At 47.2% G+C, this 68,856-nt stretch overlaps 4 protein-coding genes across 7 annotated transcripts; 3 read left to right on the forward strand and 1 right to left on the reverse strand.

The window, feature by feature from the left end:
* The first annotated feature begins 3,943 nt into the window (after nucleotides 1-3,943).
* AP1M2 (adaptor related protein complex 1 subunit mu 2) lies at nucleotides 3,944-12,703 on the forward strand. 2 transcript variants are annotated; one of them, XM_036740780.1, is made up of 12 exons: nucleotides 3,944-3,985; nucleotides 4,467-4,623; nucleotides 5,552-5,619; nucleotides 5,734-5,864; nucleotides 7,339-7,486; nucleotides 7,725-7,851; nucleotides 8,696-8,844; nucleotides 8,965-9,036; nucleotides 10,162-10,320; nucleotides 10,691-10,816; nucleotides 12,394-12,469; nucleotides 12,681-12,703. In XM_036740780.1, the coding sequence occupies exons 1-12, from the start codon at nucleotides 3,944-3,946 to the stop codon at nucleotides 12,701-12,703; spliced, it is 1,278 nt and encodes a 425-aa protein (XP_036596675.1). The 2 variants fall into 2 exon arrangements, with proteins under 2 accessions (XP_036596675.1, XP_036596674.1); XM_036740779.1 differs by having other exon boundaries at nucleotides 8,702-8,844.
* Nucleotides 12,704-14,251: 1,548 nt separating this feature from the next.
* CDKN2D (cyclin dependent kinase inhibitor 2D) lies at nucleotides 14,252-16,220 on the forward strand. The gene is made up of 2 exons (XM_036740793.1): nucleotides 14,252-14,795; nucleotides 15,016-16,220. Exons 1-2 carry the CDS (start codon nucleotides 14,655-14,657, stop codon nucleotides 15,376-15,378), a joined length of 504 nt encoding a protein of 167 aa, XP_036596688.1. The 5' UTR covers nucleotides 14,252-14,654; the 3' UTR covers nucleotides 15,379-16,220.
* Nucleotides 16,221-16,818: 598 nt separating this feature from the next.
* On the forward strand, nucleotides 16,819-28,514 carry KRI1 (KRI1 homolog). 2 transcript variants are annotated; one of them, XM_036734217.1, is made up of 19 exons: nucleotides 16,819-16,934; nucleotides 17,032-17,105; nucleotides 17,973-18,078; nucleotides 18,268-18,382; nucleotides 19,794-19,848; nucleotides 20,195-20,244; nucleotides 20,908-21,004; nucleotides 21,214-21,291; nucleotides 23,345-23,481; nucleotides 23,651-23,777; nucleotides 24,423-24,518; nucleotides 24,743-24,913; nucleotides 25,383-25,458; nucleotides 25,581-25,678; nucleotides 25,880-26,027; nucleotides 26,274-26,404; nucleotides 26,502-26,566; nucleotides 27,428-27,523; nucleotides 27,646-28,514. In XM_036734217.1, the coding sequence occupies exons 1-19, from the start codon at nucleotides 16,841-16,843 to the stop codon at nucleotides 28,046-28,048; spliced, it is 2,217 nt and encodes a 738-aa protein (XP_036590112.1). In that variant the 5' UTR covers nucleotides 16,819-16,840; the 3' UTR covers nucleotides 28,049-28,514. The 2 variants fall into 2 exon arrangements, with proteins under 2 accessions (XP_036590112.1, XP_036590121.1); XM_036734226.1 differs by having other exon boundaries at nucleotides 18,283-18,382.
* Nucleotides 28,504-34,003, reverse strand: ATG4D (autophagy related 4D cysteine peptidase). Of its 2 annotated transcripts, none has more exons than XM_036734245.1 (11): nucleotides 33,833-34,003; nucleotides 33,376-33,702; nucleotides 32,814-32,897; nucleotides 32,537-32,710; nucleotides 32,129-32,450; nucleotides 31,983-32,047; nucleotides 30,467-30,597; nucleotides 29,470-29,548; nucleotides 29,306-29,382; nucleotides 29,106-29,198; nucleotides 28,504-29,018 (listed from the first exon to the last, which is right to left on the reverse strand). In XM_036734245.1, the coding sequence occupies exons 2-11, from the start codon at nucleotides 33,653-33,655 to the stop codon at nucleotides 28,836-28,838; spliced, it is 1,488 nt and encodes a 495-aa protein (XP_036590140.1). In that variant the 5' UTR covers nucleotides 33,656-33,702; nucleotides 33,833-34,003; the 3' UTR covers nucleotides 28,504-28,835. The 2 variants fall into 2 exon arrangements, with proteins under 2 accessions (XP_036590140.1, XP_036590132.1); XM_036734237.1 differs by having other exon boundaries at nucleotides 29,106-29,225.
* Nucleotides 34,004-68,856: the final 34,853 nt, after the last annotated feature.

The raw sequence follows: 68,856 nt of genomic DNA on the forward strand, positions 1-68,856 counted from the left end.
TGAATAGAATCAGGAAAACATTTTATTCCATGACTATAATAATGGGAAGAGATTGGTCCTCTTTAGAAAAACAATACTCTGGGAAAGAATTCTGAAAGAACCCAGAACTGTGACTGAAGCAGTGACTTATGATAAAGCATATCCTTCACCTTTTTGCGGAGTGTTGATGGGAAAAGAACTGTGGTTTCCGTGTTGTAGCTCATAAGCCCCTTGAGGATTTGAAAGAATGGTCCAAGGGAAGCCAGCGGTTGAAATGGATAGAGCCCTGGGCCTGAAGACTTGAGTTCAAATTTGACCTCAGATACTCACTAGTTGTGTGACTCTGGGCAAGTCACTTAATTTCTGTCTGCTTCAATTTTCTCAACTGCAAAAGGGGGATTATAATAGCACCTTCCTTCTAGAGTTGTTATGAGGATCAAATGAAATATTTGTAAAAGCGCTTAACACAGTGCTTGACGCATAGTTGTTGTTCAGTAATTTTCAGTTGTGTCCACTCTTCATGACCCCATTTGGGGTTTTCTTGGCAAAGATACTGGAGTTGTTTGCCATTTCCTTTTCCAGCTCATTTTATTTTATTTATTTTTAATTAAGATTTTTTATTTTTAGTTTACAACACTCAGTTTCACATGATTTTGAGTTCCAGATTTTCTTCCCCACCCCCTCCCCAAGATGGCATGGAATCCAATATATCTTCTATATATAACTTTGCATTGAACTTATTTACACAATGTAAAGAAGAATTATGACCAATGGAATGAATCATGAGAAAGAAGAAACAAAACCAAAAAAAAAGAGAGAGAGAGAGAGAAAAAAAAGAAAAAAAGGAGAGCAAACAGTTTGCCTCAATCTGCATTCAGACCCCATAGTTCTTTTGCTGGATGTAGATAGCTCTCTCCCTCATGAGTTCTTTGGAATTGTCTCTGAACCTTGTATGGCTGAGAAGAGCCAAGTCTATCAAGGTTAGTCATCACAGAATCCACATATCTGTGGTTGTCTATAAAGTTCTCCTAGCTCTGCTCTGCTCACTCAGCATTATATTGTGCAGGTTTTTCCAGGTTATTATGTAGTCTGTATCTTCCCCATCTCTCATAGCACAATAGTATTCCATTACATTCATATACCACAACTTTTTCAGCCATTCCCCAGTTGATGAACATCCCCTTGATTTCCAATTCTTTGCTATTACAAAAAGAGCTGCTATAAATATTTTGGTACATATGGGTCCTTTTCCCTCTTGTGTGATCTCTTTGGGATACAACCCTAGAAGTGGTAACGCTAGGTCAAAGGGTGTGCACATTTTTAAAGGCCTTTGAGCATAGTTGCTCTCCAGAATGGCTGGATCAGTTCACAACTCCACCAGCAATGTAATAGTGTTCCAATTTTCCCACATCCTCTCCAGCATTTATCATTTTCCTGTTTTGTCCTTTTAGCCAATCTGACAGGAGAGATATGTTACCTAAGAGTTGTGTTGATTTGCATTTCTCTAATGAATAGTGATTTAGAGCATTTTTTCATATGCCTATAGATATCTTTAATTTCTTCCTCTGAAAACTGCCTGTTCATGTCCTTTGACCATTTCTTGATTGGGGAATGACTTGTATTCCTATATATTTGGTTCAGTTCCCTGTATATTTTAGAGATGAGGCCTTTATCAGAGACACTAGTTGTAAAGATTTTCTCCCAATTTTCTGCTTCCCTCCTAATCTTTGTTGTCCAGTTCATTTTACAGATGAAGAAACTGCGGCAAACAGGGTTAAGTGACTTGCAGAACGTCACACAGCTAATAAGTGTCTGAGGCTGGATTTGAACTCAAGTCTTCCTGATTCCAGGTCTGGTACTCTACTGTGCCACCTAGCTGCCCCAAGGGGCTATCTCAGCTAGCACATAGTAGGTTAAATGCTTGTTTCCTTTGGCTACTCCTCCAAGGGGGTTCACTCTAAAAATTCTTTATTGGTGCCTTAATCAGTAAATACTTGCAGAATATTATGAGTAGTATATTAAATTATCCTGGGGTTTCACATTTTATTGTTGTTGGAAGGGGTTCAAAGAACAAAAAATGTTGGGAACTACTGGACTAGAAATACAGAACCAAATGTGCATCATCAGGCATAGCCAGTAATACTTTTCTTTCTTTTTTCTTTTTGAGGGGAGAAGGCAGGGCAATTGAGGTTAAGTGACTTGCCCAAGGTCACACAGCTAGTAAAGAGTGTCAAGTGTCTGTGGTCAAATTTGAACTCAGGTCCTCCTGACTCCAGGACCAGTGCTCTACTCACTGCGCCACCTAGCTGCCCCCCCCAGTAACACATCTTGATGTGTTTTGCTTCACCTTCCACTGTATTATTTGTTCTAAGGGAAAGTTTCTACTTGGGGGAGGGGAGTTGGTAAGCACTGACAGATTTAGGAGGGGAAAAGCATCAGTAAAGGATTTTAAAAATTAAAAAAATTGTTGACCTAAAACTTGAAAAATATCTACTTTCCAGAAAGATTTTTCTACTGCTGTAGAGATCAGCAAACAGTAGGAATATAGAAATCTTTGCTTAATATGAATGTAGCAGATGTCCTTCCCCCCCTACAGAACAACTTTAACTCTGAATAATTACAAAGCACGTTTAGTTACATTGATGTGTAATGTTGTTTATAATAAATCATTTAAAATGTGAAAAAAGGGGAAAATGGAGGTGGTGGGAAAATTTTAAATAGCGGTAAAAATTCAAAATAAATACGCATACACAGACAAATGGGAGATTTGGGTGGATGACTAATCAAAGGTCCCAGGAGAGAACTAGCTGCTGAGGAGGGACAGAGGTTGTTGGACTGAAGTCTCTGACCCCTTCCTTTGTATGGGCTGTCCAATGGTAGCCAATGGAGGGCTACCATCTTAGTTTAGGTTGGACAACTTACTCCGTTATTCTGGACCCAGGATATAGGTCTCTTCAAAGAGCTCATTCTTTTGGGGGAAAGTGAAGGCAGGGCAATTAGGGTTAAGTGGCTTGCCCAAAGTCACACAGCTAGTAATTGTGTCAAGTGTCTGAGGGCAGATTTGAACTCAGATCCTCCTGACTCCAGGGCTGGTGCTCTACTCACTGCGCCACCTAGCTGACCTCAAAGAGCTCATTCTTTCCTTCCCTGAAGTGAGTTGGGCTGTGAAGTGGAAGACAGTAAAAGGGATGGAGGAGGGGGGAAGGGAGAGGGGGGAAGAGGAGAGAGATTTTTAGTTTTCCAGAAATGAAAACTGAGGCACAGGCTGGTGACATAATCTCAAACTCTAATGGATCCATGTGAACATTCCCTCCCATGATGCCATCATAGTCTATCCAGACCTGGCCATTCTGGGCAGTTCCCTAAGCTCACCCAAGGGGGTCCACCCAAGGTGGCTGCCTTCTCTTTTTCTCCTGACATCCTTAGGACACCAGGGCAGCAAACCAGCTGCCCAGAAGTTGACTCTGGCTCTAGCTCTCTGCCTACCCACCTTCTTTTCCAGAAGGACGTTTCTCTGACTCCTTCATACCTCTTTGTCTGCATAACTCCTTCTAGGGAATGTATTGCAGTGAAAGTACGCTGAATTTGTCAGAATCAGGGGAAACCAGACTTCCAAGACCAGCTCTGAAACTTTATGACTCTGGGAAGGTCACTTCCCATGGTCAGGGCTTCAGTTTCCCCATTTATAAAAGGAGGAAGTTGGACTAAAAAAAACTAAGTCTCTTTCCTCTCAAAATCCAATGACCGTAGGATCCCTCCCCAATCCCGCCCCAGGCAGGAAGAGAATTTCTGTCGGCAGAGGAAGTTGCTCACCTGGGTCACCTCCCCTTTAAGAGCTGCTCACCTGGACCTGGGCTCTACCTGGGTGAGGTGACGCTGCCTTTGCAGGAAGGAGGAAGCGTCGAAGATCTCCTCCCAGTTGCCCCTAGCAAGGCCTCTGCTCCGACTAGCCCCTGCTACCGCCATGTCTGCCTCTGCTGTTTTCATTCTGGACATGAAGGGGAAGGTGAGAAAGGGCTACTTTCCTAGGCGTTGGGGTGTGAGAGAGTCCTGAACAGGTAAAACCTGCTGGGGTAGGAGAGGTGCAGACAACCCCCAGACAGGTTCACTTCTGCTGGGTTAGGTCCAATCCTAGGTGCTGGGACGCCCTGCGGGGCCCAGAGACCCCCTCATCTGGCTGGAGGAGAGAATCTAGATGTCCTAGGTGACCAACCTCCTGGGCCCATCACCACCCCTGATGTCGATCAGTTGGACAAGCTCATCTGAGGGAAAGACAGAAGAAAGGAGAGTTCCCTGTGAAGACAGCCCCTCCTCACCCCAGCCCCTTTCCCTCGTGGGGGCCCTTCCGTCTTCCTCCTTCTATCCCAGGTTACCAGATAGTCAGGCTCTCACACGTTTGGGATGAACATACTGAGCCTGCAAAGGAAAAGGGGGGAGGCTAGCACTGGGGAAGAACCTCACCCCTTTCCTTCTCTCCCACTGACCAGCCCTTGATCTGTCGGAACTACAAGGGGGATGTGAACATGGCAGAGATTGACCACTTCATGCCCCTGCTGATGCAGAAGGAAGAAGAGGGAGCCCTGACTCCGCTGCTGACCCATGGCAGGGTGCACTTCCTGTGGATCAAACACAGCAACCTTTACTGCATCCTTTCCCCTGCCAGGACCTTGGGGAGAGGGAAATGGGAAGGGGGACATTGTGCTAGAGCTGCCTCTGGGTTCTAAAGCCTTGCCCACGGTCATGTCTGCCTGGTTCCTTGTTCCCTGACTTTGGAAATGTGGATTGTGTCCTTGCCTGCCCAACTTCCCTGACCTTCTAGCCCCGACCTAGAACCCCTGGTCTTCAGACCCCTTTTTATGGTTGCAAAGTATTTTCCACACATTTTCTCTTGGGATGCTTATAACAACAGCCCTGGGAAGAGGGCAGAGGAGGGAAGGTCACCCCCATTTTATAGATAAAGAAACTAAGGTTCCTAGAAACGAAATGATCTAGCCAGGGCCACACAAAAGTTTTAGCATCAGAAGTGGACAAGAACCAAGATGATGGACTCCAAATCCAGCACTGTTTTCACTGCACCAAATCTTTCCTCCCCATCTTTGAACAGGCCCTCAGTCTTTGCTTTTAGGATTTAGAGTAATTTGAGATCATCTAATCAAACCTCCTCAGTTTTACAGAGAAGGGTTAAAGGGTTACCCCAGTAGTCAGCTGCAGATCAGGTATTCATATCCAAGCCCTCTGATTGGTGCCAAAACCCAATGATCCTTCCACTAAACCATACTACCCAAAACATGAACCTGAACAGGCTCTTCTTCACCTGTTGCCAGTGGCCTGGAACCGTGAGGGCAACAAGGATCCAAAGAGGGTAGTGATCGATGTGCTCCATATCACAAGGCCGGTCAGAGCTAACATTGGCTGGGATGCATGGCGGGGACCCCAGAACTGGGGGATAGCTGGCTGTGTGCTGGGGTTGGGAGGGCTGCAGAGAATGGGGACAGGGGAAAGGTTGCTCTCCTGTTTCACTCTCCCACCCCACCATCTTGGTGCCTTTTCCTTGACCCCAGATTGGCGACAGTGGTGGCCACCACGCTGAAGAATGCCAATGCTTCCCTAGTGTATTCATTCCTCTACAAGGTTGTGGAGGTGAGAACCCTAGCCCCATTGTCTAGCCTCTGACCTCTTGATAGGCTCAGTCTGGAGGAAGGGTACTGATCGTCCCAGCCTCCTCCCACCCTCTCTGCTTCCCTTTCCTGACAGGTATTCTCTGAGTACTTCAAGGAGCTAGAGGAGGAGAGCATCCGGGACAATTTTGTCATTGTCTATGAGCTGTTGGATGAGCTCATGGATTTTGGCTTTCCCCAGACCACGGACAGCAAAATCCTCCAGGAGTAAGTGGAACTGGGATGGGGGCAGCCTCCCCAGGGCCCACCAGGTCCCAGGGAATCATAGACAATTGCTATTTCCCCAGGATTCTGGCAAAAGATCACAGAGCCACCTCCACTCCCTAGTTCCTAGCATGCTCCATTTCTCCCTTTGCTCTTTCTACCTGCACAAAGGAGGCTGATTCTAGGGGCAAGACACACCAGAACTGACAGGGCCCTTTGTTTTTGAGTCATTTCAGTCATGTCTGACTCTCTGTTACCTCATTTGGAGTTTTCTTGGCAGAAATACTGGAATGGTTTGCCATTTCCTTCTCCTGGTCATTTTTACAGACGAGGAAACTGAGGCAAACAGGGTTAAGTGACTTGCCCAGGGTCACATAGCTAGTAAGTATCTGAGGCTGGGATTTGAACTCTGGTTCTTCTGATTCCAGGGCTGGTGCTGTATCTACTGCACCACCTAGCTGCCCTGGAAGGGCCCTTAGATTTCATCTTTTCCAACCTCTTCATTTCTTGTTTTACAAGTAGGGAAACTGGGGCCCAGAGAGATGTTCCCAGCTTTGCCATCTATTATCTGGGTGAACTTGGGCAAGTGATTTGACCTCCCTGGGCCTTCAATTCCTCATCTGTAAAATGGGATGCTCTCTAAGATCCCTCCCAACTCTTCATCTATGACTCTGCCTTCTAGGGAATAGAAGAGAAGCTTCCCGACATGGTAGGACATCCTGAATCTAGAATTAGTGGGCCTGCATGGGAGCTTTCTCACTTCTGTCATTTGTCAGCTATTTGACCTGGAGTGAATCACTTCCTTTCTCTGAGATTATTGATTCATCTTTAAAATGGGATAATAATCATTTTGCTACCTACCTCCCAAAGGGTTAGTGTGGGCAAAAGCAGGGGCATGGTGTAGGAGGGAAACAAAAAACATGGGATTTGTAGTAAAAGGGCCTTGTTCAAATCCCAGATCTACTAGTCACTACCTCTGTGACTTTGGACAAGCAAGCAGTAAGGACATAATAAAAGGCAGCTACTATGTAAAGTAGTGGATAGAGTGCTGGTTCTAGAGTCAGGAAGATGAATTCAAATCTAGAGTCAATTAAGGTTCTAGAGTCAGGAAGGTGGGTTCATATCTAGAACAGATTTGCATTCTAGATTCAGGAGGGTGAGTTCAAGTCTAGAGTCAGGAAGATGAATTCAAATCTACAGTGAGTTCAGGTGCTAGAGTCAGGAAAGTGAGTTCAAGTCTAGAGTCAACTGAGGTTCTAGAGTCAGGAAGATGTGTTCAAATCTAGTCCCAGATCCTTTGCTGTGTGACCCTGGGTAAATCACCATCTAAAAAGTGGAGGTAGTAACAGCACCTACCTCCCAGGGCTGTTGTGAGGATGAAATGAGATAATGTCGGTAACGTGCTGGAGGCCTTTCCAGGTGGGAGGAAGAGAGAGGGGAGGCAAGAACAGGGATCCCTTCCCCTTTCTTCCTCCAGGTACATTACCCAGCAGGGCAACAAATTAGAGACAGGCAAATCCCGGGTGCCTCCAACAGTCACTAATGCTGTGTCTTGGCGCTCGGAGGGTCTCAAATATAAGAAGAACGAAGTTTTCATTGATGTGATTGAGTCTGTCAACCTACTGGTAAGCCCTTGGGAAGCTGAGGTTGGGGGTAGGTGCAATGGAGATCAGAATTATCACCAGTCACAGCCCAAAGGGACTGTCTGGGGGGTAAGGAATTATCAGTGGGTGGAATGGAGGGCAAGGTGGTGCTCACTGCCTGTGGCAACTGCTGTTAAGGAAAGGAGCTGGGAGAACTGGGATCTGCTCTCACTCACCCTGACCCTCCACCATGCCCTGCTGACACTTCTTACTGGTTCAGGTCAACGCCAATGGGAGTGTGCTGCTGAGTGAGATCGTGGGCACCATTAAGCTGAAGGTGTTCTTGTCTGGCATGCCGGAGCTGAGATTGGGCCTCAATGACAGGGTGCTTTTTGAACTCACTGGACGTAAGTTTCTGGGTTCTGGGGCCCTTCTTGACAATTAGCTCCTAGTCAGTTCTTGGGGGTGGGAGGGATAGAGGGAAGTATTACAGACATCCCTTCAGTAGCCCTTCATTAGCCAAAGATTTTCACTAGGCCCTGAGTTGGAGTTTCTCTGAGGATTTGGGTGGCAAGACCTTGGTGGGGTGACCCTATAGAATGCTGAGATGCTCTGGCAGGGAAGTCAGTCTTTGGGATGACTAGGGGATGTGAGAGTGATGGAAGGAGTGAAGAAATCAAGATGGTGTGGTAGAGACATCCTTGGATTTGAAGTCAAAAGGCCTGCTTGGGTTCAAGTCTTGGGTCTTCTGTTTACTAGCTGTGTGAACTTGGACAAATCATTTCTTTTCTGAGTCTCATTTGCTTTACCTATAAAATAAAGAATTTAGACTAGATGAACTTTCAACATGGAGCATTGTTAAAATTGACGCTGGAAAGAACCTTAGATCATCGAGTCCAGGGTTTACTAACTTGGGGTCTGTAAACTTGTATTTTTAAAAAATATATTCTGATTATTTATAATTAAAAATATTATTTCAATATAATTTGTTTCCTTTTAATCCTATGTGTTTTGTACATTTAAAGACATTATTTTGAGGAGTTCATATCCTTTCCCAGATTGCCAAAGGAAGCTGTGACACACAAAAAAGTTAAGAAACCCTGATCTGGTCCAACTTCCTCATTTTACAGATGGGGAACTGAGGCTCTGATCAGTAAAGTGATTTGTCCAAGGTCACTTGGATCAGACTGGAGGCTTGAATCTAGGTCCAGATGGTATGTTCCAACTAAAACAAGTTTCCTCTTCTCTGAGTTTCAGGCAACAAAAACAAGTCTGTCGAATTGGAAGATGTTAAGTTCCATCAGTGTGTACGGCTCTCGAGATTTGACAATGATCGAACCATCTCCTTCATCCCACCCGATGGTGACTTTGAGCTCATGTCTTATCGGCTCAACACCCAGGTGGGTCTCCCCACTTAAGTAGGCTCTGGCTCCAGCCCTCATTTTTTTAGGGGGGTGGGGTGGGTGGCTGCCTGATCACATGGTCTAAGGTTAAGCCTTTGGGACTCTTTCTATCTACAGGTAAAACCACTGATCTGGATTGAGTCTGTCATTGAGAAGTTCTCACACAGCCGAGTAGAAATTATGGTTAAGGTATGTAGGGCCTTGCACTTCCTCTGCCCAATCTTCTACCCCTGATCATTGTTTTCCTAACATGTTTGATGGAGTATAATCCAAAAAGATCTCTCCAGGCTAGAACAGGCTGTATCTCGTAAGATGAAATGTACCAGGGATTAACGTAAAATCCTGCAGTTGGGTCCAAAAAATCAACTGGTAGAGGGATGCTTTAGACAACAATTCTTGTGAAAAAGATAGACATGTTAGTGAGCCACAACCTTACTGAATTGACAGTGTGTCATGGAAGAAGAAGGAGAAGGAGAAGTAGGCTTCATTAAAAGAGGCTTATGGTTTGGAATGTGAGAGATGTTGCTCCCACTTTGCTCTGGTGAGGCCACATCTGAAGCTTGTGACATTCAGAAGTAAATGTGGTTTAGGAAATATGAAACTGGAACAAATCCAGAAGAGGATAACCTTGGTGGTGAGGGGACTGGAGATGATTTCATTACCAGAGTCCATCGAAGGAACCAGAGAATATTAACTTGGAAAAGAGAAGACATGGAGGAAAGGAGAGACTATCAAAACAGTTATCTTCAAGTATCTGACAAGCTGTTTGGGGGAAGAAGGACCGACTTGCTCTGCTCCACCTTTGAGGGCAGAATGAGAGCTGTCCAAAAGGAGTATGAAATTTTTTATGAGGCAAAAGGTTTTCCATTACTAGAAGTCTTCAAGTAGGGAGTTGGATGGCCACTTATTAAGGGAGTCAGAGGGAATTCATGCTTGGAGCACTCTCCCAATCCTGGGATTTTGTGAGAGAAGCTTACCTGGAGGGTGTTGGGCTTGAGCTGGGTCCTGAAGGACAGGGTGAGTTTGGCTTGGGAGAAAGGTAGGAGAGGTAGGGAGCAAAATTGCAAAGACAGGGGTGATCTAGTAAGATCATATATGTAAAGTGCTTTGCAGACCTTAAGGCATTTACAAATGCTGGGTATTCTCACCATTTCAATGAGGACATTTTCCTGTCTGGGTGGAAGAGGGGTGAGGGGGTGCCCTGGGGCAGGTACTAGGAAGATGGGACAGATGACCAGTATAGAAAAAGGATGTGGAAACCAAGGGGTGAACATCCAAGTCTGATGATTCTTGACTTCTCCCCCACTCTGCCAGGCTAAAGGCCAGTTTAAGAAGCAGTCAGTGGCCAATAGCGTGGAGATCGCGGTCCCAGTACCCAGTGATGCAGATTCCCCTCGATTCAAAACCAGCGTGGGCAGTGCCAAGTACCTGCCTGAGAAAAATGTGGTTATCTGGAACATCAAGTCCTTTCCTGTGAGAACTGTAGGAGCAGGTGGTGGATGGGGTTAGGGGGCAGTGGGGGGGGAATAGCAGGGGTCCAGGGAATGGCAGAAGGGGCCTGGTTGGTTAGGTTTGGTGTAATGGGAAAGGGCTGGACCCTGAGGAGGGGAGAGGTATGAACATGAAATGAACTTCCTGGGGCTCATTCAGCCAGCCGAGTGAAGTGACAGGGCTTGGTGTCAGGGGAGATGGGGGTAGAACTCTCTACTCTCTTGGTGTCTGGTCTGGTGCTAAAATCTATGTTCTGTCCAGTAGCCCAGGAGGGATCCCCTAGGGTACAATCCCACCCTTCCTTCTGTCTGTTTGCCTGTCTCCCTTCCTCACTATCCATCTGACCTTACAGGGAGGAAAGGAGTACCTAATGAGAGCACACTTTGGCCTACCCAGCGTGGAGAAAGAGGAGGTGGAGGGCCGACCTCCCATCTCTGTCAAATTTGAGATTCCTTACTTCACTGTCTCTGGGATTCAGGTAAAAGGGAGTGGGGTTTGGGAAGGGTTAAGAGGGAAAGATGAGCCCAGGGAAATTACTTTAGCAGGTTCCCTTCATTCATTCACTACACAAAAAAATACAGAGCACTGACTAGGTGCTGGGGTAGAGGTGAGGGGTTATGAAAAGCTCAATCCCTGCTCTCCCTGTGCTTACGTACGCGGTTAGATAAATAGGACGTTGGGTATTACTTGTTTTAAGGGCGCTGAAGAGGTGCAAACACAGTATTGTATAAGCACAGGATAGTGGGAAGAGCACCAAACCCCTGGTTTTAGTCTACATGTGACTTTGCTCACATCCCTTTAGTTCTGGGCCATGGTGACGTCACCTGTGAAATGAGGCTAGATGAGATTGGGGTTTTTTAACCCTTTCTGTGTCATGGACCTTCTAGGCTTACTGACCCCTTCTCATGATAATGTTTTAAAATTAATAAAATTAAATACATAGGATTACAAAGGAATAATAATAACTGCATTTTTAGAGCAATTGAATATTTGTAAAGCTCTTAACAAATGGCAGGCAGCTAGGTGGTGTAGTAGACATTGCACTGGGCTTGGAATCAGGAAGACTCATTCATCTTTCCGAGTTCAAATTTAGCCTCAGACACATTAGCTGTGCGACCCTGGGCAAGTCACTTAACCCTGTTTGCCTCGGTTCATCATGTATAAAATGAGCTGCAGAAGGAAATGGCAAATCCTTCCAGTATTGTTGCCAAGAAAACCCAAACGGGGTCACAAAGAACTGGACAAAACTGACAAATACTATCTCATTTCATTTTCACAACACTCTGGGAGATAGATGTTACTATTCTGAGGCTAAGGAAAGCCAATTGACTTGCCCAGGGTCATACAGCTAGTGTCTAAGACTAAACCTGACCTCAGCGATTCCAGGTCCAGTGCTCTGTGCACTATGGCGCCACCTAGCTGACAAAGAAAAACAATTATATTAAAATATTTGTCAAAATTGGTTTAAAAAAAAAAAAGAGCTCATGGACCCCAGGTTAAAAACAAACCTCTCTGGCTTTATCATTCTGTGATTTTGTGTGAGAGAGAAGATAGTTATTGATCAGAGAGATCAAGGAAAACTTCCTGGTGGAGATGGCCATTGAACCAGGAATGGGTAGAAATTTAGTAGGCACAGAGAATATTGTGAATAAAGAAAGAGAGGAGATGGGAAGGCAAGATTTGTCTTTACAAGGCACAGTATGGTCTAGTTTGCCTGGAGCACAGAGAAAGGATGTAAGATGAGAGACACCTGGACAAGAGGGAGGGTGGCACCAGATTGCTGAAGGTCTTTGCCTGTCAAGCAGAGAAGAGTTTGATCCATGGGGAATAGGGAAGTACATGACTGGACCTGTGTGAAAGATTATTCTGGCCATGATATAAAGAATGGCTTGGAGGGAGGGATGTGACTGGACTTATATGAAAGATTATTCTAGTCATGGTATAAAGAATAGTTTGGAGGGAGGGAATGGAGGCAGGAATACACATGCGATTGGATATACTGTGGCTAGATAAGTAATTATGCCTACTGAAACAATTTTTCCCGGCATCTTACAGGTCCGGTACATGAAGATCATTGAAAAGAGTGGGTACCAGGCCCTTCCCTGGGTTCGATACATCACCCAGAGTGGGGGTAAGAGGATACCTCAGACTAGGGGGTAGTAAGTGATCAGGAGTATGATAGATGGGGCTCCTGGCTAGGTCTGGGTATCTCTTCTACTTTCTCTGTCTTCATAGACTAAGGATATTGGGAGGTGGGGAGTGGGGAGAAGAGAGAGGAAAGGAGGTGTTCCCTCCCCTACTTTGAATCACCACTCTAAGGCAACTGTCCCCTCTCCTTATAGATTATCAGCTTCGGACCAGCTAGAAAAGAAACACCCCCTGGAGCATCAGAGGCTGACAGCTTACCCTGTGGACCCTCCTGCCCGAAGTTCTTTTTTAGAGAGTGTATTTGTTTGAGAGAGTGAATGGCTCTGTTCTTATATCTATTTGAGAGGCAGCCCATCTGTGACTGAATAGAAAGCAATCCTGTCTGTGTTTAGGGGGCAGCTTTGGCCCTCATCTGTTTGAGGGATGCCTGTGATCCCTGTTTGTGAAACCTACCTAGTCTGTATTTGGGAAGGTGGGCGTTCATGATCCTTGTTTGTGAATCTCAGCCCCTTCATTATCCCCATTTCTGATCTGGGGGCCCAAGCCTGGAGGCAACGTCAAGTAGCTGGAGCCTCTTCTCAGGTGGGATTTTCCCTTACTGGTCTCCTTTCTAAGGGGGGGGGGGCAGGGGTCTGCCTAGAGCTCTCTCCTTCCTATTTTTATATGAAGTAAAGGTGGGGGAACTGATTTGCCACTCACCACTCCCCCCACTGCCTCAATGCCTTGTCAGGAGAGCCTGCTGTGCCTTGGACCCTCTGAGTTTTCTACCCTCCTGCATTCTGAGAGTGGGTTCTCTGTTTCTCCTATCTAGTTTTAGGATTTAAGATTAAAGAAAGTTGAGACCTGATAGACCCACTGCAGTGAGTAATCTGATTTTGCTTCATCTTTGAGAGGCAAAGGAACAGGAGCAAAAAGGGTGGCAGGGTCCTGGGGCTGACCCGATAAGAGGAAGCAAGGATGCTCCTGTAATGGCATATAGAATATGTGTCTCTGGGGGTGGGACGGTCTGAAGTAAGGGACCTATAATGGGGTGGTTTAGGGTCTTCCATCTAAGTCTTAGGGGGTGAGGTTCTGAGTTCTGGTGTCATTGTATATGAGGGTGAATGGGTAAGTATTGTGCATATTGTTGGGGCAGGAGAAAGGGTCTTGGGTCGCAGTCTTTCTGCAGAAAGCAGAATTGGAAAAGGGTCTTGTATTAGAGCACAGTTGGAATGGGGGTGGGCTTCGGTCCTGGTTCCAGCTGTGTCAGAATGAAGGGTGACACTCGTCGTTGTCCGGGCCTCAGGGAGAGAAGAGGACTATCTCTGACCCTGACCCGGCTCCTGCTCGCTCAGTCAGTTACCTCGGGAGCCTCTTTCCCGCCTGCTACTGGCATTTGAAACTGAAAACCCCGCCATTACCGGTACCCTGCCGGTCGCCTCCAGCCGACCAATCAGGAGTGACGCTGTGGGCCTCTGCTTGCGAAGGCGCCCCGGAGACGCGTCGCCATTGGCCAGGATGGAGAACAAGGCGGGGTCTCGAAGGGTCGGGAGCCGGGCAAAGGGGACCGATACAAAGTGTCAATTCGTAAGAAAACAAATACTCCGCGTACTGAGCGGCCCACGTGGGGGCGGCGGCTCCACCCCCTCACGTCCTCACTCCTGCGGCCGCTGCTGCCAGAGCTCAGAGTGAACCCCGCCCGCTCAGAAGGAGGAGGGAGGGTGAGTTTGGGGGGGAGACCCCAGGGGAGCCCGGCCCCCAAGGGGCGGGGGCCGGGCTGGGCCGCGGAGGCGGGGGAGCCGTAGGAAAAGGAGTAGGATTGGGCCTCCAGTCTGCCCTCCCAGCCCCCTCTCTAGATCCCGGCTGACAGGTGGGAGGAGCCCGTTGGGGAGGGGTCCGGGTTTGGTTGCAGGCCGCCGGCTTTTGGAGAGACTGAGACGCCGGTGCCTGGGTCCGGCAGGCTCGAGGGGACGGCCGTCTGGCTCCCCCTGCGCTGCTTCCGAATCTCTCCAGGCGCCGGGGACCCACTGCTCGCCTCTTGAGCCTGGAAGGCTGGGCTGGGCTAGGCTAGGCTGAGCTGAGGGACCACACTGCTGCTGGGGAAGGCCGTGGCACCGTACCCCCCGGCCTAACCCCGCTCCGCGCTTTCTCTCCTGTCGGATCCAGGCTGCCAGGCCTGTAGGTCGGAGATGTTGCTAGAGGAGATAAGCGCCGGGGACCGGCTCAGTGGGGCTGCGGCCCGGGGAGATGTGAAGGAGGTGCGGCGCCTCCTTCACCAGGAATTCGTGCATCCCGACTCCCTGAACCGCTTCGGCAAGACCGCCCTGCAGGTGGGTCTCTGACGAGAGAGGACCAAGGGGGAGGATGGGGCGGCTGCTAGGGAAAACTGCCTGGTAGCCAGGTGTGGGGTGAGGGTGGGAAGAAAGGGGGGACTCACCTCACCATCCTGGTCTCTCCTCTGTTCCTCCCTTTCGGGCCTGGATGCGCAGAGCCTCTCTACTCTTTTGCTCGATTCCAAGACCTCTCCCTCCTCTTGTCTTGATTCCTTAGGTCATGATGTTCGGGAGCTCGCCCATCGCCCTAGAGCTGCTAAAGCAGGGAGCCAGCCCCAACGTTCAGGACGGATCGGGCACCTCCCCGGCCCACGACGCAGCGCGCACAGGGTTCCTGGACACTCTTCGGGTCCTGGTGGAACACGGCGCTGACGTGAACGTTCCCGACGGTTCCGGGGCGCTGCCTATCCACCTGGCTGTGAGGGAGGGTCACGCTGCCGTGGTCAGCTTCCTGGCCGGGGAATCCGACCTGCAGCACCGGGATGCCGGGGGCCTCACGCCCCTTGAGCTGGCTCGTCAGTGTGGAGCCGGGCAGTTGGGGCGGATCTTGGAGAGGCACCTCCCTACTCCATCGTTGTGAATGTGGGGACCCTTGAGCAGCCAGGACAGCTGGATGCCACTTGGCACTGGTGGGACCAGGCCCAGGAAGCCCCGAAACAGAGAATAGGGTTGGGTTGGGGGAGGGTCTGTGTCTCTGGGAGGATGAGAGTGGACGATTCTCTTCCTATTCCATGCCCACCGGAGTGCCGAAGGTCCATCTCCTCCCCGCCCCCACTTGTACCCCGAGTTATGGTTTGTTGGTGTTTATCTGTGTGGTTATTTTTCCTTTTCGGTGTGATGTGAAACTTGGGGGAGGGCAAGGGCTGCAGAGAGCCAACTGAGCAGGTAGAGACAGTCTAGGACCCTTGGCCCTAGCCAGTTCCTGGATGCAGCAGGGAAGGTGGCCAGATAAACGGTTCGGTCCTGCCCCTCTAGCCCCTACCCCTTCCCTTCAGGCTGGCACAGCTCAGTAGAGCTCTGGGCCTTTTGTGATGATCTAGGGCAATGGCCTGGCTCTCCCTATCCCCTCCCTGGTCCAGAGTAGCCGAAGGCTACTTTCCTCCCACACTCTTCTCCCCACCCCCACCCCAACACCTCAGGGGATTTCTAGGTTCCCAGAAGCAGCTATCTTTTGGCACAGTCACCTCAGGGGTGCTGTAGGGAAGAGAAGGGCACTACTTCCTTTTGGAAACCCAGGAACACAATTTAATTTTGGGGGATCAAAATGAGAGAATAGTGTATTAAATTTTCTTTCGTTGAAGGCCTCTTTCCAGCCTCTTGTACAGAGTTTTTAAAAGATTCTATTTATTATGCTTTCTAAAGAAATGTTGTGTGATAATTTAATGTTTTTAACCATTAAATTAATATTGAGCATTCCTTGATGGACTAGCTTCTGCCGCCTGTTTTTTTTTTGGGGGGGGGGAAGTATTGAGGGAAGGAGTATGGTGGGGGGGAGGGGCTTCGGTTTTTTTGGTTTTGTCTTAAGCGCAGTACTCAGAGAAAGGGTTCAATGAATATTTGTGCCCGGGAAGGGAGGTGGCTAGCCCTGGAGGGCGATGGGGGAGGGCGGGGTGATTCCCAGGGTCCAGCTGGGGTTGGGTGGGGCAGTGGTTTGGGCATCGGGAACGGAAGGGTGGCAGGAAACCGCGAATGGAGCAAGAGCCCCCAGCTGTGCCCTCCGAGTGGCGCTGGGGAGGGGCCAGGATGTCCCCCGCACCTAGGTCGCTGTATTCTGGACCTCTGGGCCAGCCAGCTCAAACAAGCATTTCATCTTTGAGCTGCTACTGGAGCAGGAGGAGGGAGTGGTTAGGGTCTTCCAGGCCCCCAGGGACCGGTAGGAGCAGGCGTGAGAGAAGCCGGGGGAGGGGAGGTGCGGCTGAGGGGAGGGGCGGGGCCCCCAGTGCGCTGCCCCTTTAAGACTTCCAGGCGGGGAGGAGTCCGCGCAGGCGCAGTGCAGAACGCTCACTTCCCACCCCAGGCCCGTCTTGTCTCCGTGAGCCGCCATGCCCGAACCGCGCGGACGGTGCGAGCTGCGGGTGAACGAGGCCTTTGCGGCGCGGTACGGACGCTACCGGCAGCGCGAGGAGCTGCAAAAGCGTGAGTGCGGTGCATGCGCGGGGGCAGGGGGCCGGGCGGATCGACGTTGGGGGAAGGGTCCGCCGGAGCCGCGTTGACTTTTTTCTCTGTTTCCCAGTAAAGGACCGATACGGGGACCGCGGGAGCGGCGCCGAGTCCAGCTCGGACTCCGACTCCAGTGACGAGCGTGTGGTGAGGGCCAGCCCGCGCGGGGACCGGCCCCTCTAGCCCCGCCCCCTCACACACGTGGGACCGTCTTCCCCCCCTTACCCCAGGTCCCCGTTTGGGGACATCTTCCCCCCAGTTATCCCCAGCTGGGCACCCCTAACCAGAAGAATCTTTTAGGCAACTCCCCCAGTTACCCTCACTTAGACATCCCCAAACAGGCATCTGCTCCCCCCTCCCACGCACACACTTAAATATTCCCAGCCTGGCATTCTTCTCACCTCCCCTTTTTCTCCATATCCCCACACAGGCATCTACCTCCATCTTCCCCCCAGTAAAGCATCCTACCACCCATATCTCCCCAGACATCCCCAGTCAGGCACCCCCCTTCCCATATCCTTGGACATCTCCAATCAGGCATCCCCCTTCCCATATCCTTGGACATCTCCAATCAGGCACCCCCCTTCCCATATCCCTGGACATCTCCAATCAGGCACCCTCCTTCCCATATCCCTGGACATCTCCAATCAGGCATCCCCCTTCCCGTATCCTTGGACATCTCCAATCAGGCACCCCCCTTCCCATATCCCTGGACATCTCCAATCAGGCATCCCCTCCCATGTCCCCAGATGTCTTCCCCCTAGACATCCGCAGCCAGGCATCTCTTTCCCAACCAACTCCCCCCCAAATATTCCTACTCAGACAACAAGTCCTCCTCTGTACTTACTACAGTTGAAGAAACTGTTAAATGGACGAGTTGGATCAGGAAGTCCCTGTAAAGTTCTCTGTCTAGCTCTGAAGCTATGATCTCCTTTATGTAGGGATTTCTCTTCATAAACTCTGTGGGAAAGGAGGTCTACCTAGGGACTGATCCTGTCTGGGTTCCCATTGTAGGAGTTTGACCCTGAACTTGACAAGGGCTTTTACCGAACCCTGTCCCTGTTGAAGAAGAAGGACCCCAGGATCTACCAGGAGGGTGCCACATTCTATAACGAGGCTGGTAGGATACTGTCTTCCCTTATGAATACACTGGGATGGAGGGGAGGGGGTGGCAGGGAGTCAGGCCCTGCTTGATGGGAATAGGCTTGGGTTAGGGGACCTTCCAGAGGCCTTCCCTGAACAGGGAAAAAAGATGTGGACTGGGGATGATTTTCATGATGCCTTATCTAGAGTCTTTCTGGGGTCATAGAATCCTCCTCTTCAGGGGAAGATGATAAACCCTCAGAGAAAGAGAAGAAAAAGAAGAAAGAAAGGCCCATGTACTTAAAGGACTATGAGAGAAGGGTCATTCTGGAAAAGGAAGGGTGAGTTCCTGATGTGGTGAAGGGGGTGGGATGGGGGGGGGGAGAGGTTCTTTGGGTCAGAGCCAAGGGCAGCTTGACAATCAGTCAGTCAATAAACACTTATTCAGCACATATGACTATGCTGGGCATGTGCTAAGCACTGGATATTCAAGAGGAGGCAAAAGACAGTTCTTGCTCTCAAGGAACTCACAGTCTAATGTCTTGTTGCTCTGAGAAGAGGAGACTCGGGATCGAGGGAGCTGACTTCAAGGATCTACAGGGAGGTCCTGTGGAAGAAGCACGACTAGAACCTTTCAAATGTGCATTCCTAAAACACTGATAGACCACGTCACCTTTCCTCCATCAGAAGTCTCAGAAATCTTCCATCCTCTTGCCTCTAGGATAAAATAGGCCCTTGCTTGGTATTTAAAAACCCTCCATACTCTGTCCCTCCTCTACCAGTCTTCCTTTTTTAGTCATCCTTTCACTATACTTTTCTTTGTCATAAAACTGACGTAGTAGCTGTTTTCTGTACATGACCTACTTCTACCATGTCCAAACCTTTGCATAAGTGGTTCTCCCCACCTCACCCATTCTCTCTTCACTTCTGCCTCATAAAATCTCCTAGTGGCCTTCAAAGTACAACCCAAGGGCCACCTCCTATTGGCCTGACCCTTTAGAGTTCGCTGCACGCCCATTGCCCACCCAGACCCACTTTTCCCTGTCCCCTTAATGCCTTCCTTCTGGTGATCATCTCCAGTTTATCCCATCTGTATCTTGTTTGTACAGAGCTGTTTGCATGTTGCCTCCCCCATTTCCACTAAGGACACTGAGGACAGGGACTGCCTTTTGCCTTTCTCTGTATCCTCAGTGCTTAGTATGGTGCCTGGCACATAGTGGTTGCTTCACAAATGCTTTTTAACTAACAAAGGCCTTTCCTGCACCTTCCCCCCCTCCCCCCATCTTTTGAAATCTCTATGTACATATACTAGATTGTCTCTCCGCCCAACCCCACAGAGCTGTCATATCTATCTTTGTTTCCCCCCTGCCTAGCACAAGTCCTGGCACATAGTAGTTACTGGCTTTTAGTCGGGCCTGACTCTTCCATTGACCCCATTTAGGGTTTTCTTGCATAGACACTGGAGTGGTTTGTCATTTCCGTCTGCGGCTCAACTCACAGATGCGGAAACTGAGGCAAGCAGGGTGAAGTGACTTGCCCAGGGTCACACAGCTAGGAAGTGTCTGGGGTCAGAAGACAGATAGATGAGTCTTCCTGACTCCACAGGCCCAGCAGCCTGCGCACTATGGCGCCACCTAGCTGCCCTGACGCATAGCAGCTGTTGACTAGAATGTTGACAGTGACTTCCCCATCCCCGTGGGACATCCTATGTCCTCACACACCCACTGGTTGGTGTCACTGATTTTCCTGCAGGAAGTACGTAGATGAGGAGGACTCTGACCAGGAAGCCGAAAGGCAGAAGCATCGGGTAAACTTGTGTTTGTGGCTATAACATTTTGTGTAGTGCTTGGCGTGGAGTAGGGGCTTAGTAAATGCTTCGTGGTTGGGTGATTGATCTGTAAGGACCCAGGCTCGTAGCAAATGTGGGGGAAGGGCTTTCCGAATTGTCACTAGATGAGCCTGGGAAATGAAAGGCTGGCTTGCCTGCCTGTTCTCTGGTGCCCCCTCCTCAGGGTGGAAAGGTAGACCTGACCCCAGCATCAGGGAGCAGTAGCCACAGGGGCCTACGTGCCTGGGAGAGAAAAGTACTCTGAGCAGTGTCCCAAGGGGCCTTTGCTGCCCAAATAGCTTTCCTTGTTCTCTTCCCTGCCCAGCAAACTACCTCCCGAAGTTACGTTGAAGAGCAGAAGCGGCTCAAGGAGAGGTATGTTTGTTAACTAGACTGAAGTCAGCTTTCGAGAGCCTGCCTGGTGGTGCCACACAGCGAATGGTTGAGCAGAGACTCAAGGCCTGACTCCAAAGAGTTGGAGTTGGGCACAGTTGACCAGCACTTCTGTCCATCTGGCTGTTCAGGCACAGAATACCACTTAAAGGGTCTCCTTAGGCTCCGCTCATTTGGTCCACATCTGGTTTCAAACCCTAAGTGAACCAGGCTGCCAGAGATCCTCCTTGTGTCCTCTCCATCAGTTAACATGAAAGGCCCAAAGAATTTAAAAACACTTTTGTAGAGCTTTTTAGGGCATTTGAGTAAAAGCCAATTAGTTACCAGCATGTAAAAAAAAATCCTGTTTTCTGATTTCATGCTTATTACCAGAGAGATATGGCAGGATAGAGGTTAGAAAACCCTTGTGGGATTCAGGGTAGGGCAAGAGATAGGAAAAACTCCCAGCCTCCATTGCCGCCTTCTTCTGTCAGCAGCCTCTGAGTCCCTCTGCAGCCCCACGAGCCCTTCCCAGCATGCTCCAGCTGGGTTTGTGAGGTGGGCCGGGTGGGAGACCCAGAGTGAGGGGTGGGGGTTCTAGGCTGGAAAAATGTGCAGAGCAGACCTCAGCCAGGGTTTGTCTGACTCTCATCTGTGCTGGGGCAGCTTCCGGCAGTTTGTCGCAGACAGCGACGAGGAGGAAAGCGCCGGTGAGGGTGGCTCCAGTCTGCTGAAGAAACGGACCAAGACCAAGGAGGAGAAGGTGAGAGAGGGCCCCAGGGATGGGCACAAACAGGGACGTGTCCTGGGAGGCCAAGGGTGTGGGTTCAGAGCCTGACTCTGCTGCTTCCTGCCTTCGTTCCTCTTGGCCTCACTTCGCTCCTGCACAAAAAGAGAAGGCTGGATCTCTTCCAGCCCTGAGCACGAGGCTTCATGGGCCCGAAGTTTAACACCCTCTGCTTCTCCTTCCAGGCTCGGGAGGAGGCCGACTATGTAGACTGGCTAAAGGGGCAGAAAGACAGCAAAGACAAGGAGGACCTGAAGGAGCTGGTAAGAAAGCAGTCAGTTCAGTGCAACAAACATGCAGGTTCTTGCTGTGCACAAGGCACCAAAGCTACAAAGATGAAGGCTAAACAGCCCTGTTCCTCAAGGAGCGCTGGGAGGACATAGCATGGTCACAAGGAGAGATTCCCAGGAAAATTGAGAGTGAGGGGCAGCTAGGTGGCACCAGCCCTGGAGTCAGGAGGACCTGAATTTAGATGTGGCCTCAGACATTGACTAGCTGTGTGATGCCGGGCAAGTCACTTAACCCCGATTGCCTCCCAGAAAAATTGAGAGCTTCAAGTGCCATAAGCTGAGGGTTAGGGAAGTGTTGAAGGATGTGTAGCCTAAGCTGAACTTTGGATAAGGACAAAGATTTTGAGAAGCAGAGACAATGAGCAAGTGCACTCCAGGCATGTGGCTTGGACAAAGGCTGGGAGGTGGGAGATGGAGTGTTTGCTAGTAGGAAGCAGCTGGTAGTTCAGTTGCATGGGAAGCAGTGTAGGATTTATGAATTTAAAGAATGTTTGAAGAACGTGGAAGGACTTTAAATGCTAGACCAAGGAGTTGCTATTTTATTCTGTTGGCACCATAGGCTGTAGGAGCCATTGGACGTGTTTGGGCAGGGAATGAGGAGGTCAGACATGTGTCTTAAAACAGATTACTTTGGCAACTACAGAAGATGGATTGTAGGCAGCAGATGGGAAAGCTTGGAGACCAGTTCCAGGGGTGGGGAACCTGAGTCCAAGTTTTACAGAACAACCATATGGGCCTTCTAGGTCCTTGGGTGCAACATTTTGATTGAGTCCAAGTTTTATATATCAAATTTGTTCTGTAAAACTTGGACCCAGTCCAAAGGCCACACTCAAGGACCTAGAAGGCCACATGTGGCCTGGAGGCTGCAGGTTCCTCACCCCTGGGTTAGGCTGTTGCAGCAGTGAGTGTCTGAACTAGACTCGTGGCCACAAGTAGAGAGAAAAGTAGGGCAGAAAGTTTGGGAGGTAGATGGAATGGCCAACTGATTGGAGGGAGGAAGGAGTTAAAGATGTCTCTGAGGTTATGACCATGGGGGTTCCTCTCTAGAGAAAACTGGAAAGTTTTGAAAAGAGGCAGGGGTGGGGGATGGGGTGGCAAGGAAGTCATACATGATGATGAAGAGGTCCATAAGTTACTCAGCCTGAGAATTGGGCACTCCGTGGGCAGGTGTAGTCAGTAAGCATTTATTAAGTGCCCACTGTGTGTCAGGTACCTTGCTAGGCACTGGGGATTCAATTGCAACAATCCCTGCCCTCCTGGAGCTTTTATTCTATTGGGGGAGGGATGTAGGGGTGTTCAGGGAGGATTAGCACCTCTGGTGTGAGGGCTGCTCATCCACTTTGCTGTCTGCCTGGCGCTCCATTCTCACCTGTGGCCCCAAGAAGCTGTAGCCACACCCCAGTAAACTGTCTCGGCAGACGGCTGAACCAGGTTGAGGGTAACCGACAGGCCTCCAATCTGTCAGCGAGTTAGGGGTGTCTGCTCAAGCGTGCGAAGACTTCCCCTGATGGAATGGGCGGATGAGAACAGTTTGTTCTAAGGGCCAGGGTCTGAAGCAAGTGCTCCAGAGTGCTTAGAGCTTGGTCAGACACCAGGGTCATCCACGGCATCCTGGGCAGTCCGTCATCCTGACTTTTGTCTTCCCACTGGACCTTGATGACGCTGGAAGAGAGAGTGAGGCTGATGACTTTGTACAACTCTACCTCACTTAAATCAAGACATCACCTTCCTGATGTCATTGGTCTTCTTCAAAAACAAGGACAGACAACTACAGTAATTCCGTAGAGGGAAATAAGCCACACATTCCTCTGGAACTCCTTTTCTGTCAAGATGCCTTATCACCCTCTCAGCCTGCATGCTGGGGTTAGCCTTAGCGGTAAGGGGCTGGACCTTGTCTCCAAATTTCCTTAATATGTGGGGTTCAGCCCTGCCACCAGAAGAAGCTTCAGCTCTTGCATGGTGAGACTGGCCCTTATCCCTGCAGATTCTCAGGGTGGGGTTCGACTCCAGTCTTCTCCATCCACAGACCCATCTCAAAGAGTATTGGAGCAACCCACAACTGGATGATGGGGAGAAATTCCTGAGAGACTATATTCTGAACAGGGGCTATGAGGAGGAGGAGGAAGAGGAAGAGGAGGAAGAGGAGGAGGACAACGACAAAGGGTGAGCAACAGTAGCTTTTCTCTGGCTCTTTGTCAAAGCTGGGGTGTGCACACCTGGAGGATGGCTGGGGCTCAGGAGGCTGGAAGCAGGACCTTTGACCCCTGTGCCAGCTCCAGCTAGGGACAAGGGGCTGAGCCTCACCTGCCTTGTTTCCTCCTTCCCCCCACAGATTTCCCAGTGCTGGAGGGCAACTGAAAGTGGAAGACTCATCTGATGAGGGAGAGCTGTTCCTGAGGAAGCAGGAGGACTTTGAGAGGAAGTATAACTTCCGCTTTGAGGAGCCAGATGCTGAGCAGGTGAGGACACACTTCAGTGGTGTCTGTCACTGGGCTATGTTGGAGGCTACTCCCCCTGTTAAACTGGCAGCTCCATGAGGGCAGGAGCCATTGTCCGACCTCAACTTTTATGAACCCCAGTCATGTGTTTCAAGATCAAGGACAAAAGCTCTGAACTTGGAGTCAGGAGAGGTCTGGGTTCATATCCTTTCTCTGACACTTGATTGAGTCTCTGAAATACTATTCCAGTCCTTTGTATCTTTGTCTATAAAGTGGGGGATCAAGCAGGAGCTTGGCATGCTAGATAGAGCTGGCCTCGAGTCAGCAAAGCCCATGTCCGAGTCTTGTCTTGGACTTGGCTGGGCTGTGTGACCCTGGGTAAGTCACTTAACTTCGCCTCCTCCAAGCAACCCCTGAGACAAAAAGTGGCAGAACTCATCTTCACTAGTTGAGGGCAAAAGTTTCCTCTCTGGTCTTAAACCAAAAATAGTTTTGTTTGCTGTGATGCCTGTCTTCCAGGGCTCTGTCCTGGATTGTTGCCCTCTCCGGTCCTTCCCACCCACCTCTGGGCCACACCCTAGAGTCTTCTCCTGGAGGAGGGCAGAAAGCAGAGCCCAGGTCCTCTGGGCATGGCTCAAGGCCAATGGCTTTCCCCTTTCTTCACAGGTAAAGACCTACCCCAGGACCATTGCCTCCTCTGTTCGGAGGAAGGACGAACGGAGGAAGGAAAAGCGGGAGGCGACTCGGGAGCGCAAGAAGAAGGTGAGGAGCCCATGTGGGGTAGTGGAAAGGACACTCCAGCTGCAGTCAGAAGTGCATGGTAGGGGTACTTTCTCCTCTCTGGGCCTCAGTTTCCACATCTGTAAAATGAGGGGAGTGGACTAGAGGACCTCTGAGATGCCTTCCCCTCTACACCTGTGATGCAGGAGCTTCAGGGGGTGGCTGGGCCAGATGGTGGGGCCTGTAGCCTTTTCTCCCTCCAACAGGAAAAGCTGAAGAAGCAGGAAGAATTAAAGCAGCTGAAAAATCTGAAACGCAGAGAGATTCTGAACAAACTGGAGAAGCTTCGGGAGATCACAGGCAACGAGGACACAGGCTTCGAAGAGGCTGACCTGGAGGGAGATTTCGACCCTGCCATGCACGACCAGCTCATGCAGGTAAGGCCCAGGCCAATGCTAGGACCTCCGGGGGCCTCTGGGCTAAGCCCGACATGGCCATTGGAGCTGACATCCGGGCTAAACGGCGGTGAAGCACTATCACTGGGCTCTTTTAGAGTTGGAAACCCTTGGTTTAAACTCTAGGTTGGCCCTTTAATCCCTCCAACTTGGGACCTTTCTGAGCTGTAGCTTCCTCACCTTTGGACTAAGTGCTTGAATCCAGCTCTGGATTCTGTGGGGTCCCCGCCTCCCCCTCAGGCCTTCTAGAACACTTGATCTGGAATCTTGCTAAGTAACGTGCATTGGGCTTACTCTTTTGAGTGTCTTCTCCCCCTTCTTGAGAAGGAAATGAATGCCTGTTACATCTAAGTCTCCCCCAGCTCCAGCACAGTGCTGTGTACACTGCTGCTCCTTTGTGCAGGTTTGGTTCGTTCCCTGACCTTTTCCTCCTACCCTTTACCTTTTGCAGAAGTGCTTTGGAGATGAGTACTATGGCATTGGAGAGGAGGAGAAGCCTCAGTTTGAGGAGGAGGAGGGGATTGATGGTAAGTTTTCCCCTGTGCCTGTCTCTGGCCTCTTCCATCCAAGCCCGGAGAGGGCGGACACTGTCTGGGCAGCTGGCCCAGCATCCAACCATCCTTCACCTTCTTCCTCTCTGTCAAACCAGATGAATGGAACTGGGATACGTGGACAGGGGCTGAGGAGAATGGAACCTGGAGGGAGGAAGAGGCGGTGGAGCCCCACTGCGAAGACCCTGACTTCAATGTATGTTTCCCCTGGCCCCCATTTCCCTTCTGAGGCAGCTCGTGGGAACAGAAGTGTGGGCTCCCTGCAGGGAGGCAGATGGCTGGACAGATTCCAGAGCCCCCTCCTGTGCCATTCTCCCATCCCTCTGCCTTGTGTGATCTTGTCCAAGCCCTTTCCCTCCCCCTGAGCCTCTTATGACCCACGTGAACCTTCTGGCAGATGGATGCAGATTATGACCCCAGTCAACCATCTGTCATGAGTGGGAAGAAGAAAAAAAAGAAGTGGGATGTGCCGCTGACTGGCAAGAAGAGGCGGAAATCCCACTTTGCCCAAGTTGTCAGCCAGGAGAGACCCATCTTTGACCCTGGTGAGGCCCAGCGTACTTTTTTTCGTATAATTGTCTCATGTTGGGTACCACAGTTACCTGTAGATGGGACTGAGCTCCAAGTGGGCAGGGGCCAATCTTTGCACATCCCCTCTGCATTTAGTGAATGAATGAGTGAGTGGCAGAGAGCCTGGCCAGGCCCCCTGTCCCCTGCCCTGTTCCCGTAGGGCCTGCAGGCAGAGGGAGGAGGCCTGAAATTCTGAAAGGGCCCCTGCTCTGTCTGGTCAGAGGACAAAACCTTTGAGGAGTACCTGGATGAATACTACAGGCTGGACTATGAGGACATCATTGACGATCTGCCCTGCCGCTTCAAGTACCGCTCAGTTGTGCCCTGCGATTTTGGCCTGACCACAGAGGAGGTAGCTAAGCTGGGCCCCGAGCTCCCTTTCCTTCCCTCTGTCCACCTGGGCCTAGCGAGGCCATGCACACACCTCATGTTCTTTCCTGCCCATGCAGATCCTGGCCTCGGATGACAAGGAGCTGAACCGCTGGTGCTCTCTCAAGAAGACATGCATGTACAGGTGAGAGCCCGTGGGCAGGGGTAGAGAGGCCTCCACACAGGTGGCTCCACACTCTCAGCTCAGGGCATCGAATGCCAGATTGGTGGCCGTGAGCCCCTCTGGCTTCTGACCCACCCGGTTCTTGTGCCTCTTCCTTCCACCTCACATTGAACTCGTTTGTCAAGTCCTGTCACTTCTGCCTCCAAGTCACCCTCACTTCTGTTCCCTGTGACCACTTCAGGATCCTGCCTCTTCTCAGCTGGATCTGGTCTCTCCCCTCACCACCCCTCATGCCCTAGGACTGTTGTCTTGCCAGAGCCCTCCTCATATTATTCTGCTCAAAAATCATCGGGGGGCACCCCAGGCCCTTCAGCCTAGCTGTCCAGCCTTTGCCCTCTCTACTCCTGTCATTCTGAATTCTTTGGCCTTTGCTCACACTGGGATCCCTCCCTTAGATGCAGTGGACTCCCTCCCAGCCCCCACCCATCTCTAAAGTCAGTCCCTGCCCTCTGAAGCCCCATTCCACTGATGCCTTCCCTGAGTCCCTCTTTAGCTCTTTGTGCTGGGTGTCTAGAGCCAGTTTCTCAAGTTTAGGACTGTGAACTTTTAAAATATTTGGGTGTTTCCTTTATAATCCTATGTATTGTATTTTATACATTTAGAAACATTTTGAGATGGGGTCCAGAGCACAAGCAAGGTTAAGAACCCCTGGACTAAAGCTTTCCTTTTCTCCTATGAATAAGCTGGCCTCTTCTAATAGGGCTTGTCATGTGGCAGGGGCTGAATTGTTGAAAGCCCTTCTGGCCTGAGGAGAATCCCATGGCCCTGAGAAAGGAGCCAGGGCTCAGGCTGATGGGGCCCAATGGGGTCTGGGGTCTGCAGATCGGAGCAGGAGGAGATGCGAGAGCAGAAGCAGTACAGCCTGAAGGCAAAGAACATGCGGAAGAAGCAGCAGATCCTGCAGTCTCTCACCCAATTGTGAGTCCTGCAGGCTGCCCCAGGCCCTAGGGTTGCTTTGGGGAAGGGGTAGACCAGGCAGTTTGGGGAATCCAGCGTCCCTGAGGGCCGCAGAGCAACCTTAGGCTTCTCACTCCCTGCAGGACTGAGGAGACCTCTGACCCAGCGCACATGCTCAAGAAAAGGGGCCAGGGACCGGAGTCCCTGAATGAGAGCAGCAGAAAGAAGCCCAAGCTGGAGATCACCTCTGAGGAAGAAGAGGAAGAAGACTTCCTAGTACCCAAAGCTAAAGGCACAGGGACCCAGAAGAAGCTAGATGGGCCTGGGCCCTTATCTGAGACTCAGGTGGCCCCACCTCCAAGATCCAAGAGAAGTCTTCATGGCAGAAAAGGGAGACTTCTGGGACCTCGGGTGAAGGTGGGGGGCTTCCAGTTCAGCCACCAGAGATTGCAGGCCTATGGGTTAAATGCAAAGCGGCTACATTACCGCCAGCTGGGCCGAGAAAGAAGAAAGCGGGCCCGGGCCCAGGCCCAGGCAGCAGCCTGAGCATCCCAGCTCTCTGGGGCTAGGGCAGAGCTGGAGGTATGAAATAAAAGTAGGTTTATATACAACACTGCCCAAGTGAGGGGCACCTGTGGGGCTGGAACATGAGCTTTGCTCGCTGTGTGACCCTTCCCTTTTTTGGGCCCCATTTCCTCTCCAGGTAAAATGACACGGAAGGAACTCCAAGCTTCCTTTGAGCTCTTGATGCTGTGAATCCAACTGGTTGATGGCCTTGAAGGCCTAAATTCTAAAAGCTTCGTGGCCATCCACAGGTCTCTCCCTCAGTCTTCTAGGCATGGGAGGTAGAAGTTCCCATAGCAGGGATATCTTCTTAAGAGACAGCTGTCAACATGGCTGTCTTGGGCAGAGGGACTCCGTTTCCTTAGCCCCAGTGGGCAGAACTGGGAATAGATTTCCTAACCATTGGGATGGCCTGCCCCAGGAAGCACCGAAATGCATTCAGACACTTCTCAAGTAGAACTTTAATTTCACCCTTGGGCCACAACCCAGCCAAAGGGAAGGGAGCCCGAAGCACTGGCCTACCCTCCGGCCTAGGCTCATTTCCAGTGGAAACATGTTGCTACAGCAGAATCACAGCTTTCCCCACACACACTGGGGGAGTAGGAGTGAAAGGTTTTGAGGGATTGGTAATCAGCCCCAAACCCCCAGTGAGCCTGAGAATATTGCCACCCCCTCCAACTGCAGGGACAAGGGGTAGCTCCATCACATGTATATAAATAAAAATATATATATATATATATTACAGACTCTGCTTTCCCTTCCCCCCCTGCTATAAAAACACAAAGTCCTCTGAGCTGGGCCTCTTGGCCTTGCTGAGCTTCCCTGCCTGAGGCAGTCGGAGTGTTTGCTGTGTAAGTTGGGAGCAGACCTCCTCCAGACCATACTCCTGGGCATGGCCCTCAGAGAGGGTAAACATGGGATATCTTTCTGTGGCAGAGGAAGAGTTGAGTACCTGCGAAGAGTGGGAAGAAAGCTGAGGTCAGAATTGCTGCAGGTGCTCTGCTGCCGCTCCTCCCAAACCCAAGACAGGCCAGCTCACCCGGGTCAACTCCAGGCACAGCAACTCAAACTCCTTCCTGTTGCCAGCATAAAAGCCAATCGTGCAACTGGGGTCCATCCTGCTGAAGGCCATCTTCCGCGGGGATGTGCAGTGGAAGGACTAGGAGACCAAACAAAGGGTTTGGGCCCAGCCGCCCAGCCATCCCGTACCCTCCCCTCCTCTCCCAGCATCGCACTGACCTCCAGGGGGAAGCTCTCTTGGGAGGTATCCACGCAAGGCTGGCAGTAGTGTGGGTCGAGGTAGAGCAGAAAGTCATCTGTCAGAGGAAGCAGCCAGCTGTGAGGTAGAGGTTCTGGGAGGGAGGGTGGCTAAAGGGAAGGGGAGGAGGGAAGGCGATGCCTACCCTGATAGCCAATGAAGTAAAGCGAGTGCCGGGGCTTCCCACCGATGATTCCAATGCACAGTTCCAGCCGCAGGAGCTCCTAGGGGAGGGGAAGAGAAAAGCTCAAGGCCAGTATTCCTCCTGCGGTGACCCTCGGACCTCGGGACAAAGCCCTTCTCTCCAGCTGTCAAGTCATGACTGATTTGTCGCATACATGGATTGTTTTTGAGAGCATGCTGTGCAGTGAAAAGAGTGAGCCGTGTTGGGTTCAAATGCCACTTTGGGACCTTGGGCAAGTAATTTCATTTTTCCAGGCCTCAGTTTCCTCATCTGTAAAAGGTCAGACTACATGGTCTCTAAAGCCCTTTCCAGCTCTAACTATGCTCTTATGATTTTTTCTGGAGAGGCATTCAGGGTTAAGTCATTTGCCCAAGGTCACAGCTAGTAATGTGTGTCAAGTGTTTGAGGTCAAATTTGAATTCAGGTCCTCCTGACTCCAGGGCTAGCCCCTGCTCCTATGATCTTGTGGCTTGCATGACTGACCCCACACAGTCAGTTTAGAGACCATCTAATTTAGACCCCTCTTTTTATGGGGCAGAAAAAAGGACTGGGAACCAGGTCACCCTGGTAGCCAGTAGTGGAGCCAGGATTCAAACCCTGGTGCTCTAACTCTTAAATCTTTCTTTCCTTTGCCCCACATTGCCTCGTGCTAATAAGAATGGGACATCAGGTCGTGTGAATGCAGTGGCCCAGGAGGGGAAGAGTACTGAAACAGTTTTGTCACTAAAAATTGAGAGACGGACAGAGAGGTGGCATGATGGATAGAGCACCAGCCCTGGAAATCTGCCCTCAGACACTAGCTGTGTGACCCTGCCTGCCTTCAAAATAACCAAAAACAAACAAAAAATGAGAGACTGCTTCCTTAGGGGACCAGAGTAGAATCTGGAAGGGTATTGGATACCCAAAGCCCAGAGTACCCTTCTCCCAAACTACCTGCTGGGTTACCAAGGGCACCTACCTTGACACAGGGCACATACACAGGGTTGAGGGTCTCCCCGCCCAGCCTCACTGGCACCAGGATGACAATCGACTTCCATTCAGTGCTTGGGTCTGGCTGGGCCACCAGCTGTGCCACATCTGCTTTGTAGACTGAAAAGGCAATAACACCATCAAAGAAGAAAGAGTGGTGGGGTAGGACGAGAAGGAGCCAGGATGTGAAGTCAGGTCAAATGTCAGTTCTGTTTATGCTTATCTGTGTGAAGCTGGACATGTTTCCCCCTCTGCGAAATGAAGGGGTAGGCCCAGCTAATGTCTAAGGCTTTATTAAGTGCCTACTGTACACAAAGTGGATCTCTATGACATGGTTTGCCTCTTTGCCAGAGCTGCCAGGCTCTGTGAACACTCCTTACCCCTGGCTTTCTTACTTTTCGGTCTCCTCCCTCTTTATCAGGCTGCCTGCTGAGTGCCATTTCTCCCTGTCCCCTGCCCTTTCTAATCTGCCTGAAGCTGGGGAACCAGATAACCAAGCTTGCTTGAAATGTGTATAAAGTGAGAGGTAACGGCTTCTGCATCAGGACCTCTTCCAAGAAGGGATGCAGTTTTATCACCCTGACTTTGTAACCTCTGGTTTCCCTACTCGGAGGTGCTCCTTCCTTCCTGGTTACTGGTAAAGGTCTAAGAACTTTTGATTCCTGGAAGAATTTTCCTGCCCGCAACCCTGGAAAATGCTGGCTTCTAAGACTGAACTTTTCACCTTCCCTCCAGAACTCACCCTCTCACTTCCCTATCTCTCTGGTCATGGATGATGGCTCCACTCTCCTCAGTTGCCTAACCTGGACAACTGAAGCTCATCGAATCCAATTAGGTTGTCAGGTCCTGTTTGACCCTACCCAATCCCTCTCCTCTCTGGCCTTGCCCTGATAGTACCACTGCTACTAGCCTAGCTACTGCCTGCATAGGACGAAATGCAATGCCCTTGGTCTGTTTCCGAAATGGCTCTTGATGGTCTGGCTTCCACTTTCTGGCCTTATTTTACATGCCTCCTGTCAGTCACTCTACAATCCAGCCAAACTTTTCTTCAACCTGACCCTTCCCTTCCCTGCCCTTATATCATATTTGTGGGTATATATAGTTCAGTGAGAGTGTAAGTTCTTTGAGGGCAGGGCCCATGGAGCTTTTCATCTTTGGATCCCCAGCGGTAGGTTTAGGTTAAGCAATCTCACTTTCTTCCCTACTTTGTTTAGCCTCCATGCACTGCTGACTAAGTATGTGGTCATACTCTCTGAAGACAGCCCAAAGGTAGGGGCTTAACAGATGGTTGAGGAATTGAATTAAATCATCTTTATTTTGAAGACGGGAAATCTGAGGCCCAGAGAGGTGGTAAGGCCGAAGCTCTAGAAAGTATATCAAGCCCCCCTCCCCTGCCTCTCACCATAGGGCTCTTCCCACCACAAGAGGTTGGGAGCTGTGAGAAAACAAGCAAAGTCTCAGCGTGGGCCTCTGGGGGCCTCCCTTGGAGGTGCCTGGCCCCTCACCTGTACAGTCCTGAGAAACATACACCTCCAGCTGGGCCACCTCTGAACTGCTCTCCACAGCTTTCCTGAGGACAAGAGAGCAGCCCTGAGCTCCAGCAGCAATCCCTAGCTCCTGCCTCTCCCTCCCAGCCAAGTGACTACCTCACCTGAGGATGTGAGCCACAACAGAGGGACCATACCAGTCCCCTGCCCTCTTGCCCGAACTTCGGCCCAGCTCCACCAACCGGTGCAAGCCAAAGGGAGCCCCAGGCTGATCAGCAAACCATGAAACAATGCGCCGGTGCTGCTCTTCCTGCTCCAGCTCCCCGGGGCTCAGGGCCCCACTTGTGGTCCAGGTGGCCCGACCCAAGCCCAGGGCTGGCGAGGGAAGTCGCTGCCAGCTTGCCCCGGCCCGGGAAGGAGACATGCTTCTGAGGAGCTCAGATTCCCTGGGGCCTGGGGGTAGAATAGCTTCTGACCAAGTCCAATCTGTCAGAGGGCAGAGGGTCAGGCCAAACTAGGGCACTTGTGCCCACCCCTCCTCCTCCCCCTCAGAATCTCCCAATAATTCTCACCTCTGGAGAAGAAGTGCAGAAGCAGGCCCTGGGCAAGCAGCATCTGCCCACTACGAAGCATACAGCCCCAGCCACAGTCTGAAGTCAAGCTGCCGCCGTCCAGTGGAGGGAAGTCCCTTCTGTATGTGAGCCACAGGCGGGATACAAAATCCCTCTGGAACCGCTGAATGTCACCTGCAGGAGAAGATCTACTTGCAGGGGCCATAGAGGGCCCTTGACCCCTGCCCGAAGGGAGCAAGGCCTGGACTGATCATCCCCTGGCCCCTACCATGCTCACCTTCCCCCTCAAAGCGATACCGACGGCCACACAGGTGCACAGTAGACAACTTGCTAAAGCTGGTCTTGGTTCGAACAGTCCAGCCTCAAGGAAGGAGAGACTGGTTGGAGGGGAAAGATGGGAAGCAGAGACCCCGGGTACCGGCCAGCCTGTGGGCCACCCTAAAAGCTAGTGGCCAGAGGCTGGGTTTTCAGCTCTTAGCATCTCCTCCCTCAGCAAGTCTGCCCTAAGGTGGACAGGTATCCAAGTGCCCAGCCACACCCCACCTTTTCCACCACTAATCTTTCCTTCCTCCTCCCTCCCAGTTTCTCCATTCCCCTTACTGCCCTCCCTCTCCTGATCTTCCGGACCCATTCAGTCCTCCCATTCCCTGTCCTCTCCCACCGGGACTCAGCCTCCTCATCCTCCCCAGTCCACTGCGCGCAGCTCACCACTTTCCGCTGGGACACCCCAACTCACCGTCTGGCGCCACCTCCACTACTGTGCTCACCCTCCCGGGCCCCTCCTTACTCCTCTGGCCCCGAAGCCCCCTCGCAGCCCCCTCCCCCAGCCCCGTCCTCACCATACTTGACGTTGTTCCAGGCAGAAAGGAATTTGCTCTTGAGCTTGTCCACCTCGGCCAGCTCACTGGGGGCAGCAGGGCCCGGGGTGGCCGAAGCAGCTGCTCCGGCTCCTGCCACTAGGCCATTGTGGCCGCTGCTGCCGCCGCCCCCTCCTCCTCCTCCTCCGGGCCCCTGACCCCGGGCTCCAGGGGCCCGCGGCGGCTTCCTGGCCTCAGGGCGGCACACGTCGTCCTGGCTCCCGCTCCTGTACTGCACGGCGGCGGGCGACACGGAATTCATGGGCCTCGGTCCGGCTCCGGCTCCGGCTCTGCCCAGCTGTCGCGGGGCTGTGGGTGGGAGAGCCGGGACTGGGGCGGGAACCGGGGAGCTGCCCGGCATTGCCGGGGTCCCGGGGCCCCAGCTGGGCCCCCTCCGCCACCCCACCCCCCCGCATCTGCTCCGCCCCGCCCCCTCTACCTGGGCGCTCATGCCCCAGCGGGGGCAGGGGCGGGAAGGACGGGCCGCGGCTCACTCGGACCCGGAGCCCGGCCCGGCCGCCGCTGCTGCCCAGTTTCCGGCTCCGGCTCCCGCGGGGGCCCTGACTCCAGCGGCTCCGGCTGCGCTCCCCAGCGCCATCTTAGCGGCCACCGCTCGGCTCCCGGAAGGCCGGGCCCTGCGAGGCCCCGCCCCGGGACCTGCCCCTGCCGGCTGTCCGGGCAGGCCGGGCGTGCGGGCGGGAGGGGCCCGCCCGGGACTGAGAACCTCCCGCGGTGCTGAAGCCTCGGGGTAGGGCGGGGCCCCGGCCTGAGTCCCTGCCTGGCCGAGTTCCGAGTGCCGACTTAGGGTCCGGGGGAGCCGGTGCGAGGCTGGAGCGGGGCGGGGCTGGAGCAAGGTCAAGGGGAGTCTATGCGAGGATGGGGCGGGGGGCGGTGTTGGAGAAAGGTCAAGGGAAGCCGAAGCGGGGCCGGCTCCAGTGCGGGCCTGGGGTCAAGGGGAGTCGGTATGGGGCTGGGGTTGGGAAAGGGCTGGAAGCAAGGTCAGGGGAGCCGAAGTGGGGCCGGGGGAGGGAGGAGGAGACTGGAGTAGGGTACCCTGTGTGGGGCTGGGGTCAGGGAGGCTGTGATGGACTAGGTGAAGCGGGGGGGTCTCGCTTATCACCCAGAGCAGTGGGCCGGTTTTCAGGCCCCGCACCCTCGGAGCCTTATCCCGCTCCAGTGCATCCAGTCTGGACACCTTCCTCAGGGGCTGGACCTGGTGCTCGCCGGTAACGGAGCCTGACTCAGCTAGGGACTGAGCTGCGTCCCAGAGCAGAGGATATATCCGTCGGACCCAGGACCTCTTGATAGTAGCTCAAGTGGCATCCAGCCCAAGTCCCTCCCAGTCCTAACCCTCTGGGTCTATAGTCCGAAAGCCGTTAGGGATGGGTAGTCCTGGCAGCCCAGCTGGTCTTGGAAAAAAGACTAGAGAAGCAGGGGGCGCTCTTGGAGTGTAAGAGATGAGTGAGAGCCATCCTCAGCTGCTTTGCCCCTTTCCTTCTCCCATTAAGAACGCCTCTCTGGTCTCTCCTCTCCATTTCCTCTTCACCCAGTACAGCCCTTCCTACCCCTAGCCTGGATTATTGCAGTCTCCTTCTAACCTGCCTCAGGATCCGTTCTCTTTTCTACTACTCTATCCTGCACAGGGAAAGGGATTGCTCTTCCTAATGCACAGTTTTGTTCCTGTCACTTTGCTCCAAAACCTTCAGGAACTCCGCTTTGCCCACATAAAGTTCAAGCCTCTTGACTTCTGAAGCCCGTCATAATCTGTTCCCAACCTCTCTTGAATCATTCATTTAACAAACATTTGTTAAAGACCAAGATGAGGCAGCTTGGTGTAAGGGATAGGGAACCCTCCTCAAAGCTGGGAAACCTTAGATTCAGCTTCCTCCTCAGACTCCTACTGGCTGTGTGGCCCTGGGCAAGTCACTTCACCTGTCTGGGCTCTAGAGATCTCAAACTATAAATTACAGAGAAGGTACTGAGTTGCATGGATAGAAGGAGTTTCCTCATGGAACTTCCTTATACCATGAAATCCCAGGTCCTGTTCCTATCCCCTATTCAAACTAACATATTACTCTAAAGTTTCTCAAGTGCTTTACAAATATGATCTCATTTGAACCCAACAGAGTTATTATTCTATGAGGTGGATGCTACAACTATTACATAATTCATCTAATAGAATAGCCTCAGCTTACCAATGGGAAAATGAAATCTCATACACATACATACACACTTTATCCCTACACATTTCATTTACTGTGGAAAACAAAGTAAGGCATTGCCACCTGCCTGCTGGACATTTCCACGTGGACGTTCCAGTGGCATCTCACACTCAACAGGAGACAGTCAAGAGATATTTATGTACCAGCCATTTGTTAAGCTCTGGGGATACAAGAAAGGCAAAAACAGGACTCCTGCCCTCAAGGAGTTCACAGTCTAATGAGGGAGACAACAACAAACCAAAATGTACAAACAAAAGATGAGAGGAGGTAATCTCAGAGGGAAACAGTGAAAGGAGGAGGGGGAAGACAGGGAAGGGCTTGTTGCAGAAAGTGCAATTTGAGCAGAGTCTTCAGGGATGTCAGGAAGTGGAGGTGAGGAGGGAGGTCATTCCAGCATGGGGGTCAGCCAGTGAAAAGGCAAAGAGTTAGGAGGCAGAATGCCTTTTGTGAGGAAATGCAAACAGGCCGTGGAAGCTTCATCTTAGAGTGATCGGAAGAGATTGAAGGAGACTGGAAATGTAGGAAAGGACCTGGTTGTGAAGAGTTTAAAATGTCAAACAGAAGATTTTATATTTGATCCTGACACTCTTGTCCTGGAACTAATAGGGAGCCACTGGAGTTTTTTGAGGGGTGTGTGTGTAACATGGTCAAACCTTTAATTTAGGAAAATCATTGGAATAGGGAGAGACTTGAGGCAGGAAAAACACGTCCAAAATGATATGCATTATCATCCCCTCTCTATCAAAGGGTGGGTAGCACGCTTCGTCGTAAGTCCTTCCATTTCCTTGATCTGAGTTCTTAAGTCTTTCCAAATATCAACAAGCATCTAATAGGTACCTTCCATGTGCCAGGCATTTCACTAGGCAATAGTAATCCAGATAAAAATTAAATAGTCTCTGCTGTCAAGGAGTTTAGATTCTATTAGGGAGACAACACAGACACGTTTAAGACAAAATAAATTCAAGGTAAATTTAGGGGGGCCCTAGCAACTGTGGGGAGGGGGTAAAGAAAGGCTACATATAGGAGGTGACTTTTGAGCTGAGTCTGGAAGGAAATAAAATCTTTTCAGATTCAGAGGTGAAATAGAAGCAAATTTGAGAGATAGGAGACAACCAGAGCAAAGGTATAGAGATGAGAGATGAAGGATTATACGTGAGGAAAACCAAGAGACCATGGAGTGTGAGGAGGAAAGTAAGGCACAATAAGGTTGGGGAGGTAAGTTGAGGCCAGCTTGTGAATGACTTTAAAAGCTAAGCAGCTTTTGGTCTTGGAGGCAAGAGGGAGTCATTGAAGTTTATTGAGTCAGACTTGTATTAGGAAAAGGGCAGACCTGATTGGCCAACAGAATTCCCGTTGGTGAGAAACCTTAGAGGCAGCCTAAAGTACCCGGCTCAAAAGTCAAGAAGATCTGGAGTCAAATTCCACTTCATCTATGAGCTCTCTGACCCTATTCTACAGGGTGTTCCTAAAGTCTGGACACATAGTCAAAAATGCATGTTTTCAAGAAATGAAATGAATGAAATTTTCAATATTTCATTTAATTGGAATATTAACAAATAACATCTTCAATGATTTCCATCATTTGCCATGCAAAGGTTGATGCACTTTGCAAGATTCACGTGAACTCGGGACGCAATAACTCCACATTGCTGTCGATTTTAGCACATCCATTCTTTATGCGTTCAATCAAGCGTGTTGCATCTGTGATTTTCATTGAGCACACCTTTAGCATATCCCAGAAAAAGAAGTCTCTGAGTCTTCAGCGAAACGGTTAATGAGATGTTAATGAGATTTCCTATGTGTCCAGACTTTAGGGACACACTGTAGTTCATCTATTTCTCTCAGGCTCAGTTCTCTCATCTGTAAAATGGGGGTAATATTGGTGATGACCTCATAGAGTCGTTGTGGAGGACAAAATGATATCACCTATGTAAAGTGCTTTGTAAACCCTAGGGTCATTGATTGAGAGGTAGAAGAGAGATCTTTACTTTAGTGGCCACTTAGTACAACTTTCCCTCTTCTTCTCCCCCACTTTCCCTCCTCTTCTCCCCCATTTTATAGAGGAAGAATCAGAGACCCAAAGAAATTAAGTGACTTTTGCTAGTATTTATAGATAGCGACTGAGACAAAATTTGAACCCAGGTCTGACTCACAAGTCAGGGCTCTTTCTACTGTACTGCATTGCCTTAAAAGCACCACATCGATGTTACTAACTATGATTTACTCCCTCCTCTCCACTTATCTGGCTGCCATCCTCTTATTAACTTTCCTCTTCACTCTTGTGATAGCCTTCTAACTGACCTCGTTTCTACTTTCCCATTGCTTTAAATCAAATGGGATCTGCATTCTCCCCGGTGTGGGCATTTCCTTCTTCAACGCACATCACCCTGTCCACCCATACTTCCCATTCTGGGGACTCCTTTGTCCATATTTTCTCATTAGGGTCATCTCAGTACACCAGAGGCCTTCCTCTATCCTTTTTTTTATTTTGTTGTTTTGTTTTTTGGAGGGGGGAAGGCAGGACAATTGGGGTTAAGTGACTTGCCCAAGGTCACACAGCTAGCAAGTGTGTCAAGTGTTTGAGGCCGGATTTGAACTCAGGTCCTCCTGATTCCAGGGCCAGTGCTCTACTCACTTCACCACCTAGCTGCCCCATTCCTCTATCCTTTTAGCAGTCAGTCTGTTTACTTGTGGGTACCATCGCCGTACGTCTTGACCTGTGTCTTGCCACTGGACTCCAGTGACTCTACAGGAGAGAGTGAGGCCTATGACTTTGCACAGCTCTGCCTCCCTCAAATCCAATTTACTTGCAAGTCAAGACATCACCCTCCTGATGTCATTGGTCTTCTCTGAGAACTAAGGACCACCAGAAATCTGTTCACCTGTACTAGAGACTGGCCTCTTTCTTTTTTCCGGTCATAAACTTCCTCTCTTAACTTATGATATCCCTCACTCTACCCCTTCTGGCTAGGTCATTCTTGGAAATATGCCCATATGAATGCACCTGCCATGTATTCCCTTTCTCAGTCGCCCTTCGGGTCACTATTCTTTGGAGACTGTGGCTTTCTGAGTCTCTTGGCCATACAGTGTCATTGAGAGAATATTTGTGTTTAAACACAAAAGGAAATGAGGTTTTTATGTTGATCAGCTTGGGATTTTTAAATTCACTCAGAAACTTCCCAAATGCTACACAGGCCATCTCTTACTGATTAGATTCTAGGCCTAATTCATGGCCTAACAGTAATGCTTGCCCGTTATTGTTGGTTACTAATTTTTTCAGTCACATCCAACTCTTTGTGACCCCTTTGGGGGTTTTCTTGGCAAAGATACTGGAGTGCTTTGCCATTCCCTTTTCCAGCTCATTTTACAGATGAGGAAACTGAGGCAAACAGGGTTAAATGACTTGCCCAGGGTCACACAGCTAGGAAGTATCTGAGGCCAGATTTGAACTTAGAAGAGGAGTCGTCCTGACTCTATTCACTGTGCCATCCAGCTGCCTATGTACTAACTTTAGGTGGACAAACTAGGACCACACTCAAAGCTTTTTCAACAGGCAGCCAGGTGGCACACTGGATAGAGTGCTGGGCCTGGAGACAGGAAGACCTTAATTCAAATCCAGCCTCTAAATACTGACCTTGTGACTGTGGGCAAGTTACTTAACCTCCATTTGCTCAGTTCCTCAGCCATAAAATGGAGATAATACCTATATCTTAAGGTTATTGTGAGGATCAAATGAGACAATTTTTGAAAATTTCCAGATTGATAAGATCTGAAAATTTGAAATGGAAATATTCGAATTGGCGCACGGCCTGGCACATAGTAGGAGCTATATAAATGTTCATTCCCTTTCTCCTTCCCTGTCGACAAGGTAGGAAACTAGCCACACAGTCTCTTCTGGCATAAACTTCAAGTGCTCAGAATTATCTCTATAATATGATGACTCCAAAGAGCAGGATCATCTGTGGAGAAATCCCCCACTCAGCTACCAAAGTAACCTTCCTGAAACACAAGTCCTACCACCTCACTCCCTTGCTCAAAAATGTTCAGTAGCTCCCAGTTGCTTCTAGGGTAAAACAAGCTACTTCCCACCAGGTGGCTCCAGCCTGCTTTTCCAGATGAATTCTCCCCTTCAAGCTCCCTGCATTCTGGAAGAACTGTATTCCTAGCTGATCCCCAAGCTCCATATGCCTGTTTCCCACCTCCCTGTCCTTGGATACAGACAATCTATCCTCCATGCCCAGAATGCATTCCCTCCTCAACCTTGCTCTCTGGGGTAGAAAATAGAGTCAGATATGTTTAATGTGAATGTCTGTATCAGATTGAATGCTATCTTGGGGTGGGGGGAAGAGAGGGAGGGGAAGATAATTTAAAACTCAAAATCTTTTGGAAGCAAATGTTGAAAACCAAAAATAAATAAATTATTTTTAAAAAATAGTCAAGAAGAGGAAGGTTCAAATCTTACTTCTGGCACTTTCTAGCTATGTGGTCCTTAGGCAAATCTGGCCTCAGTTTCCTCATCTGCAAAATGGAGAGGGGGGTGGTAGGGAAGGGTTGACCTTGAGGGCCTCTAAATCTTTGATCTTCCTTCAGGGCTCTGCTGAAGCCCCAAACTTTCCCTGACTACCCCCCACCCCCATATTGTTAGTGCTCATTAGTTAGCATTGGCTCCATCTTCAGATGATTTTATACTTGTTTGTTTGTGAACACATTGCACTATCCCATCCAAAGAGACAGTAAACTCCCTAAAGGCAAGGATTGTTTTGTTTTTTGTTTCTGTTTCCCCAGGACCTGGCATCTCTCGCCTGTGAATTTCTTTTGGTTGAGATGTATGATTTCATCAGTTTAACCAGGAACTCCTATAGAAACTCCGTCAGTAGAGGTAGAGGGGAAACTCCTCTGTAACATAGAAGCAGAGAGAATTTGCCTGGGGTTCTGAGAAGCTGGGTTTCTCTCCTGGCATCACAGAGCTCGTATGTATGTGTCACAGAGGTGGAACTCAGGACTGCCTGGCTCCTCCAAGGCCAGCCCTCCTCCCACAGTGCCACCTTCCCTCCCTTGCATAAGAGCTAGCATTTCTATAAGGGCCGTAAAGTGTGCAAAGGGTATTTTTTTCCAAATGCTTTAGCATGTTCTCTTCTCAAAACAGCCCTGAAAAGCAGCTACCATTACTATCTTCATTTTACAGATGAGAAAACCAAGGCAGGCAGGGGTTAAATGACTTGCCCAGGGTCACAGGGCTAGTAAGTGTCTGAGACTGGATTTGAACTCAGGTCTTTCTGATCCCTGGTCCAGAACATAGGTAGTAGGTGCTTACTTACTGTTTGTTAATTGAATTGTTGGATTTCTGAGCACCGCTATCTTGATATAGGATGGAATGGAGACAGGCCATTTTGTCTGTGCTATACACTTTTTAAAAAAAATTATTTATTTTTAGTTTACAGCATTCAGTTCCACAACCTTTTGAGTTCTAAATTTTCTCCCCCTCCCTCCCTTTACCGCTCCCCAAGACAGCATGCAATCTGATCTAGGCTCTACATATACTTTCACGTTAAACATATTTTTACATTAGTCATGTTGCAAAGAAGAATTATAACCAATGGAATGAACCATGAGAAAGAAGAAACAAAACAAAACAAAAAAAAGAGAGAGAATAAGTAGTATGCTTCAATCTGCATTTGGACTCCGTAATTCTTTCTCTGCATGTAGATAGATAGCATTTTCCATCATGAGCCTTTTGGAGCTGCTTTGCTGAGAAGAGCCTAATATACACTTTGAATGAAATGTTATCACAGTGACCAGTACTGCTGTCTTCACCTCCTACCAGACCATGTAAATAAATATTTAAAAAATTCGCAGACCTCCACATAGTAGTAATTGTAATCTCAGTATCAAATGATTGAGAAAATGCAAGATGATAAAAAGCTGCCAGGTTTAGAAATGCTTCAATGCGAATCTACCTTTTATCAACCAAAACTGTATCTGCAGAGCTTTGAAAAATCATCATAGCTCCACATGTGAGACAGGCAGATCCCAGAAGGTTTACGCTGGGATACACTGCCTAATATGTCCACGCCATAATTACCAAACTGGTGATGCTTGCTCAAATATAGATCTGAGGAAACCTAGGAATAACTCTGGGGTTTCCCATAAATTGTGAATCCCTGGCCTCATACCCTGACCCCTGGGAGCTCCCCGTCTCACTGGACAGACAAGAGACATTCACATGAAAAGGAAGAAGGAAAACAAACATATATTAAGCACCTACTATGTGTCCGTCACTGTGCTAAGAACTTTTTAACAGTTAACTCATTTGGTCCTCAGAACAACCCTGGGAGGCAGGTGCTATCATTATCCCCATTTTAAAGTCGAGGAAACCAAAGCAGACAGGTCACATGGCTAGTATGTGCCAGAGGCTAGATTTGGACTCAGGTCTTCCTGATTCCAGGCCCAACACCTGATCCATTTTGACACTTGGCTGCCTCTTACAAAAGTTTCTAAGAGGAAGCACAATCATTTGTGGCTGGGCCTCAATCATTTGCACTTCCACTTGAGGAGAATAGGCAGTAGATAACTGGGCCAAGGGTTCAGGGCAATCCTGGAAGCTTCCTGGAGGAGGAAGTCTATGGAAGGTGAGTAAGGTGGAAAGGAATGATGGGGCATCCCAAGTGCAGGGGATAACATCAACCAAGAGTTGGAGGCAAACATACCAAATGAATCATCACAGCTGGCAGTGATAGAGCTCTTTACAGTTTATAGAGTACTCTTCTCTACTCCAAAATTCCTGGGGTGGAGACTTTGAGAAGACCAGTTGGACAGGAGTGTGAGGTTCATGCCCAGGAGGAATGTGAGATAAGGCGGGAAGGCTGTCTGAGTATGCAAGGCCTTGAATGCCAGGCTGAGGAGCTTGGGGTTTATCCCATCTTTACTATGGAGGTGTGGAAGGATTTGATTATTTTTGCCTCTCCTGTCTATAGAAGAAAGGCAAATTTCCCTTCCCCCCTGTCCCCCCCATCCTTTAAAGCCTAATTCAGATACCATTTCCTTAGTGACTCTATTGCTGTGGTAGCTCAGGGTGCAGGCAGAAGAGCCCTGGCCTTAGAGTCAAAAGAGAACTGGGTTCAAATTCTACCCTGGATGTTATTGACCATGTGACATTAGTCAAGTATCTTAAACTCTCTGAGCCTCAGTTTCCTCATCTGCAAAAAAGGGAATTTGTATCATTTAAACAACCTGTTGCCTTATGATTATAATGATGAAGGGTTATAAACGCGAGCCATTATTACCACCCCTCCACCCCAATCCCAAGTATTTTCTTTTGCAACTTGAATGCACTTATTATGCAATGTGTGTTATTACCTGCCTGGACATCTTCTCCTCCTACTAGTCTGAGAAGTCCATGAAGGCAGGAACTATGTCTAATGTAGTAGTGTGCGCACGCGCACACACACACATACACACACTCACACACACACACACACACACACTTCAGAACATGTTCAGTCATCATTCCTCAGAGTTGGGATGGGAGGACTGCTTCTGATCATGTGTAACTCATCAATGAGTTAAGTCTCCTAATTAGCTACTCATCAGGAATAGTATAGATACACTAAAGGGGTGAGTGGGGTGTGGTGTTCTTCACCCCACCTAGTTAAAAGCTATGAGCACACATCCTATATACAGCCTAGGCAAGCTGGTACCTGAGATGGGGTCCTCTGTGTCTTCTTTCCTTTGGTACAAAGCCTCAAGAGAACTCAGAATGCCTGCAGCATCTCTCACTAGCAAGGTTTTGGCAGCGGTATCCCTTGTATTGGCAGTAGCTGGCAGGGACGGGGGGGGGGGGGGGGGGGGGGGGAGGGGAAGGGGGGATGCCTGTGCTCAGTATTTTGATGATCACCAGGGGGGAGTGCCTAAGCATGGGCAGGAGTGGGCTGGAGCCGAGGGAATTTTTGGCATCAGGAGAAAGAGGCCACAAGAGAGAAGACAGAGGTTGGTGTTCGATGGGGCTGTGCTCAGTAGAGATGAAATGTGGAACGGCTAATTAGCATCCTTGCAAAAATTGTTTGATTTCTCAACTAGGCTTAACCTCCCAACTGACTGTACCAGTAGGTAATAAGTTGCTAAATTCTATTCTAGTCATTCTGTAATGCACACTATGGTTCTTTTGTGCTTAGTATTCCCTTTTTAGTGTACAGGAATAAAGGTTTTGTCAATACAGACTGTATGTTTGTACCCTGGGTTTTGCTCATTTCTAAGGAGAGGTTTTTTTTTTTTTACTTTTCTTTTTTTGTGGAAACCTCAGACTAGAGACAAAAGTGGAATCGTTCCTAGAGTAGCCTGGGTAGGAGTGGGGGGCTTGGTGAGCCAATAGATGAGAGAATTGGAGAGCCCACTTTTTCTAAGGATAAGTCAGGGCTCCTCAGCAATGAACCAGGTACACAACAGAATGGCTAGGTACAGAGCAGGGAGGGCGGGTACCCTGAGCCCCTTTGAGTCCCAGCAGTGGTTGCCTGTGGCTTCTATACTAGACTTATATAGATTTTTCCTCTCCCCCAGTGCCTGTCACTACTGCAGTAGGTGTTTAATACATTTGGTTTGCATTATATTGTACCACGCATTAATGAGGTAGCTGTGCAAGATGGATCAGCCAGAGAGATATTGAAGGTCAAGGAAGAGGTAATTCTTGCAATAAAAAGTGCAGTCAGGAAGAGATTAGCCATCTTCCTGTACCAAAATGACAAAGTGAGGAAGGAGCCTTCTGAAGCCCTCCCAAATTCCCCTCCAAACAACTAGAAAACTGCCTCAGAATTGATCTAGGAGCAGGGATGCAGCATACCAGCCAGTCAGGGAAGGTCTGTCTCATTGGGGTCGGAAGGGATTGAGAGGGGGATTGAAGGTATTGCAGCAACAGCCAGCCTCATGGCAGGGGGCTTGCAGCAAGGCTCCAAGCCTGGGGCAATCCACCATTGAGGCCCTGCCCTCCTGCAAACCAGTGAGCAGTCTGTGCAGCATAGCAAGGCCCCACCCCAGCAACCCCACCCCCAGCACCAGCCACCAGTGAGACTTTGACTCCATTATTGACTAGTAGTGAAGCCCCAGCAGTGAGACCCTGTCCCTGGGTCCTACCAGCAGAGAGATCTTGTTTCCATAGCAACCCAGAAGCAAGGCCCCACCCCTGTAGCAGGCCAGCAGCTAAACCCCACACCCAGGGGAGGCCAACAGGATGCCCCACCCCACAGTTCATGCCAGAAGAGAAGCCTACATTCTAGACGAAGCAAGCAGCTAAGCCCTAAAACCCAGTGAAAGCCAGCAGTAAGACCCAGAGCTCCAGCAAAAAAAGTTTGTGACAGTGAAGGACCAGAGCCCAACTCACATAAAAACACCAAGTCACAAAAAAGGGGCAGAAAAAATGAGCAAAAAAAAAAAAGCTTGACTATAGAAAGTTACTATGGTGATAGGGAGGATCAAGGAGTAAATTTAGAAGAGGACAATAGTATCAAAATGGCTGCATGTGACGCCTCAAAGAAAAATACAGTTTGGTCTCAGGCCCAAAAAGAATTCCTCTAAGAGCCTGAAGAGGATTTAAAAAAGCAAATTAGAGAAGTAGAAGAAAAAAATAAGAGAAGAAATAAAAGTAATGCAAGAGAATCATGAAAAAAGAGACAATAGCAAAGGAAACGATACACAAAAATTTACTCAGGAAAATAATTCCCTAAAAAATAGAATTGGCCAAATGGAAAAAAGAAGTACAAAAGCTCACCGCAGAAAATAATTCCTTACAAATTAGAATTGAATAAGTGGAAACTAATGACTCTATGAGACATCAAGATACAATAAAACAAAATCAAGTAAGTAAAAATATAGAAGAAAATGTGAAATTTCTCATTAGAAAAGCAACTGACCTGGAAAATAGATCTAGAAGAGATAATATAAGAATTATTGGGCTACCCAAAAGCCATGGTAAGTAAAAAGCCTGGACAACACCTTTCAAAAAATTATCAAAGAAAACTGCCCTGACATATTAGAACTAGAAGACAAAATAGAAATGGAAAGAATCCACTGATCACCACCTGAAAGAGATCCCCAAATAAAAACTCCCAGAACATCATAACCAAATTCCAGAGCTCACAGATCAAGCAAGCAGCCAAAAAGAAACAATTTAGATATCCTGGGGCTACAGTCAGGATTACACATGATTTGCCAGCTTCCACTTTAAAGAACCAGAGGGCTTGGAATATGATACCAGAAAGCAGAAGAGTTAGAATTACAACTAAGAATCACCTACCCAGAAAAAGTGAATATAATCTTTCAGGGGGGAAAATGGACATTTAATGAATAGAAGATTTTCAAGCATTTCTAATTAGAAGACCAGAGCTGAATAAAAAATTTGACCTCCAAATAGAAACAAGAAAGAGAAAACATAAGAAATTCAGTGAGGTTAAACTGTTTATGTTTCTATACGGCAAGATAGTATTTGTAAGTCTTAACAACTTTATTACTATAAGAGCAATTAGAAGGAGTTTGTGTAGACAGAGGGTATGGATATAAAGTGATTTTGACAGGAAATAAAACAAAATAAAGAGATGAGAAAGAAAATTGCATTGGAAGAAAGAGGGGGAAGATTGAATGGGGTAAACTATCCCACATAAAAGAGGCATGAAAGAGCTATTATAATAGAGGGGGAAATGGTGAGGCGGGGTTGGCGGGCAAAGCTTAAACCTTACTTATCAAAATTGGCTCAAAGTGTGAATAACATATGCACTCAGTTGGATATGGAAATCTATCTTACCCTATAAAGAAGTAAAAGGGGATGGGGATAATAGAAGGGGAAGTGGGGACTGATAAAAGCGAGGGTATATTGGGGAATGTGGTGATCACAAGTAAAACACTTGTGCGGAGGGAAAGTTATCATAACTATCATAACATAGCATATAGTTATCATAACTATAAATGTGAATGGGATGAATTCACCCCCAAAAAGGAAGTAGATAGCAGAATGGATTAAGAAACAGAGTCTTACAATGTGTTGTTTACAAGAAACTCATTTGAAGCAGAAAGAGACATACAGGGTAAAGGCAAGGGGCTGGAGCAGAATCTATTATACTTCAGCTGAAGCAAAAAAAGCAGGGGTAGCAATCATAACCTCAGGCAAAGCAAAAGCAAAAATAGATCTAATCAAAAGAGAGAAAGAAGGAAACTATATCTTGCTGAAAGGTACCAAATACAATGAAGTCATATCAATATTAAACATATATGCACCCAATGGTATAGCATCTAAATTTTTTAAGAAGTTGAATGAGTTCCAGAAGGAAATCAATAATAAAATTATGCTAGTGGAGGACCTGAACTTTGCTCTCTTAGAACTAAATAAATCTAACCAAATAATAGATAAGAAAGAAGTTAATGAGGTAAATAAAATTCTGGAAAAGTTAGATATGATAGATCTCTGGAGAAAATTGAATGGGAATAGAAAGGAAACTACTCTTTTCTCAACAGTACATGGCACCTACACAAAAATTGACCATGTATTAGGATGTAAAAACTTTACAACGAAATGCAGAAAAACAGAAATAGTAAAAGCATCCTTTTCAGATCATACTGCAATAAAAATTACATTCAATAATGGACAATGGAAAGAGAGATTATAAATTAATTAGAAATTAAATAATCTAATCCTAAAAAGCAAGTGAGTCAAGGAACAAATCAGAGAAACAACTGATGATTTTATTAAAGAAAATGACAGTGAGACAGCATACCAAAATTTATGGGATGCAGCCAAGTAGTATTTAGGGGAAAATTTATATCTCTAATTGCTTACATCAATAAAATGGAGAAAAAGCAGATCAATGAATTGGGCATGCAACTAAAAAACTAGAAGAAAGAACAAATTAAAAATCCCCAATTAATCACCAACTTGGAAATCCTGAAGATCAAAGGAGAGTAAGAAAACCATTGAACTAAATAAAACTAGAAGCTGGTTTTATGAAAAAACCAATAAAATAGATAAACTTTTGCTTAATTTGATTTTAAAAAAAGGAAAAAGAAAACCAAATTGCTAGTATCAAAAATGAAAGGGGCGAATTCACCATCAATGGAGAGGAAATTAAGACAATTGTTAGGAGTTATTTTGCCCAATTATGTGCCAATTAATTTGACAATCTAAATGAAATGGATGAATATCTACAAAAATATAAATTACCCAGATTAACAGAAGAAATAAAATACTTAAATAACCTAATATTAGAAAAAGAAATAGAAGAAGCCATCAATGAACTTCCTAAGAAAAAATCCCCAAGACCAGATGGATTCACAAGCAAATTCTACCAAACATTTAAAAAACAATTAAAGTCAATACTATAAAAACTATTTGGAAAAATAGATGAAGAAAGAGTCCTACCAAATTCCTTTTATGACACAAATGTGGTGCTGATACCCAAATGAGGAAGAGCCAAAACAGAGAAAGTAAATTATAGACCAAATTTCCTAATGAATATTGATGCAAAAATTTTAAATAAAATATTAGCAAAGAGATTACAGCAATATGTCACAAGGATCATACACTATAGCCAGGTGGATTTATACCAGGAATGTAGGACTGGTTCAATATTAGGAAAACTATCGACATAATTTACCATATCAATAACAAAATCAACAGAAATCATATGATTATCTCAATAGATGCAGAAAAAACTTTTGACAAAATACAGCACCCATTACTGGGTGGAGTTGTGAACTGATCCAGCCATTTTGGAGAGCAATTTGGAACTATGCCCAAAGGGCTATAAAAATGTTCATACCCTTTGACCCAGCAATACTACTTCTAGGGTTGTATCCCAAAGAGATCACACAAGCAGGAAAAGGACCCATATGTACAAAAATATTTATAGCGGCTCTTTTTGTGGTAGCTAAGAATTGGAAATCAAAGGGATGCCCATCAATTGGGGAATGGCTGAACAAGCTGTGGTATATGAAGGTAATGGAATACTATTGTGCTATAAGAAATGGGGATGATACGGACTTCATAACAATCTGGAAAAACCTACACGACATAATGCTGAGTGAGAGGAGCAGAGCCAGGAGAACATTATACACAACCACAGATATGTGGATTCCGTGAGGACCAACCCTGACAGACTTCTCTCTTCTCAGCAACACAAGGTACAAAGACAACTCCAAAGGACTCACGATGGAGAATGCTATCTACATCCAGAGAAAGAACTATGAAGTATGAATGCAGATTGAGGCACACTTCATGCTAGCCTTCCCCCCCCCACACTTTTTTTTTCTTTTTCTCTCTTTTGTTTTTGTTTTTGAGTTGATTTTTTTTTTGGTCCTGTTCCTTCTTTCTCATGATTCATTTCATTGATCACGATTCTTCTCCATAACTTGACTAGTGTGTAAATTAATTCAATGCGAAGTTATACGTGGAAGTTATATGGGATTCCATGCCATCCTGGGGAGGGAGGGGGGGAGGGAGGGAAGAAAATCTGGAACTCAAAATTATGTAGAACCAAGTGTTGTAAACTAAAAATAAAAAAAAAATTAAAAAAATAAAAAAAACTAGAGAGCAGAGGAATAAATGGAGCTTACCTTAAAATGATAAGTAATATTTATCTAAAACCATCAGCAAGCATTATCTGTAATGGGGATAAGATAGAAGCCTTCCCAATCCAACTAGGGGTGAAGCAAGGATGTTCATTATCATCTCTATCATTTAATATCGTACTAGAATTGTTAGCTATAAGAGAAAAAAAGAAATTAAAGGAGTTAGAATAGGTAATGAGGAAATGAAACTATCATTCTTTGTAGATCATATGTTGTTATACTTAGAAAATCCTAGAGAATCAACTAAAAACTACTTGAAATTATTAATAACTTTAGTAAAGTTGCAGTATACAAAATAAACCCACATAAATCATCAGCATTTCTATATATTACCAACACTGTCCAGAAGCAAGAGATTGAAAGAGAAATTCCATTTAAAATAAATTTAAAATATATTGTAGACAATATAAAATACTTGGATGTCTACCTGCCAAGACAAACCCAGGAATTACATGAACACAACTATAAAGCACTTTTCACACAAATAATCAGATCTAAACAACTGGAAAAATATTAATTGCTCATGAGTAGGTCATGAGTAATAAAAATGATAATTCTACCTAAATTAATCTATTTATCCAGTCCCATGGCAATCAAACTATCAAAAATTATTTTACAAAGCTAGGAAAAAAATAATAAAATTAATCTGGAAGAACAAAAGCTCAAGGATATCAAGAGAATCAATGAAAATAAATGTGAAAGAAGGTAGTCCAGCCATACCAGATCTCCGACTGTATTATAAAGCAGTAATTATCAAAACAATCTGCTACTGGCTAAGAAATAGAGTGGTAGATCAGTGGAATAGATTAGGTACAAATTGTGTTATAGTAAATGACCATAGTAATCTAGTATATGATAAGCCCAAAGATCCAAGCTTTTGGAACAAAAACTCATTATTTGACAAAAACTGCTGGGAAAGCTGGAAAATAGTATGGCAGAAACTAGGTATAGACCAACATCTCACACCATATACCAAGATAAGGTCAAAATGGTTGCATGATTACACATAAAGGGTAATACCATAAGCAAATTAAGAGAGCATGGAATAGTTTGTTAGATTTATGGACAAGTGAAGAATTTAGGAACAAAGAAGACATAGAGAGCATTACAAAATGTAAAATAGATAATTTTTATTATATAAAATTAAAAAGTTTTTTACAAACAAAGTAAATGCAACCAAAATTATACGGAAAGCAGAAAACTGGGGGAGTATTTTTTTTTTGCAACGAGGATATGAACAGGCAGTTTTCAGACAAAGAAATAAAAACTATCCATAGTCATATGAAAAAAATACTCTAAAGCACTATTGATTAGAGAAATGCAAATTAAAACAACTCTGAAGTACTACCCCACATCTATCAGAGTGGCTAATATGAGAAAAAGGGAAAATGTTAGATGTTGGAGGGAATGTGGGAAAACTGGGACACTAATGCACTGTTGGTGGAGTTGTGAACTGATCCAATTTGGAGCTATTTGGAGAGCAATTTGGAACTATGCCCAAAGTGCTTTAAAACTGTGCATAGCCTTTGATCCAGCAATACCATTGCTAGGTTTATATCCCAAAGACATCCAAAAAAAGGGAAAAAGACCTATTTGTACAAAAATAATAATAGCTCTTTTTGTGGTGGCTAAGAATTGAAAATCAAAGGGATGCCCAACAATTGCAGAATGACTAAACAAGCTGTGGTATATGATTGTAATGAAATATTATTGTGCTATAAGAAATGACAAACAGGATGATTTCAGGAAAAACCTGGAAAGATTTACATGAACTGATGCATAATGAAGTGAACAGAACCAGAACATTGTACACAGTAACAGTGATATTATTTGATGAAGAATTGTGAATGACTTAGCTCTTCTCAGCAATACAATGATCCAAGACAATCCCAAAGGACTGATAATGAAGCATACTATCTGCCTCCAGAGAATGAATACAGACTGAAGCATTCTATTTTTCTCTTTCTTTCTTTCTTTCTTTCTTTCTTTCTTTCTTTCTTTCTCTCTCTCTCTCTCTCTCTCTCTCTCTCTCTCTCTCTCTCTCTCTCCCCCTCCCTTCCTTCCTTTCATTTTTTTTCTTTTACTTGAGTCATCTTATACAAAATGACTAATATGGAAATATTTTACATGTATAACCTGCTTACTGTCTCAGGGAGGGGGAGGAGAGGGAGGAATAGAATTTAGAACTCAAAACTTTAGATAAAAATGTTTAAAAATTGGGGAAAAAATAAGAAGAGATAAGCCTAGGCAAAAATGAGAGTGGAACAGAGAGTCGGTGAGGAGAGGAGGGTAGGATATTGCCAAAGAAAAAAATCAATAGGGCTTCCAGTAAATATGTAAACTCCTTAAGGATAGGCAGTGTTTCATTATTTGTGCTTAGTATGTGCATAAATGCTTGTTGATTAAATGATTTGGCCTGAACCCCAAGGTCTGAGGTCAAGAGAGAGGGTGAAATTAGGGGAAATCCTCAAGTTTTCAACCCTGAAAAGAGAGAAAATTGTGGAATTGGAGGAAGTAAGGAAGAGGATTAGATGGTTTGTTTTGTGGAGGGATGAGAGACAAAAGCACTTTAAACTCCCTTAGATCATGTTATCTTTACAACATCTCCTTGATGGATACATCTTAGATCAAGTGACTTGCCCAGGGTGAAATAGCTAGTCATTTTCAGGGATGGGATTTGAATGTAGACATTTTCTGACTTGAGCTATAGCATTCTCTTCATCTTGGCATCTAGGTGGGATAGAGTTCTGGAGTTGGAGTCAGGAAGCCTTGAGTTCAAATCCTGCTTCAGACACTTATTAGCTGTGTGAGTGTGGGGGACAAGTCATTTAACTTCTGCCTTCCTCAGTTTACTCTTCTGCAAAATGGGGATAAAATAGCACCTACCTCCCAGGGCCATTGTGAGGATCAAATGAGATGGCATATACAGAATACTTTGAAAACCTTCAAGTGCTTTCTCCACGGCAGCTGCCTCTCAAATCTTTAGCTCCAGCTTTATTTTACGTGATTAACTCTGTGTCCTGACCAAAATGAGCTAATGGACTTTGAGCAGGTCACTGCCCCCTCTGTGGGCCTGAGGGGGTTGAATGAGGTGAACCCTGGGGTCCCTTCCAATCAAATGCCTCTGATTTTGAGTCCCTTCAGTAGCCCCTCTGTGAAACTTCCCAGGGAGGAACACACACAAAGCATTTGCTGCCTGCCTTAAGCTCTCGCCCATCCCTGATTCCTCCAGTGTGCTTACAGGGACAGAAAGTGGGTGTCTTTTGGAGGAGCTGGGTAATTGGTAGAAAAGAGGGCTGGGTCTGGAATGAGAAAAGGGAGAAAGGGAGGACAGGGGAGGCAGTGTGAGAGGAGGTGGGGGTGAGGTGGGGTGTAAATTCAAAGGCTGCCACAGCATGACCAACAAGTCACTCTTTCTCCTTAGTAACCCTATCTAAAAAAATGGAAGGACTGGACTAGGCCATCTCTAAGGTCCCTCCAAGCTCAGATATCTGTTCACTGAATTTAATTCATCCTGTGTGCATCCTGTCTTTTTGTGAGGTCCGGGGAATTATTAGTCCTAGGATAATTAGATTTAGAGATGGGAGGGTGGTCGGTTAGTTAATGATCATTTCCATAATTTTATACATAACCCAAACCAGGGAGGCATGGCTCACGGAATAAATGATCTCCACCGATGAGGAGAGTCCCGTGCAAATAGGTTCTGAGGCTTGAATTACATACCGATAAGGAAAGGACCAGAGAAGGGTAAATAACTGGCCCAAAGTCACATAAATAATAGAGCTAGGTTCAAATTCTCATCTTCTAAGTCTGAACCCACTACCCCACAAGACATCTTGGCTGTGGAGACCTGGTATAAACCAGGGATGAGGAGTTAGTTGGGGCAGCCCCAGATCAATGAGTTTGAGCCCCAGATCCAATGGGTTTTGGAGCTTTGTGTGAAGGGCGTTTTCCATGGAGGGTGGCAAATTTCTGAAATGACAAAGGGAGCTCCTCTAACGGGCTTTCAGCTGTCTTGGGGCTACCTCGGAGATGACAGCTGAGAGTCAGTGGGGACAGACTCTTGTTAACAAAGCTGCCCTTCCTCTACCATCTACGAAAGGTAATTGACCACTCCCTCCCTCTCCCCTTCTGCTTTTTCTTCCTTCTTTCCTCTCTTCCAAACAGGAGCAGAGAAGATCAAATCTTTCATTCTGCACATGGGGGATGTGGGGATTGAAAGGGGAGGGAAAGGAATCTCTCCTCCCCCCGCCACAAAATCAAATGGGGGCACTTTGTTTCAGAAGCCCATAGCAGTGGTAGCTTGCACACAACACTCTCCAAGAGGGTAAATTAATGGATGATGTTGTTCACGAATCCCAAACTGCTCTGGGGGATTTTGAATGCCTTGGGCAGTGAGATCCCAGAATCTAGCCTTCTAAACCAAGAACGGAGCTTAAGATTGGATTAGATAAAAAAAAAAAAAATTATTAAAACCTTACCATGGGTCAGGCTCTGTGCTAAGCTGCGGAAATACAACCATAAACAAAAAAGATAGTTCCTGGCCTCAAAGAGCTTACCTTCTAGTGGGGAAAATAGGGCGTAAAAGGGAGCTGGAAATGGGGAGGGGGGAAGGGGGGAAGGTACTATCCAGAGAATCAGGAGCTGGCCCGTGCACTTCCTCAAAAGGATGTTCCAAGGAGGAACTCAGCAGTTTCGAGGAGGAAGGAGCTGCAGGGGTGAAGGCATCTCCAGGAAGGGCAGCTGGTGGGGAGGAGGTAAGAAGAAAGAGGATGGCCAATGGGGGCCCTGCCGATGGATAACTGGAGCCCTGATTGGAGGGTCGGGGTGAGACAGGGGATCTGGCTCTTGTTATCCCTCCCTGCTACTGCGGTGAGCTGCTCAGGCTGTGCATGGGAAGGAGAATATTGCTCAGCAACCTCCCAAAGTATCTTTTCCTTCCAAGGAGAATCTAATGGGCCGTTTAGAATTCTTTAGGTTTTTCTATTTGTTCACAGGCTCCTCCTGTGAATCCCTTGTACTTTATGTTTTTTTTTTCTGCATCTATGTGTGTGAAATAAAGGCTGTTCCACATGTCAATCAATCGATCAATAAACATTTATTAAGTGCTTACTATGTACAGGTACTGTGCTAAGCTCTAGGGATACAATAAGAGGCAAGAGACAGTCCCTACCCTCAAGGAGCTTACAATCTAATAAGGGAGACAACATGCAAACAAATATATACAAAGCAAGCTATATACAGGATAAAAAAAATAATTAAAAGAGGGAAGGCACTAGAATTAAGAATTGTTGGGAAAGGTGTTAGTTTGGGACTTAGAGGAAGCCAGAGAGGTCAGTAATTGGAGTGGAGGGCATGGGGGGCATTCAGAGAAAATGCCCAGAGCAGAGATGGAGCGTCCTATTTGTGGAAAAGCCAGGAGGCCAATGTCACTGGATTGGAGTGTGTACATGTTGAGGAGTGAGGTGTGAGAAGACTGGAGAGCTAGGAGGAGGCTAGGTTATGAAGGGCTTCAAATGCCAAACAGCATTTGCATTTGCTCCCACAGGCAATGGGAAGTCACTGGAGTTATTGATGCCCATGTGGTACGCTGAGTGCCCATACACAAACTGGGGACCCCATTTGGTGAAACAGACACAAGATCTACCATGAGCTTATTTTTGAGGACTGTTCCAGAAGAAAGCAACCAGCCAAAGAAAGAGAACTGACCCTTGCAAGCTAGACCCCTAGAGTTTTGAGGTGGAGGGGAGCCCAGGCCACAAGCTGTAATAATAACTGCCATTCACATAGCATGTTGTTTTGCCAAGCGCTTTACACACATTATTTCATTCAATCCTTGGTAACAACCCCGTGAGATGAGAACTGCAGATATGAGGAAACGGACCTTGAGATTTGCCTGGGGCCCATGGCTAGAAAGGGTCTAGAGCAAGCTGCAGGTCTTCCTTGCTCCAGGTCCAGCATGGTGTTCACTGCCCCACCAAAAATATGAATAACAAATTTCTTTTTTTATTAATAAACTCAAGGAGAATACCCTGAGAAAAGAAGTAACCACTGAAGAAATGTGACTGGATTTGCCACCATCGGATGTGTAAAGGGACTTTCAAGGAAAGCTGAGCATATCTGGGGACAATCTTAGTATCTGAGTTTGAAGCCTAAGAGGAAATCCTCCTCTCCCCAAGGGGGTCCTCCCATCCTGAGTGGGCCAAGCCAGGGTGAGCTCAGAGATGGTCTGGGCTGGGGGCCTGAAGGAGATAGGTTAGCATCTCAGAAGGGCCCCTTGTGAACGCAACTTTCAAGACTCTAAAGGGGCAGCTGGCCCCTGAAGCTCTCTTACCCTCTCTCTTAATTTCCTTTCCAACTCTCTTACCTCTATCGCAGCTAGGAAATGGCTAGAAACTTCCCTTCCCCCAGCTCCTAAAGCACTGAGTCAGCCCTTCTCAGGGGCTGTTCCCCTCTATTCCCCCTCCTCAAATTTCTCCCCACCCAACCCCACTTATTGTGGGCTTGGTTTAATGCTAACATTCAATTTGAGGCCCTTGGCCAGAGGCTGAGCTCAGCTTTTCCAAGAGAAGCCTTAAACTGCTGGTTAGGCAGTCAGACCACACAGCTCCCAGACAGCAGCCTGAGCCCCGAATGGCCCAGCCAAGCCCAGCCTGCACCAGGCCCTCTGGGGTCCCTCTTACTGGGGTAGTCACAACTCCCACATGGGACCTAAGAAAGAGGGATCCCAGGAGGCTTGAGAAACCTCCTCAGGGCAAAGACGCCCTTCTGCACTCCCAACTTCCTCACCCAAGGTCCCTTTGTGGATACTCCTTCCACCTGCTTCTGTGAAACCATCCAGGGCCCAGATTTCCTAAGGAAGGCAGGAAGATGGGGTTGTCAAGGGCCAGGAAGAACAAGGTCAGTGATTGGGCAGAAGGAGGGACAGGAGTGGGGCAGGGACATGAACAGGGACAATTCGGGACAGGGTAGCAGCAGCGCAGGCAGAGAGAAAGAGACAAGAACTGGATCAAAGAGCAGAGCAGAGCAAAGGAAGAACAAGGATAGAGGGAGAGCCAGGGCTGGGAGGGGAATGGGAGAAGCGTGACCAGAGGGTTGCCCAGGACAGGAGTAATGATGCAGTAACATCAGGAACAAAGACAGGGTCAAGGATGGGGCTGTGGCAGGGCTAGCAGGGAGCAAAAGAAAATGCAAACAAGATTGGATTCAAAACCAGACGTCCTGGGTCTGAATCCTAACTCTGCCACTCGCTGTTTTTGTGGCTTTGCACAAGTCATATCATTTTTCCAAGCTGTAGTTTCCTCATCCATAAAGTAAAGGAGTTGGATTCGATGACCTCTAACATCCCTGTTCATTTTAAAGTCCTTTTTCACCCTAAGATCTCATCTGACCAAACTCACAATATGTCACAGTAGAAGTGGTTATACTTATTGCCAGACTATTGCATGTAACCTATATGTAGCACCCCCTCTGGGAACCCCCCCCATACACACATACATATTACACTTTAGTATTACAGTTTGGGGATCTAGGAGTTGACTACTCCTAAGTTCCAGGGTGCTCTGTGGCCCTAGAGTCCTAAAATTATAGCTCACAAGCCCCCATCACTGCATTTATCTTTAATAGTCAGCAAGTAGACACAAATAGCTAAGAGCAAAACCATTTACTAAGACAGCATAGTAAAACCAGTAGCTACAAAACATTCCTCCTGTAAAACAGCAGTATATTCTGTGATAAATACTGGTAGTGAAGAACACACATGGAACAAAGGCAACTCACACTTCTGGTACTTTGGGGCCCCAGTGGCCTTTTCTCTTCTCATGGTAAGCTCACACTGTTCTCCTGTAGGCTTGGCATCTTTGATGGGCAGGTGATAACAGTAACTGTCATTGCGCTTTGTTTTAAAACATTAATATTTTGTCTTTACATTACCCGCGCCTTTCTGTGATTTCATCAATCTGTATCAGTGAAGGTGGGAAATAAAGATTAAAGATTAATCCCCCTTTCTACATATACTTTGAATAAAACTGCATATGTTGTTCTATGTCCATGCATGCGCCAATTATTACTGCACATTTTCTGGTTTTGTTATTTTTGACTATTCATATTTATTTGCTTGTGTACTGGTGTTCCACTTGTAGCATTGCTAGATGTTCCTATTAGCTCTACATTTATTTGGTTTATTTTTATTTGCTTATACAGTGATGTTATATATGTAATCTTGCTCTATAGATCTGCTACCTAGGGGTTGTTTTGCTATTGGTTATGCATTTTTTCTTTTTTGTGCTTATTTATCTATGTACTCTGGGTATGCATGTGCCATTAATATGTATATATGTGATATATCATGCAAACACTTCAGATAACTACTCACTGATGATGCAGCAAGTCAAGGAATGCTTGAATTGTGCTATATCTAGTGCATTCAATGCTAATGTGCTTGTGGTATAAACAATAACATTGAATAATTATCTGTAATGTTAGGATGATCAATCTGAATGGACTGGATACTAAAGTCTATGATGACACTTATGATGCATTTTTTGCAAATGTGTAAATATATAACTTTGAAGGGGCTAGAAAATCTTTGCTTGAGGAAAGGCATGTGACTGGATCCATGCTGATCTCTAATCTATTTAAATTATTTTCCCTATGGTCCAAGAGGAAAATAGTGATGGAGGGTGAAGATATTAAAGGTGCTAAGGATTGCCCTCACCCTTCTACATTAGAGTCTGGCATCTGACAACTCAGTTAGCCAATCCTTAGGAAGTCTCTGAAACCCAATCAGGCATGTCTCATAAACATCCTTCCCCCTTTCTAATACCATGACAGGTATAGGGAGAGAACCTGGAAAATAGCAACAGAGACAGGAGGGAAATTAATTCAATTCAATTGAGTTAATTCAACAAAAATATGTTTAGCACTTATTTGTTAGGTACTATGTGAGCTGCTAGAGGATAGTAAAAGTCCTTGGGATAAAAAAAGTCTCACCAGAAAGGGGGAAATGATTTGAATTTTATGGTCTCAGGTTTTGAGCATTTTCTTTTGGTTGGGTTATTTAAAAAAAAAACAACTGTATTTAAAGCCATATTTTAAAAATGCTCCAAATTATTAAGAATTGGAGAAATGTGAATTAAAACAACTCTGAGGTTCCAACTCACATACATCAGCTTTGTAACATTGACCAAAAAAAAAAAAAAAGGAAAATGACAACTGCTAGAGGGGCTGTGAGAGAAAAAGTCACAGTGATACACTATTGGTGGAGCTGTGAATTGGTCCAGCAATTCTAGAAAGCAATTTGGAACTATGCCCCAAAAGTTAATAAACTGTGTATGTCCTTTGAACCAGCAATATCACCACTAGATCCAAAGATATAAAAGAAAGAACAAAAGGTCCTGTACGTATAGAAATATAGCAGCTCTTTTTGTATATGCAAAGAATGGAAGTAAAGGGTTACTCGTCAACTGGGAAATGGCTGAACAAAGTATGATATAAGAATGTAATGGAATATTCTTGGGCTGTAAGAAATGAAGAAAGAGATGGTTTCAGAGAAACCTTGGAAGACTTGTATGAACTGATGCAGAGTGGAGTGAGCAGAAGCAGGAGAGCAATTTATACTATAATACCAACATTATAAAAATGAACAATTTTGAAAGACTCAAAGGTTCTGATCAACACATGATCAATTGTGATTCCAGAGGATTTATGAGGAAGCATGCTAACCACTTGCTGATAGAGAAGGAATGTACTCAAGATGCATAATGAAATACACAGTTTTAAACATAGACAATATGGGGATTTATTTTGATTGACTATGCTTATTTGTTATAAAGGTTTTATATTTATTTTTCCTGGTGAGGAGAAGAGATAGAAAGAGGAAAAAAAGGACAACATTGAAAAAAATACAAATAAAAACGTGTGGGGGAAAAAAAGACAATCCTGTCTTCCATGACATTCCAAGTATTCACATAAGAGATGAGGACTATTTCCTTTTCTTGTTGAGTCCTAGACATAAGCCAAATTTTGATGTTCCCATGGGAAGTACTGAGTAAAGACAAAATGAGACAAATTCTGATATTCTAAAGGGCCAAAAAGATTTGGGTGAGAAGCCACCTAGATTGCATCTGGTCTATGGAAACTCAGTGCTTCCATTTTGGACTAAAGGTTACACAAAACCAAAAATGAAATAGACCCTGACCTTAAGGAGTTTACATTTGACTAGGGACAGTCTTACGTAATACAATATGTATACAGATGAATAAACAGATGATAATTTAAGGAAGAACAGAGTGTTAATAACTGGGGGATGTGGAGCACCAAGGAAGACTTCTCTGTAGCTGATCCCTGAAGGAAGCTATAGGTTCTATGGAGTAGATGTGAGGGAGAAGGAAGTATATACTGGCATGGGGAAATAACCTGAGGAGAGCTGGAACTGGTGGCCATGGGAGTGGAGAGAAGACTTAGCAGCTGATCATATATGGAACATGAGGGGCAGGGAATAGCCAAAGATGACTCCAGGGTACTAGATCTAAGGAACTGGATTGATGATGGTACGCTCAACAGAAAGAGGAAAGTTAGGAAGAAGGATCCAGCTGGCACTATAGGAAGGAAGATAAGAGTTCTGTCTTGAAAGGGGTGATTTGGAGAAGCCAAGGTAGAGATTTCCAGCAATTCACAATGTGGGTTTGGCTGTTTAGGAGGGAGATTAGAGTTTGTTATATAAATTTGGGAATTATCTGTTTAAGAAGATAATTGAACCCATGGGAGCTGATGAGAATGTAGAGAAAACAAATGAGACCCCAGAGCAGGGCCTTGGGTTACACCCACGCATAAGGGTTGGGGCTTGCTGGATGATGCAATAAGGGAGACTGAAAAGGAGCAGACAGACATGTAGGAGGAGAATCAGGAGAGAGCCATCCCAGGGAAGCCAAGGGAAGACAAGACTGGAGAGAGGTCCTGTGGCAGGAGCTCAAACAGCAAGCATCAGGTTTAGCAGTCAAGAGATCACTGGGAATCATTCCAAGAGTAGTTGCAGTCAATCGATGATGGAAACATAAACCAGATTGCAAAGATTTGAGGAGTGGGAGGTGAGAAGATAGGGGCAATAAGTGTAGAAAACTTTTCCACTAGTTTGGCTATGAAAAGAAGAAGACATAAAATATGATTGCTTGCTTGAGGAGGGTATCTGGGCCAAGTGAAAGGAGACAGGGAGATCTGGGCCTGTTTGTATGCAGTGGTGAGCAAGAAAATGAGAAGGAGGTGGGGGACAGAGAGAAGGAGAAAGAGATGAAGAGGGAGAAGAGAGGGAGAGAGAGATGAAGAGGGAGAAGAGAAGGAAAGAGAAAGAGAGAGAGAAAGAGAGAGAGGAAGAGAGACGAAGAGAGGGGAGAGAGATGAAGAGAGAGAAGAGAGGGAAAGAGAAAGAGAGGGAGAAAGGGAGAGAGAGGGAGAGAGAGAAGAGAGAGAAAAAGAGAGGGAGAAGGGGAGAGAGGGAAGGAGAGAGAGATGAAAAGGGAGAGGAGAGGGAGAGAGAAAGAGAGAGAAAGGGAGAGAGGAAGAGAGACGAAGAGAGGGAAAAGAGATGAAGAGAGAGAAGAGAGGGAAAGAGAAAGGGAGGGAGAAAGGGAAAGAAGGAGAAAGAAAGAGAGAAAGAGAGAGAGAGAGAGAGAGAGAGAGAGAGAGAGAGAGAGAGAGGGAGAGAAGAGGAGAGGAGAGGAGAGAAGAGAAGAGAAGAGAAGAGAAGAGAAGAGAAGAGAAGAGAAGAGAAGAGAAGAGAAGAGAAGAGAGGAGGTGGGGGAGAGAGAGGAGATGGAAAAGAAAAAAACAAGCCAGAAACAGAAACTTCATGACAGAGAGAGAGAAAATGGTCCAAAGCAGAAGCTCCAGAGAAGATAGGAGGAGGCCGGGATCAAGGGCATAAAGAAAGGGGGTTGGTCTTGGCAAGAAAAAAGAGCCAGTTCTTCCTCATAGACTGAAGGAAAGGAAGAGAAAATGGGGAATAATGTAGTGAGGATTTGCGGGGGTGGAGTAGGGGAGAAGGAAGGAGCTTTGATATTCTCCACAAAGTAGAAGGCCCGTCCTTGTCTGAGAGAGAGAGGGGAGGCTCAGGGCCGGGGGATGCGGCTGTGTTGGGCCAAGGCAGATCACTTCCTTACTTCTCTGGGCATTCAGTTCTCCCACTTATAAATTGTGGGGGCTAAACCAGAGCATAGAACTAAGGACTGGAAGGGGCTTAGAGACAGCCTAGTTCAGCCCACTCGTTTTTCAGGGGAGGAAACAGATGATCTCCAGGGTCCCTTCCATCCTTAAAATACCCTAATCCTTTGATCCTGTGACAGGATAAGGGGCACAGGAACAGGGTGACAGACAGGAACAGGGACAGAGACAAGGCAGGGCCAGAGGTGATAGGCAGCGTGGGGTGGTGGAAAGAGGAGTTGGTCTGGAGCCCAATGGAAACCAGCTCTGATGTTTGAGTGAAGTGTTTTATTCCTTTCTTTATTCATTAAATAAGGTGGTTGCATTAGGTGATTTCTAAGATCTCTTCTAATTCTAAAGTCCTGAACTGTTATGGGAGAGGCAGAGACAGGGTCAGGGGAAGGACGGGGTGGAGGCTTTTATGTTCAAAGTAGCTAAAGGGCCTCTTGGTTCCCAGCTCCAGCCCCATCATGGCTGCTCTGTGGGGGAAGGGAGCCAGTGCTCTGGGTCCTAAGCTGGTGAAACCTGCAGGGCCAGGTGGCTGGGTGTGCAGCTGCAAGAGCCCCAGGCTCCATCAAGCCCAGACAAGCTGGTCCCTCAGAACATGGCAAGAGCCCCAGGCATGCAGAGCCAGGCTGGGCCTGTTTTGCTTCAACAGAGAACTGGGAGGGGGCAGGGTGGACAGAGCTGAAAGCCCCCTTCACATTTCCTCAACAAGAACATAGACAGTCAGCTTGGCCCAGGTCCTGGGAGTGGACAGGGAAAGGAAGAAGGGTGGGAGAGGAAGGGAGTCAGCTGGAGAAGGTCAATGGCCAAAGAGCAGGAGAGGGGACAAGGCTTCATCACTGAGCATCCAACCAGAGCCCAGAAAAGGCGTCGGGACTTGGGAAATAGCCAAAGGCAGCACAATGCAATGGAAAGGGCATATGCCCTGGAGTCGAAAGATCCCAGTCAAAAGATCTGTGTTCAAATCTCAGCTCTGCTATGACTCACTGTGTTACCTGAGTAAAGTCCCTTCTCTTTTCTGAATCTCAGTTACCTCATCTGAAAAATAAAAGGTAGCCTGGCTACATCAGGAGTTCCTAACATTTCCTAACATAAAAGAAGAAAGCAGGATGGGGAGAGACAGAGAAAAGGAGAGAGAGAGAGAGAGAGAGAGAGAGAGAGAGAGAGAGAGAGAGGGAGAGAGAGGGGGGGGGGAGAGAGAGAGAGGGAGAGAGAATAAAGAAGGAGGAAATGGAGGAGGAAAAGAAGAAGATAGGGAGAGAAAGAAATGGTCTCTTTTGGGGGCAGCTAGTGAAGCATATGGATCTCTTATTATAACTTCTTACTGCATAAAATACATAGAATTACAAAGGAAATCAATTATATTGAAATACAGTTATCAAAAAAATTTTTAATAGACCCAGGCTAGACTAGCTGATTCCTCAGATTCCCTCTCAACTCTAAATCCTATGATCTTTCTGCTGCTTCTCTCAAAGGCCTGATCTAACTCTCCCCACCTGTGGCTTCTCCTTGGGGTAGGGAGAGGAAGGAATTACAGGTATTAGTATGGCTTTCTAACTCAGCTTTTGCACTTGAAAAACACCCAGAAATGTCATACTCCACCCTCCCTCCCTGGTTCCAGGAACTGAGGTGGTATTCATGTTATTCTAGGGGAGATGTGATGGCCCCACCCAGGGGTATCCAATTTCCCCACCACTGATGGTGCCAGGACCATAGCAAGGGGAAAGAAGTAAGAGCCAGCCTCCTTCCCCCTTTCCCAGATCAGCAGGGGCTTAGGAAGGCTCTGCGCTTCCTGGGCACAATTAGAGACCTAGGAGGAATTCTTTAGGGGCCCCTGGGCAAACAGGAACCAAGACAGGAAATGAACTAGCTCCCAAAGGCCTTCAATGAGCAGGCTTTGGTGAGACTTAGGGATAAGACTTTACAAGCTCCAACCCTACTCTGGCTCTCCTCCATCCTCACAAAAGGCTGAGCAGTCCCATGCTTTGGGTGTCTCCCCTTAGTCGCCAAGGCAATGCCTTTGTTCCAACTGACTCCTAGGGCAAAAATACCTCCTTCCACCCCACAGATTCAGCCTGCCATCCAAGTCCCAACTAAGGTGGCATCTCCTCCAGAGCATCCTGGCTAATCCAATCTGAGTATCTAATAAACTAGGATCACAGTGTTTAGCTGGAAAGGACTTTCAATATGACCTAGTACAACCCTGAGAATAGTACCATATAATAAGAAAGGGCTGTCACACTTGTGACAACCCACAATGATAAGGCAAGAATTATTACGCCCGTTTTATAAGTAAGAAAACAGATTCAGAGAGAGGAAATCACCTACCCTCAGGCACAGCTAGAGTCAACATCAGTGCCAAGATGTCTACATCTTGGCACCCCTTATGAAGCCTTCTCTCCTTTGACCACTTCTTCCCATGGCAGTCTTCCATCCTCTGCTTTTTTTCTGTCCACCTCTGTCTTATGGCCCTTCCTTAACACAGCCTGCCTTCCCTAATGCCCCCTGGACAATGACTATCTCCCTTACACCTCAGAAATTACCTTACCCCCTCTTCAATGCACTCATCATGTGCCATTGTACGGTTTTGGCTTTTCCATTTGTGTTTTCCCCATTGGTAAACTATAAGCTTTATGAAGGAAGGCACTATGTCTCTGTCTATTGAGTCCTAGAACTGAGGGTGAAAAGAACCACAGAGGTTCTCTAATCCAACTAGTCCCGAGCTTTTTTTGTTTTCCTCTTCGCCCTCTATATGCTCTGCCTCGGGTGATCTCTTTAACTCCTCTGGGCTCAATTATCATCTCTCCTAAGCTCATTGCCATGTCTAGACATCTCTGCGAAGCTCCAATCTCACATCACCAGCTGCTTCTTGGACATCTCAAACTGGAGGGCCTGGAGACATCTCAAACACAACATGTCATGATTCTTCTCCCACTCCCCCCAAAAAGCAAAACCCTTTCTGCTTTACCCAACTTTCTTAACACTATTAGGACACCACTATCTTCCTTGTCACCTGGACTCACAATCTTGGTGGCATCCTCTATATTCCTCTATATTTCATTATCTTCATAGAGTCTCTCCCATACACAGCCCCTTCTCTTCACGACCACAGCCACCACGATAGGAGAGCTGACCATCACTTCACTGCTGCAACAGGCCTCCTGATTGACCTCCCTCTCCCTACTTCAAGTCTTTCCCTATTCCAATCTATCCTCCACTTAGAACCAAAATAATTTCCCCAAAGGGCAGGTCTGGCCATGCCAAATCCCATCCGCAGTTCCCAATATAATAAACTCCGGTACCACCCTATTACCTCCAGAATCAAATATAAAATTCTCTGGCATTTAAAGCCCTTTACAGGCTGGCCCCTCCTCCCTTCCCAGTGTTCTTACAGCTCATACCCCTGCACATACTCTAGGATACAGGGTGCTGTTTCCCACACAGGACACTCCACCTCTCATCTCCAGGGATTTTCACTGGCCAAGCCCTACGCCTGTCATCCTCTCCCTCCTCACCTCCACCAATGGGCTTTCTTGGCTTTCTTCAAGATTCAACTTAAATCTAACCTCCAAGAATCCTTTCAAAGTTCCTCTTACCCTCCCCCACAGTTAGGGCCTTCCCTCTGAGGTTGCCTTCATTTGCCCTGTACTGTATACATCTTCTATGTCCATAGTCCTTTGTATATTTTCTCCCTCATTAGAATATGAGCTCCTTGGGTGCAGAGGAGCAGTGTTTTGTCTTTCTTTGGACCACCCTTCCCCACTGCCCCTCGCTGAGCACAGTGGCATGTGGTAAAGACATAATAATAAATAATGCTTGTTAACTGATAAGATATTGGAGCAGGTATCATGTATGGCCCAGGCCCCACTGAGGACTTTGGGATCTCACAGACCAAGGCTGATCTAGAAACTGACCCCAAAGGCTCAGCTTTTCTCTTTGGTTCATTCTAGTCACCTACCCTGAAACTTTATTCTCGTGAAATCTCCTGATAAAAGGTGTGGCTCATGTCTAGTTTAAACAAAATTCAGGTAAACAGGGTCTTCAGCTCCTTCACAGGGACTATACAATGCATTACAGGTATGGGATATGGGATAACCTTTACTTAACTTATTTTGTATTTGAGATACAAAAGCCTCCTAGGAGCCCTTGACCAAATACAGAAACAGAAAACCCACTTAATCTCCTGGGAAAGGAAAAACATTTGGGTGGATACTGAATCATCACTCCACTTCCCATCAACTACGTAAGAAAGTGGTGGTGATTTAAGGGAGGCTTGACAAGGTCCCACTTTTTCAACTCCTGACTCCCAGGCCCCATAGGATAGGGCTCAGGTCTTCCATCTTCAGGTCCCCACTCCTGCCTCACGTCCCATGGCAACTCTCCTCCTTCTCTTAGGCACAGGCTATTGAAGAAATCTTCCCCTAGTTGGCCTTGGCTTCAAGCCAACTAGAGGCTGGAACTCCTCAGGGACTCAGGAATGCAGGAATTTGGGATTTCCCAAGAGGTAACCCTCCAAGGTATGAAAGATCTGATCTCAGGAATTCTAATCTCTGACCTATTCCAATAAAAGGAAACAGAAAGGCAGAAGGTGACCAGTCAGTGGAGGTCTAGGAAATTCCCTCACCATACTGCTGGGGGTGGGGAGCCAGGGATGGAAAGTGAGAAATTTGTGTGTCCTTCCCCCACCCCATCCTCTCCTCCTGCCTCTTTGCTTCACTTTGGTCTGAAAGTCTGTAGCCAGAATGGACTTTGTTTTCTTTGAATGACTCAACTTGCCTCGTTGAGCTTCCCTGGACGCTGGGGCTTGCTCTTCCGGGGCAGGACCAGAGCTTCCTGTGTGATGAGTCGTGGGGCTGGCTGAGGGGAAGTGTGTTAACGTGGTCTACGCTAGGGGGAAGGGCCAAGTCAAGAACCAATCGGCCCTGGTCGTTCAGACGGCGCTTGATGATGTCAAAAACTCTATAAGAGGGGAGAGGACAGCTTGAAGATCCTCCTTTCCTTTTCCGGTTGGAGCCAGAGACGCCTACAGCCGAAGCTGAGCTGCCGGTAGCAGAGCTGACTAGAGGCTAGTGGGTGATCTTCTTACCGTAGAGGGGAAGCATGTATACGATTTTGCCTTATACCATCTCGCTTCTCTGTGGCCTCCTGGTTACTCTTATAAGGCGGACTTATTGGGCCTGGAAGCTTTTGATGAAAATATCAAAATGGGGACGCTGGTTTGTGGGCTTGTTATTGTGGAGTGTAAATACATGCTTTAGTTCTCCTGCCTTCTGCCTAGAGAATTCCTTATATCCTGCGGTTCCGGACCTTTTAGGCACATATGAGATTCTCTTTGAAATCAAAAATTCTGCCTTCCTAATATATTTGGCGACGAGGTGGATGGGATCGCTAGATATAAGATCTCTGTTCAGAAGCAGAAGAACTTCAGAGGAAGAGATGAATATCCCAGGGTGGGAGGATCCATTTTATTCCTCCTTAGCAAAGGAATTGGCTAAAAAAGCCGGACCCTGTGAAAACTGGGAACCAAGGCTACAGAGAGGAGATCCTAAGGATTTGGAAAGGTGTTTGCAAGAGGTTGGGATTCAGTCAGGGGCATCACTGTCTAGGCAAAGCTGGATAGTGTTATCAGCCTACCGGCTAGTATATGAAAGATTGAGATTAAGTGAAAGAGATGGGGGCACTCCTACCCCACAGCAAGAACGGGAATCTCAGATAGCAGGAGGACAAATTGCTGCTCAAGAACCCAATGACTCAGATGAGAACTTTTCTATTAATGTGGCTAGGAGCAACAGGAGGCCAAATAAGCCAAGAGTGCATCCCAACTCAGCCCAGACCAAGCCTGACTGCCTGCTTTGTCCTTGCCATGGTGGCAGGGGAAGCGAGTGGGGGGAAAATGAGACAGTGTTAGGGGCTGAGACAGAAAACGCTACTAGGGTTCAGGACATCCCTCGCACAGAGAATGGGAGATGGTTAAATACTCAGACAAGCGTTCGTCCCGTAGAGAGGAGGAGGACAGAAACCAGAGGTGGCAATTTAGTTACGAGGGAATTTCAGGAAGATTTCTCACCACAAGAGGTCACAGATATTTTGAGTAGATTCAGCCAAAGAGTAGGAGAACCATTAATATCTTGGATGGTAAGGCTCAGTGATCAAGGGGCCGGTGGAATATTAGTAGATAAGAGGGACTGTATGAGATTCATAGGTATCAGCCTCGATCCTCTAGTTCAGCAAGCTTTTAGGGAACATCATCAGCGAGGAGATGATGCTAGCAGGACTACTCTGTTGGCATTAGCTGCTGCGGGATGCAATAAGAGATATACTAATGATTCTATGTGGCCCACTGAGCACAGACCCTGGTATTCACTTAAAGATTGTATCATGAGACTAAAGGAGGAGGTAATGAAGACTGCTATTATGACAGGAACTGCAGACAAATATTACAATGATCCCATAGGAATCCCTCATAGGAATTTAATAATTAGGACAGCTCCCCCTGCTTATAAACAACTAATTTTGAATCTGTTACTTGGGGAAGTAGGGAGCCATCTTACAGAGGTGATAAGTAAGATTTTACAGTTACATGACTTAGGAGACTGGGGAAGGGACAGATCTCCTCGAGAGAGAAGGGTTATCAGCCAGCAAACTTGGCGCCAGCAAACTTGGCGCCAAAATGGAGTGACAAGAAAAGAAATGTTCACTGCTCTATTGAGAGCAGGGGTAGGTTTTGAAATGATAGATGGCATTCCAACCAATGAATTGTACAGGATGTACCGAGATAAAGGACTCGATAACAGGAGAGATGGGGAAATAAGAACTGCTCCTGCAAATGCTACAGATGGTGAACCTTTATACCCAAGTGAATCACATGCCAGGGAATACTAGGAAACAGGCCAGGCCCCAGTCCAAATTAAGGAAATACGTAAGCTGGATTGCATACCTCACATTAACTTGACCATATATTGGAAAAATGGGTCAAGTACAGTAACTATGGCATTAATAGACACTGGGGCCGAGGCCACCCTTATCTATGGGAATCCAGACAAATTCAGCTACGGAACTCCTATTACCATCACAGGACTAGGAGGGACTGAAATATCAGCCAGACAAGTTAAATTGATGATGAAAATTGGACAGTTGCCCAAGAAAGAATATAGTGTGGTTGTTGTGCCTATTCCTGAATACATCATTGGAATAGACATTTTGAAGGGTATGACCTTAAATTTACCTGAAGGGAAATACCAATTTGCTGTGAGGAAAATAGGAATTAATGCAGTCTTAGTGGGGAAAATCAAGATGGATCCAATCACTTTGCCCGAACCTTCTGAAGTAATTACTTTGAGGCAATATCGTGTGCCAGGTGGGCAAGATGAAATTGCCAACACTATAAGAGAATGTGTTGAGGCAGGAGTGTTAGTCCCTACAACTACTCAATGGAACA

The sequence above is a fragment of the Trichosurus vulpecula genome, chromosome 1 (genome assembly GCF_011100635.1).
Source record: "Trichosurus vulpecula isolate mTriVul1 chromosome 1, mTriVul1.pri, whole genome shotgun sequence".
Lineage (NCBI taxonomy): Eukaryota > Metazoa > Chordata > Mammalia > Diprotodontia > Phalangeridae > Trichosurus > Trichosurus vulpecula.

Excerpts from the sequence above, each read along its gene's own strand:
- AP1M2 (XM_036740780.1), top strand. The coding sequence starts at position 3,944 with ATGTCTGCCTCTGCTGTTTTCATTCTGGACATGAAGGGGAAG. Across the intron at positions 3,986-4,466 it reads TTCTGGACATGAAGGGGAAG|CCCTTGATCTGTCGGAACTA; the intron begins GTGAGAAAGGGC and ends CCCACTGACCAG. Across the intron at positions 5,620-5,733 it reads TCCTCTACAAGGTTGTGGAG|GTATTCTCTGAGTACTTCAA; the intron begins GTGAGAACCCTA and ends CTTTCCTGACAG.
- KRI1 (XM_036734217.1), top strand. The coding sequence starts at position 16,841 with ATGCCCGAACCGCGCGGACGGTGCGAGCTGCGGGTGAACGAGGCCTTT. Across the intron at positions 23,482-23,650 it reads GAGGAGGACAACGACAAAGG|ATTTCCCAGTGCTGGAGGGC; the intron begins GTGAGCAACAGT and ends TTCCCCCCACAG. Across the intron at positions 26,405-26,501 it reads TTGGCCTGACCACAGAGGAG|ATCCTGGCCTCGGATGACAA; the intron begins GTAGCTAAGCTG and ends CTGCCCATGCAG.
- ATG4D (XM_036734237.1), bottom strand. The coding sequence starts at position 33,655 with ATGAATTCCGTGTCGCCCGCCGCCGTGCAGTACAGGAGCGGGAGCCAG. Across the intron at positions 29,226-29,305 it reads AAGAGAGCTTCCCCCTGGAG|TCCTTCCACTGCACATCCCC; the intron begins GTCAGTGCGATG and ends TTGGTCTCCTAG. Across the intron at positions 29,019-29,105 it reads TGTGCCTGGAGTTGACCCGG|GTACTCAACTCTTCCTCTGC; the intron begins GTGAGCTGGCCT and ends CACTCTTCGCAG.
- CDKN2D (XM_036740793.1), top strand. The coding sequence starts at position 14,655 with ATGTTGCTAGAGGAGATAAGCGCCGGGGACCGGCTCAGTGGGGCTGCG. Across the intron at positions 14,796-15,015 it reads TCGGCAAGACCGCCCTGCAG|GTCATGATGTTCGGGAGCTC; the intron begins GTGGGTCTCTGA and ends TTGATTCCTTAG.